Raw genomic sequence first — 72,089 nt, forward strand, 5'->3', positions numbered from 1 at the left:
CAACAGCTGGAAGGACACTGGCCTTCTCTGATCCTGTACTACATGTCCTCTCTTCCAACCTTTCAAAGCTTGCGCAATCAGGAAATTCTTGGTGACGTCAGGCCTCCCACCTGCACGAAACCCAAAAGCCAAGCCCGCCATGCAGCGCGTGATTTTTGCCACTGACCAACCAATCTCCTTACAATGGCCTATATATAGCAAGACAGCCAACTCGTCATCATCCTCCTTCAAACCTACTACCTCACGCCATTCTAGCCAGCTCCGCCATTCCTGATTGTATGCCGACCATGTATTCGGGGCCAAGGATTCCCTGATGAGCTGATCGACTACCCGTCCAGCAGAGCCCAGAGCCGACTCGGGAACCCGGTCCCCTCCCTGTCCGCCTCTGGTGCCAACTCCCGGAAACGTTCCCACTGTGAACGAGATAAAGAATCCGCAATGCCGTTAGAGACACCGGGGACGTGCCTAGCCACAACCCACAAATTCAAAGCCAGACATTCCAATACCAACTGCTGCAAAATGATGACCACTGGCGGTGAAGATGCCGACAATTGGTTAATAGCCATGACAACCCCCAGATTATCGCAGTGAAAACAAATCTTCCTGTCGCGGAATAGCTCACCCCAAACAACCACTGCAACCAAAATAGGAAATAATTCCAACAATGCTAAGTTTTTTACCAAGCCTCTCTGCACCCAAGACTCCGGCCAACTGCCCACACACCAATGTCCCTGGCAATAAGCCCCAAAACCGCCACTCCCAGCCGCGTCTGTGAAAAGGTCTAGCTCTGTAGCCACGCACGTGTCTGACATCCACAACGCCCTGCCGTTGAAAGTTTCCAGAAAAGTTGCCCACACCCGCAAGTCCCCTTTCAACTCACTACCTAATCTGACAAAATGATGAGGAAGAACCACCCCTGCTGTCGCTGCTGCCAGTCTCCTGCTGAAAATGCGGCCCATTGGCATAATGCGACACGCAAAATTCAACTTACCCAGCAAAGACTGTAATTCCCGCAATCTAATTTTTTTCAACTGCAACGCCCTCCCCACCTCGGCCTTCAAACCCAGCAATTTTTCCTCGGGCAAACGGCACTCCATATTCACAGTATCGATGACAATACCCAAAAAACTGATCACAGTCGCAGGGCCCTCCGTCTTACCTGGAGCAAGCGGGACTCCAAAATCTGCCGACACCCTTTCAACAGTCCTCAACAATAAGTCACATACACCGGTCCCCCCAGGACCAATACATAAGAAGTCATCTAGGTAATGAATAACTGAATTGCACCCAGAGACATCCTTAACCACCCACTCCAAAAAAGAACTAAAGGCCTCAAAATAAGCACACGACAAGGAGCAACCCATCGGTAAACATCGATCAACAAAAAACTCCCCATCCCAATAACAACCCAACAAACGCAAACTGGTTGGGTGAACTGGCAGCAATCGAAATGCCGATTCAATATCTGTCTTTGCCAACATGGCCCCATTCCCAAACCGCTTTACCCACTGAACAGCCGCGTCGAACGATGTATAAACCACCGAGCAGATGTCGGGGTCAATGCCATCATTGACCGACGCCCCTTTTGGAAAGGACAAATGGTGTATAAGCCAAAACTTGTTCGCCTCCTTTTTTGGCACCACCCCCAAAGGAGAGACTATCAAATCTGGCCATGGTGCCGCCCTAAAAGGTCCAGCCATACGACCCAGTTGCACCTCCTTAACCAGTTTTTCCTGCACCACTTCTGGATGCTCTCTAGCAGACTTCAAATTCCTCCTAAAACTCCCTGACACCTGCACGTCAGAAGGTATCTTAAAACCTTCCTTAAACCCCTCCTCCAACAAGGCGGCTGTCTGCTGATCAGGATACCTACGCAGATAGCCCAGCATCCTTTCCAGCCGAACTGGTGTCACCCCCTTTTGAACTACCGTCTCGTGACTTCCCTCTGAAGCATTTATTTGCACCGTGGTTCCCTCCACATGAGGAACATTCATGCTTGAATTTGCATTTTGCCCCAAACCGGCATGACCCGTCATTAAAGGCAAAGCAGAGTCCCTTCTGCATGGCTGTCCCACTTGTGGCCTCCCTCGGCCCCCCCCCCCGTCCCCACGAAAGGGCTGCCCACTTTTTATGGGGGCCGTCACCTTTAACCATAAAGCAATATCTTTATGGTCCCAACGAATGTTAGGGCGAACAGCCTTCCTCTGCCTAAACTGCTCGTCGTACCTGAGCCAAGCCAAGCCCCCATACACACGGTATGCCTCTCCTATTGCATCCATGTAACAAAATAAGCCTGAACAATTGTCAGGTGCCTTCTCCCCAATCACACTAGCTAAAATAGCAAATGCTTGCAACCAGTTCGTGAATGACCGCGGTATCAGCCGATACCGCCGCCGTTCCTCCTCCTCCTTCTTCTCCTCCTTACGGGGCCTATCCAGATTAAAACGCTCTAAAGGGAGCAATGAAAATATATCCACGTATTCCCCTTTCCAAATCTTCTCCCTCACCTCCTGCTTCAGGTGGGCCCCCAATGGCCCCTCAAAACATACGTACACCTCCCCTTTTGCGGTGTCACTAAGCCTCCCACTCTCCTCCTGCGTCCCAACACTGCCCCCTTCTGCCCCTGCACTACTGCTACCTTGCTCGCCGCCGGATACCGGCACCCCGCTGCTCACCGGCACCCCACTGCTAACCGGCACCCCACTGCTAACCGGCACACTATTACTGACTGGCACACTAATGGTAGCTGGTGTGCCCGAATTCTGCGGCGCCCATGCTGCCGCCGGGGACGGCCCCGCCCCCTGCTGCAAACCCACCAACCAATCTGCAAAACCACTCAATAATTCAGTAAAGCCCCTACTCATTTCCCCTTGGAGGGCTAACCCTCCCCCCCCTGACTCTGTGCTAAAGCATTAACAGACATAGAGACAGACTCACCAGGCTGCCTGGGGGCTGTGAACCCAGCAGCCGCAGGTCCAGTGTCCTGACGAGACCCAGCCAATGAAGAGGGACCAGGTATTTCTCCATCATCTGCAGACGCTGCCATCTCTCTTCTCCTGTCATCCCGACCCTCAGGTATAGCACCAGCCGGCGTGACCTCGTTGGAGGCGGAGCCAGCTGTGCGTCTCCCGCTCCGTGTACCAGGCCTGCGGTCCTCAGCCTGTACTTCTGCCCCCCTGCACGACTCACCCCGCGCTGGGCAGCAGCATGCCCCGCATGCCCCGCCGCTCCAGGTCCAGTACCACGCACCGCCGGATCTTCTTGCACGTGGGGGGGGTCCCCCCGCGCGGAGGGTTCCGCCTGCTGGTTGGATTCCTCCCAGACCTGGTCCTGCGGGCGGAAGGTGCCCGGCCCGCAGCCTGGCCTGGAGGGTCCCTGACGGGGCTCCTTGAACGGCGCTGAACCCTGGGGGACACAGATGGGCTGAAGCGCTCCGGAGGCCTGGACCTCCGAGGCCGTGCGCCCGCTGGAGCAGCCTCCTGCGTTGCCGCTCCCAGTCCCCCCAGCAGACCTGACATCTGCTGCTGCAGCCACTCAGCCCCTCTGGTGCCTGCTGCCTCCCTGAGGGCAGCCAGCGCCGCAGATACCTCAGCATCAGCGTTTGGGGAAGCCATGGGAGATGCAGTGCTGCTTAGCTGTTAAGAAAAATCTCCCAGTGACCCCTATTTCCTGTCTGCACCCTGCTTATATACCCTTACAACACCCCGTTAAGCCCCTCCCCCTTATGACCCTCTCCTTAGACACCCCTTCTATGACTGTCCAGCTAGTCAGCTCCCTACAAACCCTGTCAGGGGAGCCTCCCCCCAGGCTTTGCCTCCAGTCCAGCTCCTACAATCTCCTCGTCTAGGTTAGATATAACGTATAATCAGGTTTATTCTCCTCCGCTGTCACCTCATCTGACCTGACGTCATCTTCTATGATGACATCACTGGTGCCAATTGGCTGTCAGCCCTGGAGAGCACGCAGGAGGTTCATTCGTACTTGCATGCTAGATGGATTCTTAGGTCATGAGGTCTGTTTGACGTAATTTCTATCATCACAGGCACCTGCATGCTGCGGGCGGTCTGGACATTGGGCAGGGGTCATGTCTGGACCATTTTTGGGTCAGCTGTGTAAGATGGCTTAGAAAATGCCCCTAAATTGCTATGGGTGTAGGCCTCATAAGTATTGGCTGCCACTGGGCATGTTGCATCTGATCCATGCCACCAAGGCTGCGAGGAAGGCAAGTTTCTGGGCAACTGGAAACCCCCCCCCCCCCCCACCACACCATCTTGTGTTTGCCACTGATGTATCTAGTGGGCTTCCCATTCTTAATACTGAAGGATCGTATGGGGCTAGCTGCATACTTTTGTTCATTGTATGACCCCTCAATGTGCATCACTGCTTCATATTTTACCTTATAAATATAATATCTCACTCTCTCTCTATATATATATATATATATAAAAGGATAACTACTCCTCACCTCTATGACGTGAAGTATCGCCACTGACCACTTGAGGCCACTTAACAGACCAAGGGCCAGATTCTCTAAGCTTCAAAAGTGATAAAATGGAGAGTGATAAACAACCAACCAATCAGCTCCTGTCTGACATTTTTCAAACACAGCCTGTGACATGGCAGGTAGGAGCTGATTGGCTGGCTGTTTATCACTCTCCATTTTATCACTTTTGAAGCTTAGAGAATCTGGCCCTAAATTACTCCTTTCTGTGCTAAAATTTGTCATTACCGAAAGTGGAATACATTTTTGCAGGGACACTGATGGATATGGAGAGAGGGAGCTGCAAAGACAGAGATTGGAGTTAGGAGCAGATAGGGACTGGGGGTGGGGTGGCGAGTTTGGGGCTAAAAGCTGTCACAGCTCAAAGAGAAAGTAGATTGCAGAATCCTACATTTTGATGGGCCATTTGAACTAGTTAATAATATAATTTGCTACAAAAATAATAATACTATAGTTTCTCAATAGAATCAGGAAATAACAAGTACGATACAATATGTCCCAAAAGTAAACTTTAATACAATATACTACAGGTTTGTGTCTTATTAGTGGTGCACACTTGCTGCATTTACCCTACATTACAGCTTTATGGTCTGACAGATTCAGCGATGGAGGATTACATTGTTTCTTTTTGTTTTATATGATGTATATACATGTATAATATGAATATATTATATTTATATATTAATCCAAATCAATATTACTTTGTATGACTTAATATATACATTATGTACCAATTTGGCTTTTAATAATCTGAATCTTGCAGAGCGACAATGATCTAGAAGCACATTACGGGGTCGTTGTAGAGTCCATTCCGTGATCACTTGGGGAACGCGTGGGGTGAGAGGCAATGAGGAACCGCCTTGCTGAGGCCAAGCCTGATTTCCTGCATATGTACAAACATAACCAAATCATCAGCACCCGCCTTGTGGTGCAGCCGTCCAGATTTCCTGGTAGCCCAGATCACCATTGCACTACATTGATGTGATCATGAAATCCTCTCTTCTTGGCAGGTTTCTTGAGCTCAGGTGAGGGGGTGGGGGGTGGGGTAGTGGAAGTAGTCCTATTATTAACCTACACGTGTGCATGGACTTCTCATATGGGGACAGGGTGATCACAAATCTGCAATAATGAAATAAAATAGAAATTATTTTTCGTTCTCTTCATCGCCTTGTCCTCCAGACCTGTTCTCTTTTAAACATTGAGGAGTAAATGTACTTAAATGGGAGTTTTATTGAACATAGAGTCTATGGATTATCTTCTAGAAGGTGCTAAATAAATAAGAAGTAGAATCTGTTTGGTTGCTATGGTAAACATCCCATCTTCAATAGAACTCCAATCTTAGTAAATTTACTCCTGAGTGTTTCCACAAATATGTATGTTTTTAGAATGGAAACAGAACATCAGAATTGACAACAGAAGTCCTTAACGTTAGAATGATTTGCTTGCGGTGTCCTAGGTAACACAAGATCTGATCAAATATGGCATTAAGGGGTAGATGTAAGAAGCAGTGATAAGGGAGGAGAAGTAATAAAGTGCCTGGTACTTTATCACCGGCCAATCAGCTCCTGACTGTTAAGTTACAGGCTGGGTTTAAAAAGGGACAGTCAGGAGCTGATTGGCCGGTGATAAAGTACCAGGCACTTTATCACTTCTCCTCCCTTATCATTGCTTCATACATCTACCCCTTAATTCCATATTTCATCAGATATTGTGTTACCTAGGACACCACAAGCAAATCATTCTAATGTTAAGGACTTCTGTTGACGACTCTGATGTTCTGTTTCCATTCTAAATGTCTACAACTGTGGTTCCCAAACTCTAACATGCAGGCTTTAATGATATCTGTGGCTCAGTAAAATTGGTTAAACCAAATTGATTGAGGCACTAATTACGTCACCTGGGGCCAAGCATAGATATCCTGAAAACCTGGACCTGTAAGGGGCATTGTGGAATAAATGTTCTATTCATGTATACGTTATTCTGGGCAGATTATCCACCGATTAGTCAGAGATTTGGGATGTGGCGATAGAAGGATTCTGCAATATATACTCCCAGATCTTACCTTCAGCGCAGGACTATAATCTCCTGCTGGACAAACCTGAAAGAGACATTTATAGGAAACTGTTAGTATCTGTACACAACACATACTGTACATGCATACATACATACATACATACATATATGGGCTGGGCTGCAAGCTTAAATGCATTGATCCAGTGGCGTAGCTACGAAAATTGCGCCCCCCCCCCCCCGAGAATTTTTGGCGACCCCCCTCAAGAAAAGTTAACCCCCCCCCTGCCTTACCCGCTGCCGCTTGCCGTCGCATCGCTGCCTGTGTAACCGGGACACGCATAGCTACTCTGCGGTCCCATCGCTCCTCCTCGCTCGGCTTGGCTCCTGCTATTCTAAAAAATCTCCTACACAAAATGTCTGCCACCTTACAGCAGACCTCCTCTAGCATCCTAAAAAAACTGTCTGCGATGGCAAGCGGCAGCGGGTAAGGCAGGCGGGGGTTAACTTTTCTCTGGGTGGGGGCAGCAGTGGAACAGGCAGGCAGGGGCGGAACAATAGCCCCGCAGACCCCCAGTGCCCACACTTTACTCAGCGCCTCCCCGCCGCTGCGGGGGCTGCGGGGCTATTGTTACGCCACTGCATTGATCAATTCATGAACTAAAACCCCATTATTTATTGATTGATTATTTGAATGCTAAGGTGAGTTAGTTTGTTGTAGTGCGTGCTGGGCCCCCTGTGTTTGTATTTACTAGAGTGTGTGGTCACAGGCCACCGCACCCCATCCTGGGAAGTGGGTGCTGTTTGCACCCCATTCGTAGGAATGGCGAGTGCGGTGGTACTTCTGTATCTTCATACATATATGAGGATAAAGGGCCAGATTCAACAAAGGAAGTAACATTACATTGTTCCTATGCAGAGTAAATACTGACTGCTTTTGCATGTAGCCCATAAATGTTAGGCAGCTTTATTATTACACTGAGGAAGCTTATCCCATTGTGGTTGTGCCCTACTCCCAGCAGAAGCCACCATGGGGATTGATTGACAGGACATAAGGGGAACCAATTAAGTAACGAGTGAAGTTAATGACATCATCCCAAATAAAGAACACATTTGATAACTTTATATAGGCTTTGGTCTACTTGAGGTGCCCTGTGATCATTACCACGGGGTGTGTGCCAACTGCGATAGTTGGTATACCATTGGTATTAGCCATGAGGATAAGTACAGTTAGTTGTTTTGTTCTATGTTCCATGAGTTCTGTGTAGTCAGGACTGTGCAAGTACCATAGGAGTCTGATGGTATGTGTAGCGGGAATCTATATTCAGGGCTCTAACTAAGGGTGGACAAGTGGTTATATTAGGGTGACCACCTCATCCCTTTAATTCCGGACACATATTAATTACACAGATTGGTACTTGTTTCCTAGCACGGCGCCTAGATTTGCAACGTATGCAAACGTAGTCAAATCGCATCGCATAACGCATAGTACTAGAATACGTTGTGATGCGATTTTCACTAATGAATGGCGGTACGCGTCCTCCGATCTTTTCATACCCCCTCCATCCTCGTCGGCATGGAGTTGATTTTTGATAGAGTGGCGAGCGTATCGAGCCACCGAGCCCGAAGTGAGGGGATGCGGAATAGATGTAAAGTAATACTCGGCCCCTCGCGGGGCTCGCTGCGCTCGCCACGCTTCGGGCTCGGTGGTTCGCTGCGCTCGCCACACTATATAAGATCCACGCCGACGTGGATAGTGGGGGTATGAAAAGGTCGGAGGACGCGTACTGCCGCCCCTCGCTGGCTCGCTGCGCTCACCATGCTTCGGGTTGGCGTTGATAGTGGGGTGGCGTGGGGGTGCATTTAACATAGTAATCACCTATTAGGGTGCTTATACAATTAAAAATCGTATAGGAGGCCATTTAACATTGAAAAAACCCATTAGGTTAGTTATACAATTTAAAATCGTATGCAGGTATATGGCATGCGAGGCGATACAATGCATAAGATGCCGTACGACTGAATATCGTGGGCGCCGTGCTAGGAAACAAGTACCAATTTGTTAAGTAAATTAGTTATTTGTTAACACATGTCGTCATTACTGTGTCCGCTGTATGAATGTGCAGGTGTGAATGTGTTCCTAAAACACCAGCACTATCCACGCCACCCCGAAGTGTGGCGAACACAGCGGAACGCGTCCTCTGACCTTTTCATACCCCCACTATCCACGTGAGCGTGGAGTTGATTTTATATATTGTGGTGAGCCACTGAGCCCGAAGCGGGGACGAGGATTACTTTACATGTATTCCGCATCCCCTTGCAGGGCTCGCTACGCTCGCCACGCTATATATTCAACTCCACGCCGACGTGGATAATGGGGGTATGAAAAGGTTGGAGGACGCGTTTTGCCGCCCCTCGCCGCGCTTCGGGGTGGCGTGGATACAGGGAGTGACGCAAAACAATGCCAAAGGTGCTTACAATTGTAAGCACCCATCACATGTAATCACATCACATGTCATAGTAAGCACCCATCACATCTCATGGCATGGGTGCTTGTACAATGAAATATCGCATTGGATCACATCGCATTTGGTGCCATGCCATCCTATGCGATATTTAATTGTATAAGCACTCCTGTGCACTTAATATGGACATCGCATCGCACAGCCCTACACACGGTACACGATGCAATGCGAGTTTCCTACGCAGAATAGCCCACCAAGCTATTTGCTTAGTGGGCGCTGTGCTAGGAAACAATTTCACCTGACTCCATTTCACCTGGTTTTAAACTGCCACAGAACCTGTGTAATTAATATGTGTCCGGAATTAAAGGGATTAGGTGGTGACCCTAGGTGATATCACCCAGGGCACAGAGCCTATAGGGATGGCCCCTTCACAATGTCATAGCAACAGCCTTTGGCATACAGCAGGTGCCTGGGATGGCACCCTGCAGCCTGTACAGACATCCAGCACATCCTTCCTAGTGCTAGTAGCACTGACCCCTCACTGTGAACATGTCTAATGTACAGGGGGGGGGGGGGGGGGGGGGCAGATTGTTACCCTGCTGCGGAGTGTATATCGTGTACATCTAGATACAACGTAGCGCAGTCCTGCCGTAAGTGCATAATTCCTCTAATAAATATATATGTGCTCTCAGTAATGGAGGCATGAAGCCAAACACATACATAAGGACATATCTCTTATATATTTAGCCAGATCTGTCACTCAACCCCTGTGGAGAACGTTCCTGTGTAGGACAGTTTCACTTTCATGTGTCTGACATTCCACCCCCTTGACATCACCTCCCCCCGCCCAGCCAGGGCTACAGTACACGCCCACCATCCACCATTACTCCACAGCCACCATCCACCATTACTCCTGCACATCCCTACCCTCTGCCAGGACCCCCGCGACCCCCCTCCCGTGATTCGCGGGACCCCCCGCGACCCCCCCCTCCCGCGATTTGCGGGGCCCCCCCGCGACCCCCCCTCCCGCGATTCGCGGGACCCCAGCGCCCCCCCCTCCCGCGAATCGCGGGACACCAGCGCCCCCCCTCCTGCGAATCGCGGGACCCCCGCTTTCCACCCTCCCGCGAGTCGCGGGACCCCCGCGACCCCCCCCTCCCATGATTCGCGGGACCCCCGCGAACCCCCCCCTCCCGCGATTCGCGGGACCCCCGCGACCCCCCTCCCGCAATTCGCTGGACCCCCGCGACCACCCCGGTATCCGGACTATTGTTAGACAGCACTTACATCGACAGCCATTACATCGACACCATTAGTTCGACAGCTCAATAGGTCGACATGGTTATAGGTCGACATACCATTAGGACGACATGTCATTATGTCGACAGCTCATTAGGTCGACATGTTTTTAGGTCGACACTGCCATTAGGTCGACAGTGTCTATGTCGACAGTCAAAAGGTCGACATGGGTTTTTTCACTGTTTATCGAGCCGACATGTGCCGACAGGCGGTATTTCATGCCCTACTATCCACTAGGGCGTGGTGGGAGAATAAAATAGTGTGCCGAGCGCAGCGAGGCACCGTGCCCGAAGCATCGCGAGCGAAGCGAGCGATGCGAGGGTCCGATTCTCATTGCCAACTGTGTCCATGTCGACTGTGTCGACATTCGGATCAAAAAACAGTGAAAAACCCATGTCGACCTTATGACCAGTCGACCTTCCTCATGTCGACCTTTATGCAAATTCGACCTTAAGTCATGTCGACCTTGGCCCATGTCGACCTTCCTGCCAGTCGACCTAGTGGGGTCGACCTAATGACTGTAGACCTAAATGCAGTCTGACGAATGATCCCATTCCCTGTGAAGGTATATTACATGCCATGTTAATTTATAGGAAGTTACTAAATACAAACATTGTTAAATTACATTTACAGAATATTTCCTAACTGATTTCTGATATCGAGCGGCTGCGGTACACTTCAAACTGTGTCCATGTCGACTGTGTCGACATTTCAGCCAAAAAAAGTGAAAAAACCCATGTCGACCTTTTGACTGTCGACATAGACTTTGTCGACCTAATGGCAGTGTCGACCTAAAAACATGTCAACCTAATGAGCTGTCGACCTAAGGAGCTGTCGACATAATGACATGTCGACCTAATGGTATGTCGACCTAAAACCATGTCGACCTATTGAGCTGTCGAACTAATGGTGTCGATGTAATGGCTGTCGATGTAAGTGCTGTCTAATATCCGTCCCAGACCCGACCACCCCCTCCCGCGATTCGCTGGACCTCCGCGACCACCCCCTCCCGCGAAACGCGGGACCCCCGCGACCCTCCCGCAAATCGCCGGGGCCCCAGCGACCCCTCCCTCCCGCGAGCCCACCCCCCGCGATTCGCAGGACCACTGCATCCTCCCCTCCCGCGATTCGCGGGACCCCTGCGACCCCCCCTCCCGGCATTAAAAGGGCCCCCCGCAACCCCCCCTCCCGCGATTCACGCCCCCCCCCCTACTGTGACTTGCGACCCCCCTCCTGCAATTCGCGCCGCCCCCTCCCGCGATTCACGGAACCCCCCGTAGCGCCCCCCTCCCGCGATTTGCGGGCCCCCTCGGCACTTCTCGCGATTTGCGACCGCCCCCTAATTCACACATTCGGGGACCCCACCTCCCGCGATTCATGCCCCCCTCACGCAATTCACGGCACCCCCCACACCCCCCTTCCTGCGATTCGCAACCCCCCACGACCCCCCCTCCCGCGATTCACGAAACCCCCCGTAGCGCCCCCCCTCCCGCGATTTGCGGGCCCCCTCGGCACCTCTCGCGATTTGCGACCGCCCCGTAATTCACACATTCGGGGACCCCCCCTCCCGCGATTCATGCCCCCCTCACGCAATTCACGGCACCCCCCATACCCCCCTTCCTGCGATTCGGAACCCCCCACGACCCCCCCTCCCGCGATTCATGCCCCCTCCCGCGATTCACGGACCCCCGCACCACCCCCCTGCGCCCACCCTCCCTTGATTCACGCCCCCCTCATGCAATTCACGCCAACCCCCCAGACCCCCCTCCTGCGATTCGCAGCCCCCCCACGACCCCCCCCTCCTGCGATTCATGACCCCTCCCGTGATTCACGGACCCCCGCACCACCCCCCCTTGACTCACGGCACCCCACGCGCCCCTCCCGCAATTCACGGACCTCCGCAACCCCCCCTCCCGCAATTCACTAACCCCGACAACCCCCCTCCCGCAATTTGCGTACCCCCCTTCCCACGATTCAACCCCCCCGCACCCCCGCCCACGATTTGCAGACCCCCACCCCTCCCGCTAACTGCGGATCCCCACACACCACCCCCCCTCCCGCAATTTGCAGACCCCCCAGACCCCCTTCCGGCAATTCCACCCCCCAGCGGACCACCGCGGCCCCCGCTCCCGCATTTCACGTACCCCCATGACAATGGGGGATCCTGTACCACCACAAGCAGGTACCGCCCCTAGGTGGGAAATCCGGCCCCAGAAATGCCGCACTGCAGGTTTCCCCACTGCCCTCTGCACCAGCGCCACAACTTTTATCAATGTCTTGCCCACATACCACTATTATACAGCCTCCTGCTCTCATGCACGCTCACTCCCTCCCAGTGTGAGGAGACGCTCACCCACTGCCGGGAGCTGCATACTGTCCCCCACCCTCCTCCAGTTCTAGGGATGCCCATCGACCATCAATGATTTTCAAATAATCGATGGTTTATGGCCGATGTTGAATACTTTTGCCATCAATGTGGGAGGACACTGCCCTGCCTCCTGTTCTCCTGCCCCGTAACTTCCGCCAGTGGAGACCCGCTCACCCTGTGTTGCCCACATTCCCCTATCATGCTTTACCGCCCAGCCTCCTGCTCTCATGCACCCTAACTCCCACCCAGTCGGAGGAGACACTGACTCCTGTATTTCTGTGCTGCCACGCTGGACCCTCACCCACTGGCAGAAGCTGCACAGTGTCCACCACCCTCTTTAGTCCCCCGTATGCCCACACACCCCTATCACTACCCAGCTTCCTGCTCTCCTGAACCGTAACTTCCACCACTGGGTAATCGCTGACGCTGTGTTGCCCACATAACCCTATCATGCCTCATATCCCAGCCTCCTGCTCTCATGCACCCTAACTCCCACAAAGTAGGAGGAGACATTGACTCAGGGCCACCGTCCGGTACTCCTGTGCTGCCACGCTGGACCCTCACCCACTGCCAGAAGCTGCAATACAGGGCATCTTTCATACAATTCTAACCATATTTCTCACAATACAAATGTTCACAAATTAAGGGGGCGCAGCCCCTTACGCCAGTGTGAAGAGCGCCCGTAGGGCGCGATGAATCACCTAGTACTGTATATAGCCAGTGGGCGACATCCTGGTATTGGGTCATACTTACGTCTAATGGAAGCCCGGAGAGACCCCTCCTCTTCTATCGGCTCCCCAGTTCTGTGGATAGAAAGAGTATAACATGTAAGTACCAGAACAAGCTACCCAGAGGCCCTTATTCTGGTTGACTAGCTCAGGTGCTAATCCGCACCCTTGTGAGTTAACCAGAACACGCCCTGCGAATAGTGGTACGCCTGCCCCCCTTCACATGCCGGATTCGTTCAGGCATATGGAAGGGTGGTCCAGACCACTCGTACATATGCGTGTAGTATTCCAGGTAACTTGTGTAAAAAGGGTAAGGGGATTTGGGAATGCTTCTGCACTAGATGCATAAAGGTCCCTTGTTAAGGTCCCCAAATGTCTGTTTCTGAGTTAAATTACAGTGTAACTAGAGATGGGGGTGCTGCCAAAGACGATAAATCGATACAGAAAGAAGAAACAGAAAAGGATTGTCTTTTTTGCTGGCGCACTTAGAAAGAATGATAAATAAATAAAATATACCTTTTAATATTATGTTACTTAAAACCGTTTAAGTGAAAATATAAACCACATAAATACATTGAACAAACATTGAACAATAAAACGAGAGGCTCGTGTTGTGTGGATGATTCTGGATGTTGGTCAGTTGGTTCGGGAATTTGTTTGGGTGCTGCACGGTACCCCAGTGCTGTTACCAGAGTGTTAATGCTGTTCGTATTTGTGGATGCTATTGCTGGTAAATCCACTATTAATGTAGTGATACACTGGTATTGTGAGACTCTATGCGTGAAGATGGCGTGCTGCTCTATTTGCGGATAAACTGCTATGGCAGTCACATAGCTGCCATAGCAGTTTATCTGCAAATAGAGCAGCACGCCATCATCACGCCAGTAGTAAACATCATGGTCTGTGACCGATGTTTACTACTTTTACCATCGATGGGGTAGAACCACATGGTTTCCCGCTATCAATGATAAAGAATCAACAAATGTTTTTTATTTTCTATAAGGTACGTGACACAGAACTTAGCTCCGCCCACCCTATGCTCTTGTGAAGCCCTGCCCCCAGGCTATAATTGGCCAAAAGCCTTGTGTATAATAAAGCAGAGGTGACCATCGGTGGGTGTTGCACTACCACAAGTTGTTTAGGCAGAGTTTTTTGGGGGGTCGGTAACCATAAGTGTGGCCACACCCCCATCCGGCCGCTGACACCTCTAGTGTTGGGAAGCATGGATATAATTCGGATATAATTCCCCTGTAAGTACTGAGGACCACGTGTGTACAGCTGCTTCATAACATTTATACATTCTTACCTTTGATGTTGATTGAATTTACAACGACATTTTCTGCCTGCAAAATGAGCGTAAAGGTGATTTAAATGGTCAATGCAGAGTCCTCATTGGCGTGTCTATATTTCGGTACATGCCATAGGAGTGACAACTACCACTAACATTTTATATTGCTTATTTATTTAGCACCACCATATTATGCAGCGCTGTACAGAGAATATTTATTTGAGTCCCTGCGTCACTCATGGAGATTACTTTGGAATGTTGGAGGAAATTGGAACACTTGAAAAAAAAAAAACACTTGAGAAAACCACATGATATAGGGCAGTAATGCTGACCACTGTGCCACTGTGCTGCGTAACATGACAGTTTATACACAAGCGCCCGCAAGTAAATTAATCATATTACAGATATTGCTGACGCTTCTTTATCCGCCATCACCGGATGTATCTAACTAGACATCACTCACTCAGGATGATGAGGATTCCCAGAATGAAGAGGACTCCGGCGAAGACCAGACCACCGATCCGTAGTGATTTGTAATCTGTGGTAGGAAGTAAAGGAATCGGAATTGATATTACACGGACAGTCACGTTGTACAATGTAGTAATACAATACAACCATGTAGCCGGTCGATGGATTGACGGCATCTAGACAATCTCGTGGTCGAATGTGTCTAGTTAGATGCCTATAGTCAACAGGGTCTAGATTGACAGTAATGAAAGGTTTTTCTTGTTTTTTTTTCTTTAGACCGACTTGGATCATACGTTACCATCCAAGTGGGCATAGAGTTAAATTATAATACCCGAAGCATGGCGCGCATAGAGGCATGCGAGGGGGACATGGGAGACCTATTTGATGTCCATGTTGACCTATGTTGACCTTTACGCCAAAAAAACATGACAAATTTTGTCGACCTAGTAACTGTCTATCACATTCCTGTTGCTCCTAGCGCTTGCATCTTACTTTCGTTATTGTTGATCTGGACGCGTCCGACCACGAGTGGTGGACCACATGATTGTCGTTCCAGGCGCCATCGATCCGCGACGCCAGAACCATACAACCATCAGTGCATACAGGTAACGTAAGGGGGAGTATCTGCCGCAATAAAAAGAAAAGCGAGATAGAGAGGGAACAGAGGTAGAGAGTATATAGTGAGGGAGAAAGTAGCGGTAAAGAGGGTGTGTGAGAGAGTGCAGAGGAGAGAGGGAGAGAGAGATAGAGGGTGAGATTTAATAGGATGAGATATTCAGAAAGTGAGTAATATTTTGGAAGAAATCTCCAGGTTTTTTTAAAGCGGCAATCATTTAAACTGCAAAACCAGTTTGATTTTGCAGTGTAAATGATTGCACCTTTTAAAAAAACTGGAGATTTCTTCCAAAATCTCTCACTTTCTGAATATCTCATCCTATTAAATCTCACCCAGAGAGTGGGAGGAAGAGAGAAGAATATAGCGTAGCGAGGAAGAGAGAGATTTAGAGGGTAGATAGTGTGAGAGAGTGCAGAGATCCGTTGTACAAGCTAGCAAACCTCTGATGTGCAGCATGTGAATGAGTTCCCACTAGGATTATACTCAGTCTATCTTTATATCAGGAGATACTGCCTCGGTTGTGCTGCACGTGAATGATTTCCCACTAGGACTATACTCAGTCTATCTTTATATCAGGAGATGCTGCCTCTGATGTGCTGCATGTGAATGAGTTCCCAATAAGGACTGTGCTCAGTCTATCTTTATATCAGGTGATGCTGCCTCGGATGTGCTGCACTTGAATGAGTTCCCAATAAGTACTGTGCTCAGTCTATCTTTATATCAGGAGATGCTGCCTATGATGTGCTGCTGTGAATGAGTTCCCAATAAGGACTGTGCTCAGTCTATCTTTATATCAGGAGATGCTGCCTATGATGTGCTGCTGTGAATGAGTTCCCAATAAGGACTGTACTCAGTCTATCTTTACATCAGGTGATGCTGCCTCGGATGTGCTGCACGTGAATGAGTTCCCACTAAGGACCATACTCAGTCTATCTTTATATCAGGAGATGCTGCCTCTGATGTGCTGCATGGGAATGAGTTCCTACTAAGGACTGTGCTCAGTCTATCTTTATATCAGCAGATGCTGCCTCTGATGTGCTGCATGTGAATGAGTTCCCAATAAGGACTGTGCGCAGTCTATCTTTATATCAGCAGATGCTGCCTCGGATGTGCTGCATGTGAATGAGTTCCCAATAAGGACTGTGCTCAGTCTATCTTTACATCAGGTGATGCTGCCTCGGATGTGCTGCATGTGAATGACTTCCCACTAAGGACTATACTCAGTCTATCTTTACATCAGGATATGCTGCCTATGATGTGCTGCATGTGAATGAGTTCCCAATAAGGACTGTGCTCAGTCTATCTTTATATCAGCAGATGCTGCCTCGGATGTGCTGCATGTGAATGGGTTCCCAATAAGGACCGTACTCAGTCTATCTTTATATCAGGAGATGCTGCCTCGGATGTGCTGCATGTGAATGAGTTCCCACTAAGGACTTTACTCAGTCTATCTTTACATCAGGTGATGCTGCCTCGGATGTGCTGCATGTGAATGACTTCCCACTAAGGACTATACTCAGTCTATCTTTACATCAGGATATGCTGCCTATGATGTGCTGCATGTGAATGAGTTCCCAATAAGGACTGTGCTCAGTCTATCTTTATATCAGCAGATGCTGCCTCGGATGTGCTGCATGTGAATGGGTTCCCAATAAGGACCGTACTCAGTCTATCTTTATATCAGGAGATGCTGCCTCGGATGTGCTGCATGTGAATGAGTTCCCACTAAGGACTTTACTCAGTCTATCTTTACATCAGGTGATGCTGCCTCGGATGTGCTGCATGTGAATGAGTTCCCAATAAGGACTGTGCTCAGTCTATCTTTATATCAGCAGATGCTGCCTCTGGCTGACATTTCCCAGAATGATTTCACAGATGTGGGAAAACCTCTTCCAGGCTCCAGCATCAATAAGAGAATGATTCATGAGACGAACGATTACACACGAGAACTCGGCGCTGTTATTATACAGCTTCGCACATGCAAATAATGTTATATGTGGCATAAGTTTGTTAACATATGATGTTGTTTTTGGTGTTTGCACTATCTTTATGATGGGACAGTTCAAAAAGTGAAACTATATAACACAGAACATTCTGATCTGGGGTTCGGGTGTCTCCCAATTTACTTTACTTGGTATGTCCATTCCGTGGTGGGCATCCAGCATTCCATGTGTGTTCCCACTGAACTGGTGGACACGCCTATAGAAACCTTGGGAACGCAGGGGTTCCCCAGCCTGCTCAGGGTAGGCAGGTGATGTCACAGCACCCCCCCCCCCCCCCCCCAATTCGCAGAAGACTGTGCAGCTGTAAAGTATAGTAAGTCCTGGGCTTCCTTTCAGCTGCAGGCAGAGAAAAAATCCTTTGATTAGTGAGCAATTATCGAAGGACTTGCAGCGTAGCGAGGGGATTTTGGTGGCGAGGGGGTGCATGCATTCAGCGGGGCTGCGTTAACCGAATGTACGCAGCCAGCGAGCAGGTCTGAATGGGGGAAGTAGAGAAAATGTATAGAGAATAACAAATGGAAAAACAAAACATATAGGGGGAGATTCCTGTGGAGACAGTGACTGTGCTAATAACAACCAATCAGGCGTTACTTTATTACTTTGAGAAATGCACTAGAATAATGACAGTATCTGATTGGCTGCGATGATTTATAGCCCCTTGTCTACACAGTTCTCATAAATCTCCCCTAGGAAATCAATATTGCAATCCCGGAGCATCAATTTCTGTTCTTACCACACACTATAGCAATGTAACTGGATTGTTATAACCTGCTACAGTCCAGGTTTTCTTCCTAACTGTTTTTTAGCCAGTTTATAAAGCCAAGTTGCATTATTCTTACCATAGTAGAATGGGTCGTGCTGATCTGTTTCAGATCCTAGACAAAAAACAAAAAAAAAGGCCGTTACTGACGGAATCCTTAGATTGTAAGCTCTATGACCTCTCACAATATTCAGAACGCAATGTACGTCATATTTGTTTTATCCCCTGATTATATGGTGCTGCAGGAATACTGGATTGATAATCAGTAAAAAAACTGATAAATATATTTTTTTAATGTTTTTATTGAAGCAAATTATATTACAGTACAATAAAGAGCGAATCATGTGTCCGGCGTTCCGTTTTCTTTATAGAGAAATACCGTAACCGGAAATATCAAATATGAAAACCATAAAAGTTTCTACAGGATACGAGCGCAGCGAATCAGGCCAGGAGACGCAGTGCATTGTTTTGGTGTCCATGTCGACTGTGTCGACATTCAGGACAAAAAAAATGAAAAAACCCATTTCGCCCCTTTTGACTATAGACATTCCCCATGTCGACCCAATGCCTGTGTCGACCTAATGATGCTATCGACTTAACCCATTGTTGACCTTCAGTCATGTCGATCTTGGTGCATGTCGACCGTCAGTGGCCAACCTAATGACTGGGGGCATGGACCCCCACAAGGGATAATTGGAAGCCCTATTGCAGATGCGGTGTCTGTGACTGTGCATCTGTGAAATTAGCTCCCATTATGTACATTGATATAACTCGCTATTGTTCTCTGTTGTCAACCATTTTCTGGCTAAAAGAGATTGGTTGCAGCCATCCACTAGTTACAGACAGAAAGTCTGCCGTATACAGGAAAACAAATATCCCTCTCTGCCATCCCAGATGTATAGCCAACTTATTGGGATCATAGGACCATCACTTATTAGGCAGGCAGTGTCTCAGGTGACCCATAAAGGTTGACATGCACTGTGTCGACACATGAAAATGATTTTTTCCCCTGGCCAGCAATTTTCACAGGGGGTGGATGAGTTTCCATAGCAGGACGCTATGGAAAGCCGCTACCCAGTCGCTCATTTGCTGGTAACCCAGTCGCTCATCTGCTGGTAATACCGGCGGTGGGCGGCGATGATGCGGGAACACCTATCACCGCTCATCGTCTGGCCGTACACACTGGGCGGTTTTGAGCTGAGAGCAGTTCAAACCGCCAAATGTGAGCTCAAAATCGCCCACTGTGTATGGGCCTTTACACGGCAATATTGGTTTGAGCTAGGGTGCGGATCAATAGGTTGACTTAAAAAGTTTGACAGGCACAGGATCCAAATTGCATTGTTTATGGGGGGCCTTAACTGTGGTTCTGAAGCCTCAGTAATATATTATAAGAAAATGATGTTTATGTATGTTGTCATAAAATATTTTCTAACCTAAAAAAATAAAACAGTAACACGTTTTATGAAAATGGGAAATCTTTCTTTGGCTGTTTAATAAAAAAAGGACACCCCCCCCCCTCCCTTCCCTTCATCCCCAGAGCATCGGCAGAAGGAGAGATTGAGAGGAGGGGTCCAGCAGAGGGTTAACGACTGTAGAGGTGGCGATTCCGAGTCTCAGGATGTGACGCGATGCAGAAGATTTTTCTTCCAAAAAATATGATTCATGTCAGATACTAATTTGTTGCAGACTTGTCCGTTGTAGGAAAACACACAGAATAACGACAACGAGTTTGGCGTCCGCGTGACTTCTCAGCATTTAACTTAATGGGAGATTCCTTGATGATCTGTTCACTTAACTAATGGAGATTCTGGACATGATTGATACTTATAATGCAGCGCAATGAGCTACAGTCATTTGTAAGAAACAAACAAAAACCACAAACGTGGTCCTCAGAAGACCCCAGATCTGCTGCACCACCCGAGGTCTGGAAGTGATTACTTGGAACATAAGCAGCGCATTAGCATTGCAATGCCCATAGGACAGCTTAGGCCTACACCGAGGGATCTGGGACACAAAGTGACTTTATAGAAGCACATTAAGCAGCTGGGGTGATTCAGTCTGGTTACTATGCACGGAGACCCAAAGTTTCTGGAAACAGCTGGATCAATAAAGAACTACAGTTCTGCTAACGGTCCCCCTCTCCAGAGACACAAGATGAATGGTCCGTTTGACCAGACTGGATGAAGGCCAGTAGGCAGATGACCACATATATAGGCTGATAGTGGCCATCTTCATCTGTGTCACAAGAGCGTGGCCTGTAATACCTCCGTCTATGCTTGCCAGCCACGTAGAGACCTGGGAGGTGGAGATGTTCGCCCATTCCCGTGATATTAGTGGACCACCCGAGTGCAGTATGTGGCTAACAGCCTGATGTCGGCTGCCATATTGATTTACAAGTATGGCCATCAACCCCAACGATTACGTTTTCCCAGCAGGTCACGTTTTGAGGATTTCCGTCTGGTGTAGCAGGTGGGATAATGGCTTGACCAGGCGAATAGATTCACTCATATGGGGAGGGCCAAAATGTCTAGATTTAAAGCCAGTAGGTTAACACCACATGGTCGACAAAGGCAAAAGGTCAACACAAGAAAAAGGTCTATGGTGGACACCAGTGGCGTAGCTAAGTTTTGGGCACGCCACCGCCCCGCCAAGCACCCCTAATCCCCCGCCGCCAATGCAACCCCCCCCCCAATCCCCTGCAGCCTTACCTATCGCGCTGGTCCCGGCGGCTCCGTTCTTCTGCTGATGACCACCACAAAATGGCCGCCCCCATACAGCAGACAGTTTCAGAGAACTGTGTGCTATATGGGGGCGGCCATATTGTGGTGGTCCTCAGAAGAAGAACGGAGCCGCCGGGACCGGCGAGATAGGTAAGTCTGCGGGGGATTGGGGGGGTGTAACTATAGCACCGCAGCCCCCAGCACCCCCACATGCACAGCGCCCCCCCCCCCCACACCGGGGGCTGCGGTGCTATAGTTACGCCGCTGGTGGACACATGAAAAGGTTGACATGATGTTTTGGGGATATTTTTCTTTTTTTTTTTTCTTTTGAAGTGGACCATGCTTAGATGCATCTGGCTCAGAGTAGAGTGAGTAAAGCACAGCACAGGGGGGACGTGGTGCACTGATCTGGGGTCCATGGTAGCAATTCTACAAATTTACAATTCTAAAAAAATGAAGAACCCACATCAACCTTCCGCTTGTGTCTGCAGACCTTTCGGGGTTGACCTAGACCAGGGGTGGCCAAGCCTGTGCTCAAGATCTACTAACAGTTCATGTGTCTCAGGCAACCTGTGGATCTATAGTAGGAATGAATGCAGCAGGTTTTAAAATGTGACAGTTAGTAATGACTGCAGCTGTGCACCAGCTAGGTGATCTGGGGAATGTGACAGTTAGTAATGACTGCACCTGTGCACCAGCTAGGTGGCCTGGAGAATGTGACCGTTAGTAATGACTACAGCTGTGCACCAGCTAGGTGATCTGGGGAATGTGACCGTTAGTAATGACTACAGCTGTGCACCAGCTAGGTGATCTGGGGAATATGACAGTTAGTAATGACTACACCTGTGTACCAGTGAGGTGATCTGGGGAATGTGACAGTTAGTAATGACTGCACCTGTGCACCAGCTAGGTGGCCTGGAGAATGTGACAGTTAGTAATGACTACAGCTGTGCACCAGCTAGGTGGTCTGGGAAATGTGACAGTTAGTAATGACTGCACATGTGCACCAGCTAGGTGGTCTGGGGAATGTGACAGTTAGTAATGACTACAGCTGTGCACCAGCTAGGTGATCTGGGGAATGTGACCGTTAGTAATGACTACAGCTGTGCACCAGCTAGGTGATCTGGGGAATATGACAGTTAGTAATGACTACACCTGTGTACCAGTGAGGTGATCTGGGGAATGTGACAGTTAGTAATGACTGCACCTGTGCACCAGCTAGGTGGCCTGGAGAATGTGACAGTTAGTAATGACTACAGCTGTGCACCAGCTAGGTGGTCTGGGAAATGTGACAGTTAGTAATGACTGCACATGTGCACCAGCTAGGTGGTCTGGGGAATGTGACAGTTAGTAATGACTACAGCTGTGCACCAGCTAGGTGGTCTGGGAAATGTGACAGTTAGTAATGACTGCACATGTGCACCAGCTAGGTAATGTGGAACACGTGGACCGTGGTAGATCTCGAGGACCGGTTAGGCCAGCACATACTAGACACTTGTGTCCTTATAACTGTCGACCTAGTACTACTTGGGGACTGAAGTTAAAAAACCCTAATTTCGTCAGGGTGAGAAAGGGATTTTGTGTAATCAAGTCTGTAAACTGTAGGTCATTTTAGTTCACACCGGCAGCAATTTTAGGCTACTGAAAACCAGACTGAGAAAATGTGGTTATGGAGATAACAGCCACAGCAGCTATCACATGTAATCATACAGAACCACATCCACACGCTTGCAGTCATAGGAAGGCAACAGAAAGCCCATCTAACAATCGCACAGAGCGAAATAAACGGTGTCACATTATCAAAACGTAATAAAATATAACCTGACATTTATGAAGGTTCCACTGTTGCCCTGACTGTCATGGAACAGACTATAGGGTATGACACAGAAAGGGAATAGGCCGCAGCGTCTCTGGGAACTAGTCTGTGATTCCATACAGAGTCGTCCTAACAGCATTGTAGGCCTCCGGCCAAGCTATGCACCAGTGCCCTGGCCCGGTGCACAAATACCCATGTTGGGAACTCTCTCATTGCATTATATTTTGCGGCCAAATGTCTCCTGACTGAAGAACATGCATTTTACTGGCTGGCAACACTAGCCAAGGAGAACATTACATATCGATCAACAGATCCTAACCATCAACCATTATAAATCTTATATAAGAATTGTTCCAGCTGCCAGCATCTTCTGGGAAGGGAGGGTGAATGAGAGAGGGAGAGCATCGCCTCCTACTGACCATGCAGGGAATTGCTATAAACTATATATATTCCAGTATTTCACCTTCTTATATACTACATACAAGGGGGTGACTACAATAGGTGCAAGGGGTGCAGCTGTTATGGGGCCCAGAGCTGAAGGGGGCCCATCTATACTGTGTAAGTTATATTTGCTATATACATGTATCACCATTAGTTGGTACATAGGGGCCCTTGCAAACTTTTGCTATGAGGCTTATGAATATCTAGTTGCATTCCTGACTACATACATACATATATATATATATATATATATATATATATACACATACATACACACACACACACACACACACACACACATACACCGTTCAGAGCTCCCTGAAAGCTGGCACTAGGCCCCTGGCACCATGCAGAACCGGGGCTAGTGTGCAGCGAGTGCTGTGCCCAGTGTGGGGTTAATGACAGCAGCTGCTGAGCGCATCTGAGGTCACACACAATCAGCAAACAATTGGGCACTATTCAGGGCTCTGTGTGCTGCAATGTGTCAGATACACTATGGAGCATGGGGATGGTATAACGTCCTGGCGGATCCTGGAGAACAATGGGAGAGATTTACCAAAGCCCGGAGAGAGATAAAGTGGAGAGAGATACAAAAAATTGCAGCACCCAACCACCTCCTGACTGTCATTTTTTCAATACATCTGCAGCATGGCAGTTAGGCGCTGATTGGCTGGTACTTTATCTCTCTAAGCTTTGATAAAATAGCCCCAATGCAAAGGTATAACTGCAATCGGTGCAGATGCCCCTGCCCCAGTGTATCATGTCATCGGTGTCCACAGAACACAGGACTATCTCATGTCGACCTTGTCACATGTTGTCCTTTTCATGTGCCAATATTTTGCTTGTGTTGACCGTTTTCTCATGTTGACATTAAGCATGTTGACCTTTTGCGGTCACCCCAGTCACTTCTGATCTAATTACTGTTAATGCTAAGATCCGCATGCCTGGTCTCACACTATCGATGGTAGCCATTGGCCGATGGTTTGCTGGCTGTCAGCCAGTAGTAGCACTGCTGTGAAGGCTCTGAGTTCGCTGCATCCGTCTGATCTGTTTGTGCAGGTAGGACAGCCTCAGCTGTCAGTCAGCCCTGCAGCCTCGCCCACTCTGGTTCATAGGTGGGCAAGACAGCTACTCACATCATGCCCCGCCTCTGCGTGAGTTTTGGGCATATGCAGAGTGTACGCACAAAACATCGATGGCAGAACCCATCAAGGGTATGACATTGCTTAGTTTCATACCATCGATGGTTCTTCTAATGTTTATAACCATCGCTGGAATATACACAGGTGGTTATCCCTAGAAGGTACAGGAGTTTCTTCTTCTCAGAGATCTTAGGCAGACTGGTGGTAGGCAAAGCCAATGGCGGCAAGGGGTTTTGCAATCGATGGTGTAGGACACTGATGCTGCCTCATTGATGACAGGCCCGATGTTGAAGATCGGAAGGGCTGGTCCACTGCCGGAGGTCGGCACATGCTCAACACCCAACAAAGCTACACCATCGATGGTTTTCTGCTGCTGCCCAAAAGACTGATCATCGATTGTAAACTCTTGGATGGTCATTTCTAACTAGGGTGAAGATACAATTAGCCTCGAGGTCCCATTGGAGGAATCTGCACTTATAGTACCGTCCTTTATACTAAGTGCTATTCGGCCACTGTCAACCTAATGCATGTCCACCTTTTGCCAATGTCGACCTATTGCATGCAACCTTTTGGTGTCGACGTACTGACTGTTGACAAAGACAATGCAGATCTATCACCGGAACCAGTGCAATATTACAATGAATATTTTGCAAACTATACATTATTGCTGGTAATCTGTCCAAACACACGGAACACGGAACACGTACCGAGAGCAGCTGCCATGACGACGGAGCAACATAAGACAAAGAGCGGAGCCTCCATCATTGGCCTGTGGGGAGAGAGCGGAGAGGTCAGCGACTGAAACACGCCATCTGTCATACAGCACATTACTGACCCTTACCATGTTATCTGACCGGCAACACAAGAACACGCCATCTGTCATACAGCACATTACTGACCCTTACCGTGTTATCTGACCGGCAACATAAGAACACACCATCTGTCATACAGCACATTACTGACCCTTACCATGTTATCTGACCGGCAACACAAGAACACGCCATCTGTCATACAGCACATTACTGACCCTTACCGTGTTATCTGACCGGCAACACAAGAACACGCCATCTGTCATACTGCACATTACTGACCCTTACCGTGTTATCTGACTGGCAACACAAGAACACGCCATCTGTCATACAGCACATTACTGACTCATACCATGTTATCTGACCGGCAACATAAGAACACACCATCTGTCATACAGCACATTACTGACCCTTACCATGTTATCTCACCGGCAACACAAGAACACGCCATCTGTCATACAGCACATTACTGACCCATACCATGTTATCTGACCGGCAACACAAGAACACGCCATCTGTCATACAGCACATTACTGACCCATACCATGTTATCTGACCGGCAACACAATAACACGCCATCTGTCATACAGCACATTACTGACCCTTACCATGTTATATGACCGGCAACACAAGAACACGCCATCTGTCATACAGCACATTACTGACCCTTACCATGTTATCTGACCAGCAACACAAGAACATGCCGTCTGTCATACAGCACATTACTGACCCTTACCATGTTATCTGACCGGTAACACAAGAACACGCCATCTGTCATACAGCACATTACTGACCCTTACTGTTATCTGACCGGCAACAGAAGAACACGCCATCTGTCATACAGCACATTACTGACCCTCACCGTGTTATCTGACCGGCAACATAAGAACACGGCATCTGTCATACAGCACATTACTGACCCTTACCATGTTATCTGACCGGCAACACAAGAACACGCCGTCTGTCAAACAGCACATTACTGACCCTTACCATGTTATCTGACCGGTAACATAAGAACACGCCATCTGTCATACAGAACATTACTGTCCCTTACCATGTTATCTCACCGGCAACACAAGAACACGCCATCTGTCATACAGCACATTACTGACCCTTACCATGTTATCTGATCGGCAACAGAAGAACACGCCGTCTGTCATACAGCACATTACTGTCCCTTACCATGTTATCTGACGGGCAACACAAGAACACGCATGTCTGTCATACAGATCATTACTGACCCTTACCATGTTATCTGACCGGTAACACAAGAACACGCCATCTGCAATACAGCACATTACTGACCCTTACCGTGTTATTTGACCGGCAACAGAAGAACACGCCGTCTGTCATACAACACATTACTGACCCTTACCATGTTATCTGACCGGTAACACAAGAACACGCCATCTGCAATACAGCACATTACTGACCCTTACCGTGTTATCTGACAGGCAACAGAAGAACACGCCATCTGTCATACAGCACATTACTGACCATTACCATGTTATCTGACCGGCAACACAAGAACACGCCATATGTCATACAGCACATTACTGACCCTTACCATGTTATCTGACCAGCAACACAAGAACATGCCGTCTGTCATACAGCACATTACTGACCCTTACCATGTTATCTGACCGGTAACACAAGAACACGCCATCTGTCATACAGCACATTACTGACCCTTACTGTTATCTGACCGGCAACAGAAGAACACGCCATCTGTCATACAGCACATTACTGACCCTTACCATGTTATCTGACCGGCAACACAAGAACACGCCATCTGTCATACAGCACATTACTGACCCTTACCGTGTTATCTGACCGGCAACACAAGAACACGCCATCTGTCATACTGCACATTACTGACCCTTACCGTGTTATCTGACTGGCAACACAAGAACACGCCATCTGTCATACAGCACATTACTGACTCATACCATGTTATCTGACCGGCAACATAAGAACACACCATCTGTCATACAGCACATTACTGACCCTTACCATGTTATCTCACCGGCAACACAAGAACACGCCATCTGTCATACAGCACATTACTGACCCATACCATGTTATCTGACCGGCAACACAAGAACACGCCATCTGTCATACAGCACATTACTGACCCATACCATGTTATCTGACCGGCAACACAATAACACGCCATCTGTCATACAGCACATTACTGACCCTTACCATGTTATATGACCGGCAACACAAGAACACGCCATCTGTCATACAGCACATTACTGACCCTTACCATGTTATCTGACCAGCAACACAAGAACATGCCGTCTGTCATACAGCACATTACTGACCCTTACCATGTTATCTGACCGGTAACACAAGAACACGCCATCTGTCATACAGCACATTACTGACCCTTACTGTTATCTGACCGGCAACAGAAGAACACGCCATCTGTCATACAGCACATTACTGACCCTCACCGTGTTATCTGACCGGCAACATAAGAACACGGCATCTGTCATACAGCACATTACTGACCCTTACCATGTTATCTGACCGGCAACACAAGAACACGCCGTCTGTCAAACAGCACATTACTGACCCTTACCATGTTATCTGACCGGTAACATAAGAACACGCCATCTGTCATACAGAACATTACTGTCCCTTACCATGTTATCTCACCGGCAACACAAGAACACGCCATCTGTCATACAGCACATTACTGACCCTTACCATGTTATCTGATCGGCAACAGAAGAACACGCCGTCTGTCATACAGCACATTACTGTCCCTTACCATGTTATCTGACGGGCAACACAAGAACACGCATGTCTGTCATACAGATCATTACTGACCCTTACCATGTTATCTGACCGGTAACACAAGAACACGCCATCTGCAATACAGCACATTACTGACCCTTACCGTGTTATTTGACCGGCAACAGAAGAACACGCCGTCTGTCATACAACACATTACTGACCCTTACCATGTTATCTGACCGGTAACACAAGAACACGCCATCTGCAATACAGCACATTACTGACCCTTACCGTGTTATCTGACAGGCAACAGAAGAACACGCCATCTGTCATACAGCACATTACTGACCATTACCATGTTATCTGACCGGCAACACAAGAACACGCCATATGTCATACAGCACATTACTGACCCTTACCATGTTATCTGACCAGCAACACAAGAACATGCCGTCTGTCATACAGCACATTACTGACCCTTACCATGTTATCTGACCGGTAACACAAGAACACGCCATCTGTCATACAGCACATTACTGACCCTTACTGTTATCTGACCGGCAACAGAAGAACACGCCATCTGTCATACAGCACATTACTGACCCTTACCATGTTATCTGACCGGCAACACAAGAACACGCCGTCTGTCAAACAGCACATTACTGACCCTTACCATGTTATCTGACCGGTAACATAAGAACACGCCATCTGTCATACAGCACATTACTGACCCTTACCAAGTTATCTGACCGGCAACAGAAGAACACGCCGTCTGTCATACAGCACATTACTGACCCTTACCATGTTATCTGACGGGCAACACAAGAACACGCATGTCTGTCATACAGATCATTACTGACCCTTACCATGTTATCTGACCGGTAACACAAGAACACGCCATCTGCAATACAGCACATTACTGACCCTTACTGTGTTATCTGACCGGCAACAGAAGAACACGCCGTCTGTCATACAACACATTACTGACCCTTACCATGTTATCTGACCGGTAACACAAGAACACGCCATCTGCAATACAGCACATTACTGACCCTTACCGTGTTATCTGACAGGCAACAGAAGAACACGCCATCTGTCATACAGCACATTACTGACCCTTACCATGTTATCTGACCGGCAACAGAAGAACACGCCGTCTGTCATACAGCACATTACTGACCCATACCATGTTATCTGACCGGCAACACAAGAACACGCCATCTGTCATACAGCACATTACTGACCCATACCATGTTATCTGACCGGCAACACAATAACACGCCATCTGTCATACAGCACATTACTGACCCTTACCATGTTATCTGACCGGCAACACAAGAACACGCCGTCTGTCATACAGCACATTACTGACCCTTACCATGTTATCTGACCAGCAACACAAGAACATGCCGTCTGTCATACAGCACATTACTGACCCTTACCATGTTATCTGACCGGTAACACAAGAACACGCCATCTGTCATACAGCACATTACTGACCCTTACTGTTATCTGACCGGCAACAGAAGAACACGCCATCTGTCATACAGCACATTACTGACCCTTACCGTGTTATCTGACCGGCAACATAAGAACACGGCATCTGTCATACAGAACATTACTGTCCCTTACCATGTTATCTGATCGGCAACAGAAGAACACGCCGTCTGTCATACAGCACATTACTGTCCCTTACCATGTTATCTGACGGGCAACACAAGAACACGCATGTCTGTCATACAGATCATTACTGACCCTTACCATGTTATCTGACCGGTAACACAAGAACACGCCATCTGCAATACAGCACATTACTGACCCTTACCGTGTTATCTGACCGGCAACAGAAGAACACGCCATCTGTCATACAACACATTACTGACCCTTACCATGTTATCTGACCGGTAACACAAGAACACGCCATCTGCAATACAGCACATTACTGACCCTTACCGTGTTATCTGACAGGCAACAGAAGAACACGCCATCTGTCATACAGCACATTACTGACCATTACCATGTTATCTGACCGGCAACACAAGAACACGCCATATGTCATACAGCACATTACTGACCCTTACCATGTTATCTGACCAGCAACACAAGAACATGCCGTCTGTCATACAGCACATTACTGACCCTTACCATGTTATCTGACCGGTAACACAAGAACACGCCATCTGTCATACAGCACATTACTGACCCTTACTGTTATCTGACCGGCAACAGAAGAACACGCCATCTGTCATACAGCACATTACTGACCCTTACCGTGTTATCTGACCGGCAACATAAGAACACGGCATCTGTCATACAGCACATTACTGACCCTTACCATGTTATCTGACCGGCAACACAAGAACACGCCGTCTGTCAAACAGCACATTACTGACCCTTACCATGTTATCTGACCGGTAACATAAGAACACGCCATCTGTCATACAGCACATTACTGACCCTTACCAAGTTATCTGACCGGCAACAGAAGAACACGCCGTCTGTCATACAGCACTTTACTGACCCTTACCATGTTATCTGACGGGCAACACAAGAACACGCATGTCTGTCATACAGATCATTACTGACCCTTACCATGTTATCTGACCGGTAACACAAGAACACGCCATCTGCAATACAGCACATTACTGACCCTTACCGTGTTATCTGACCGGCAACAGAAGAACACGCCGTCTGTCATACAACACATTACTGACCCTTACCATGTTATCTGACCGGTAACACAAGAACACGCCATCTGCAATACAGCACATTACTGACCCTTACCGTGTTATCTGACAGGCAACAGAAGAACACGCCATCTGTCATACAGCACATTACTGACCCTTACCATGTTATCTGACCGGCAACAGAAGAACACGCCGTCTGTCATACAGCACATTACTGACCCTTACCATGTTATCTGACCAGCAACACAAGAACACGCCGTCTGTCATACATCACATTACTGACCCTTACCATGTTATCTGACCGGCAACACAAGAACACGCCGTCTGTCATACAGCATATTACTGACCCTTACCATGTTATCTGACCAGCAACACAAGAACACGCCTTCTGTCATACATCGCATTACTGACCCTTACCATGTTATTTGACCAGCAACATAAGAACACGGCATCTGTCATACAGCACATTACTGACCCTTACCATGTTATCTGACCGGCAACACAAGACCACGCCATCTGTCATACAGCACATTACTGACCCTTACCATGTTATCTGACCAGCAACACAAGAACATGCCGTCTGTCATACATCACATTACTGACCCTTACCATGTTATCTGACCGGCAACACAAGAACACGCCGTCTGTCATACAGCACATTACTGACCCTTACCATGTTATCTGACCGGCAACACAAGAACACGCCGTCTGTCATACAGCACATTACTGACCCTTACCATGTTATCTGACCGGCAACACAAGAACACGCTGTCTGTCATACAGCACATTACTGACCCTTACCATGTTATCTGACCAGCAACGTAAGAACACGGCATCTGTCATACAGCACATTACTGACCCTTACCATGTTATATGACCGGCAACAGAAGAACACGCCGTCTGTCATACAGACAGGGGCGTAACTATAGCACCGCAGCCCCCGCCACCGCGGGGGGGGGGCGCTGTGCATGTGGGGGCGCCGGGGGCTGCGGTGCTATAGTTACCCCCCCCCCCAATCCCCCGCAGACTTACGTATCTTGCTGGTCCCGGCGGCTCCGTTCTTCTGATGAGGACCACAACAAAATGGCTGCCCCCATATAGCAAACAGTTCTCTGAAACTGTCTGCTGTATGGGGGTGGCCATTTTGTGGTGGTCCTCAGCAGATGAACGGACGGAGCCGTCGGGACCAGCGCGATAAGTAAGACTGCGGGGGAGGGGGAGGGGGTTAGCATAGGCGACAGGGCGGCCGGGGGGGGGTGCTCGATGGGGCGGCGGCAGGGGGGGTATGTGCGCCCCCCCCCCTAACGGCGGGGGGGCGCCCAAAACGTAGCTACGCCACTGCATACAGCACATTACTGACCCTTACCATGTTATCTGACCGGTAACACAAGAACACGCCATCTGCAATACAGCACATTACTGGCCCTTACCGTGTTATCTGACCGGCAACAGAAGAACACGCCATCTGTCATACAGCACATTACTGACCCTTACCATGTTATCTGACCGGCAACAGAAGAACACGCCGTCTGTCATACCGCACATTACTGACCCTTACCATGTTATCTGACCAGCAACACAAGAACACACCATCTGTCATACAGGACATTACTGACCCTTACCATGTTATCTGACCAGCAACACAAGAACACACCATCTGTCATACAGCACATTACTGACCTTTACCATGTTATCTGACCGGCAACAGAAGAACACGCCGTCTGTCATACAGCACATTACTGACCCTTACCATGTTATCTGACCAGCAACACAAGAACACGCCGTCTGTCATACAGCACATTACTGACTCTTACCATGTTATCTGACCGGCAACACAAGAACACGCCGTCTGTCATACAGCACATTACTGACCCTTACCATGTTATCTGACCGGCAACACAAGAACACGCCGTCTGTCATACATCACATTACTGACCCTTACCATGTTATCTGACCAGCAACACAAGAACACGCCGTCTGTCATACAGCATATTACTGACCCTTACCATGTTATTTGACCAGCAACACAAGAACACGCCATCTGTCATACAGCACATTACTGATCATTACCGTGTTATCTGAGTGACAACATAAGAACACGCCGTCTGTCATACAGCACATTACTGACCCTTACCATGTTATCTGACCGGCAACACAAGAACATGCCGTCTGTCATACAGCACATTACTGACTCTTACCATGTTATCTGACCGGAAACACAAGAACACGCCGTCTGTCATACATCACATTACTGACCCTTACCATGTTATCTGACCAGCAACACAAGAGCACGCCGTCTGTCATACAGCACATTACTGACCCTTACCATGTTATTTGACCCGCAACACAAGAACACGCCATCTGTCATACAGCACATTACTGATCCTTACAGTGTTATCTGACCAGCAACACAAGAACATGCCATCTGTCATACAGCACATTACTGATCCTTACCGTGTTATCTGAGCGACAACATAAGAACACGGCATCTGTCATACAGCACATTACTGACCCTTACCATGTTATCTGACCGGCAACACAAGAACACGCCGTCTGTCATACAGCACATTACTGACCCTTACCATGTTATCTGACCGGCAACACAAGAACACGCCGTCTGTCATACAGCACATTACTGACCCTTACCATGTTATCTGACCAGCAACACAAGAACACGCCGTCTGTCATACAGCACATTACTGACCCTTACCATGTTATCTGACCGGCAACACAAGAACACGCTGTCTGTCATACAGCACATTACTGACTCTTACCATGTTATCTGACCGGCAACACAAGAACAAGCCGTCTGTCATACAGCACATTACTGACCCTTACCATGTTATCTAACCAGCAACACAAGAACACACCATCTGTCATACAGCACATTACTGACCCTTACCATGTTATCTGACCGGCAACAGAAGAACACGCCGTCTGTCATACAGCACATTACTGACCCTTACCATGTTATCTGACCAGCAACACAAGAACACGCCGTCTGTCATACAGCACATTACTGATCATTACTGTGTTATCTGAGTGACAACATAAGAACACGTCGTCTGTCATACAGCACATTACTGACCCTTACCATGTTATCTGACCGGCAACACAAGAACACGCCGTCTGTCATACAGCACATTACTGACCCTTACCATGTTATCTGACCAGCAACACAAGAACACACCATCTGTCATACAGCACATTACTGACCCTTACCATGTTATCTGACCGGCAACAGAAGAACACGCCGTCTGTCATACAGCACATTACTGACCCTTACCATGTTATCTGACCAGCAACACAAGAACACGCCGTCTGTCATACAGCACATTACTGACTCTTACCATGTTATCTGACCGGCAACACAAGAACACGCCGTCTGTCATACAGCACATTACTGACCCTTACCATGTTATCTGACCGGCAACACAAGAACACGCCGTCTGTCATACATCACATTACTGACCCTTACCATGTTATCTGACCAGCAACACAAGAACACGCCGTCTGTCATACAGCATATTACTGACCCTTACCATGTTATTTGACCAGCAACACAAGAACACGCCATCTGTCATACAGCACATTACTGATCATTACCGTGTTATCTGAGTGACAACATAAGAACACGCCGTCTTTCATACAGCACATTACTGACCCTTACCATGTTATCTGACCGGCAACACAAGAACACGCCGTCTGTCATACAGCACATTACTGACTCTTACCATGTTATCTGACCGGCAACACAAGAACACGCCGTCTGTCATACATCACATTACTGACCCTTACCATGTTATCTGACCAGCAACACAAGAGCACGCCGTCTGTCATACAGCACATTACTGACCCTTACCATGTTATTTGACCCGCAACACAAGAACACGCCATCTGTCATACAGCACATTACTGATCCTTACAGTGTTATCTGACCAGCAACACAAGAACATGCCGTCTGTCATACAGCACATTACTGATCCTTACCGTGTTATCTGAGCGACAACATAAGAACACAGCATCTGTCATACAGCACATTACTGACCCTTACCATGTTATCTGACCGGCAACACAAGAACACGCCGTCTGTCATACAGCACATTACTGACCCTTACCATGTTATCTGACCGGCAACACAAGAACACGCCGTCTGTCATACAGCACATTACTGACCCTTACCATGTTATCTGACCAGCAACACAAGAACACGCCGTCTGTCATACAGCACATTACTGACCCTTACCATGTTATCTGACCGGCAACACAAGAACACGCTGTCTGTCATACAGCACATTACTGACTCTTACCATGTTATCTGACCGGCAACACAAGAACACGCCATCTGTCATACAGCACATTACTGACCCTTACCATGTTATCTGACCAGCAACACAAGAACACGCCGTCTGTCATACAGCACATTACTGACCCTTACCATGTTATCTGACCAAAAACACAAGAACACGCCATCTGTCATACAGCACATTACTGACTCTTACCATGTTATCTGACCGGCAACACAAGAAAACGCAGCACATTACTGACCCTTACCATGTTATTTGACCAGCAACACAAGAACACGCCATCTGTCATACAGCACATTACTGATCCTTACCGTTTTATCTGAGAGACAACATAAGGACACGGCATCTGTCATACAGCATATTACTGATCCTTACCGTGTTATCTGAACGACAACATAAGAACACGGCATCTGTCATACAGCACATTACTGACCCTTACCATGTTATCTGACCGGCAACACAAGAACACGCCGTCTGTCATACAGCACATTACTGACCCTTACCATGTTATCTGACCGGCAACACAAGAACATGTCGTCTATCATACAGCACATTACTGACCCTTACCATGTTTTCTAACCGGCAACACAAGAACACGCCATCTGTCATACAGCACATTACTGACCCTTACCATGTTATCTCACCGGCAACACAAGAACACGCCATCTGTCATACAGCACATTACTGACCCGTACCATGTTATCTGACCGGTAACATAAGAACACGCCATCTGTCATACAGCACATTACTGACCCTTACCATGTTATCTGACCGGCAACACAAGAACACGCCGTCTGTCATACTGCACATTACTGACCCTTACCGTGTTATCTGACCGGCAACACAAGAACACGCCATCTGTCATACAGCACATTACTGACTCTTACCATGTTATCTGACCAGCAACATAAGAACACGCCATCTGTCATACATCACATTACTGACCCATACCATGTTATCTGACCGGCAACACAAGAACACGGCATCTGTCATACAGCACATTACTGACCCTTACCATGTTATCTGACCGGCAACATAAGAACACGGCATCTGTCATACAGCACATTACTGACCCTTACCGTGTTATCTGACCAGCAACACAAGAACACGCCATCTGTCATACAGCACATTACTCACCCTTACCGTGTTATCTGACCGGCAACACAAGAACACGCCGTCTGTCATACAGCACATTAATGACCCTTTCCGTGTTATCTGACCGGCGACACAAGAACACGCCATCTGTCATACAGCACATTACTGACCCTTACCATGTTATCTAACACGGCATTAGTCATCATGTTTCCTATATACATTATCGGTATAACATATTATTTACCATGTATGATATTTATACTAGAATAAAGTGGGAGTCTTTGTCTGAGCCTTGACCTTTACCATATTGATAGTTACATATAGGCCCTTATTCAGATTGCTCTGCTCGGACTGCTCGGACGTGGGCAGCGTACCGAGAAGTCCGGATGCCGTGTGCTCGCTCCTGGGCTTCCGGGGAGGGGATGACGAGGGGCGTTTCGGCCTGATCAGGGCCATTACCATATGCGCACGTCCTGCGTTTCATGAGCGTTCCCATGTAAACGCAGGGAGTGCCTATGGATATGCGGCCGTGACGCGCGTGCGGGTGGCGGACAGCTGACTTAACCGGATGTCAGCTGCCCGCCCATACCCCCACTTATGTTCGCTCATATATACGAGTGGTCTAGACCACTCATGCATGGGCGAGCGCATTCCACATCATCCGATGGTTGCGACCATCAAATGATGGAGAGGTTCCCACAGGCATGCGAATGGGCGGCGTGTGCTATCCATTCGCTAGACGGAGTTTGGTACATTCGCTTCGGCCCGTGCACGCGTCTGAGCGAAGCGATCTGAATAAGGGCCATAGAGCTTTTGCTTGTGTTGACCTTTTACGCATGTCGACTCAAACCATTACAACCATTTTCATGTGTCAACCCTTTGTCTGTCGACCAATAGTGGTCAACCTATTAACTGTAGACAAAAACGATCCACGCCCGCTCAAAATGGGTTCCAATGTATAGACAGACAGAGGGATATTTACTAAGATGGGAGTTCTGTTGACGATGTGGTGTTGCCCATAGCAACCAATCAGAATCAACTTGTTTATTTAGCACCTTCTAGTAGATAATAGATAGAATCAAATTAGTTGCTATGGGCAACATCCCATCTTCAATAGAACTCACATCTTAGTAAATTTACCTCACAGTGTCTACATAGTCAGTCAATATATGAAGCACATATGGTCAACATGACACTAGTCGACACATATTGTCAGCACACTTTTTTGCTTGATTTACTATCCACATGGACTGTGATGATTGTGGTACAGCTCACAGACAATGTGCAGGTTGATAGTTATTATGTCGACAGCGAAAGGTTGAAATGCACATGGTTGACATTGACAAAAGGTGAACATGGAAATGATTGAAAGGGTCACCATGAGTTCTTCACTTTTATTTTTCATGGTCAATTGAGCAATCGGACGCCCAATTACTGTAGCGCGTCCATGTTGATCTTTTTGCTTGTGTCGACTTTTTATCAATATCAACCTTGTGATGTCAACCATGGCACCGAACCATTGGCTGTCATAGCCGTGTTCCCCGGGGGTGCCCCTCATACACATACACACTCTCCTAATGTTCTCAGGGGGGTGTAAAAAGAGAAAAATGGAGAAGTTGCCCTAGGCGACCAATCAAATTCATTCTGCCATGTTCAAAAAAGCAGGGTTGGCTGGGAGGGTCCCAGAATCGGGTCCCCCTCCTGGCCCCCAGGAAAGGTGGGCAAGCCTCCTGGAATGTAGCAGCTTTACCCCCCGCTGTACAATGCCTGAAATACCGGCATTGCATGGTGGGGGCGTGGTCACGAGGACGCGTTCGTGCTGACCATGCCCCCATTCTGGATGATCCGCCCCTGTCTCGCCTCTTTCCCACCCCATCAGCAGCCTGCCCCCCATCTCCCAGTGGGTGCACCCAGAAAGAAGGAAGCCTGTGAAGAAGGTGCTAGATCAGGGATAGGGAACCTTTGGCTCTCCAGCTGTTGTTGAACTACACATCCCAGCATGCCCTGCTATATGTTTACAATTTGGCTACACTAAAATTGTTGCAAGGCATGCTGGGATGTCTAGTTCAACAACAGCTGGAGAGCCAAAGGTTCCCCCGTGCCTGATAAAGGATAGCAGGGGGTTACCAAAACTATGCCCTGCAAACAAATGCACCTCAGGCTCCAGCTGTGGCCCTTGACATACTTCCGAGTGAGACCATGGGGCCCTTGTTCTACAAAGCCTGCCCTATAGTACAGCCTGACCACTTCAGCTCTGCCAGGGTCCCATCATTTCCCCTGCAGGCAGCTTAGCACTGGTAATATATATAGACACTGGCAGAGGCTCAGAACATTATATTTATACCAAGTTGTCTCTAGCCAAGAATGTGCGCCCATCCCATCCCCTCCTAAATAGGATCTCTCTCCCTTCCCTACCACAGGCTCCCAGCTCTGCATCTGCTGGGCAGGACCGAGCCCATAACCCACTGTTATAAGGCGCAACGTGCTGCAGCCAATCACGTGCAGGACCCACAGGGGATCTTGTAAAAATCGGCTATGTTGTAATCTGTACCCTGACAAGTCCGACGTTATCATTTATATTTCCTTTTGCTGATATTTTTCATACCGACAAGTAAAGATTATTTTTTTTTAGTTGACTGTAAGTAAGATTTACTGACACCATGTTAATGGGCTGCCTCTGTAACATATGTCCTGCTCACTAGGACTTGTGTGCAGATAACCAGACCACTTTAGCAGACTATAAGGGGATGGTATCTAGGCACCGTTATCAGGGCAGGCCGACGTTTATTAACTGTTTCAGCAGGCTACACAGGGGGAAGGCTCATATGTTTTTCTATATAGAGATGTATTATTATTTATTTATATATTTGAGTCAATCCCATCAGTTACTGCAACATTGGAGCTTACAAACTATGGGGCAGATGGATGCATTGCTGAATAAGATGCATAGCTGCACTTAACGCTAGTTACCTGGGTCTAGGGGACAGCCCGCCGAGGAACGCTGTCCCCTGCAATCCCCCCAGTAATTAGCGGCCGGGGCGATGTATTGACAACCGTCTAGGCGTTAAATCGCCAGCTCGGGGCTAGTGTTGTCCTACCCCCACTGCAGGGACAGTGCTAGCCCTGCTTCTGGCTCCGGGCTGCGCTGGAAATCTCGCGATAATATGAGATCTCACGCATGCCCAGAGAGCCGGCCGGGGGTAGAGAAGGTTTATTTTTTTTAAATGCACATGCGCATCGCTGTGGGGGGCGCTGATAAGGAGAGCCGTTAACCCTGAGCATAACGGCTCTCCATATCGGCAGGAGGGGGGGGGGGTGTTTAATACATCGGGCAGTAACGGTTGCCCGCTTCTCCACCTTATGCAGCCGAAGCGGAACCCGTTATTTTACACAGATCGCTGAGTGGACATCAGTCATCTCAGTAACCCTCCGGTTACTCAGGATGGGCGCTGTTTTCACACTACCAGGGGCAATGGCTTTGGTACACACAAAAAATGGGGCCGTCATGCCCCTACATTCAGAACGCTGGATGTTCCTGCCCCGCCGCCAAGCGTCCAGAGTATGTGAATCTCGCTAAGGGGCTACGGCGAGCGATCTTGCAGAACAGGATCTGCACATGGGATGTGCGTAACCTGTTGGTATTACATACATTTCTGAATCAGGCCCTTAGTGGCAGATGTAGCAATGAGTGATATTCTTATTATCACTCGTTATGAATGATACATGGGGCTGCGGCCAATCGGCCCCCAACTGTTATTTTTCACATCCAGCCAGTAACATGGCAGTGAGGAGCTAATAGACATTTTGTAATGCCCGGATTTTGACATTGTTGTATTTTAGATATAAGGTTATTATGCACCCCCTAATTATTAATCTGTAGCTTCATGTCTTCAATCCACTTTATGGCCCTGCAACCAGTGATCAGAGAATGCATGCTGGTTGCCAGTTGCCAGGGTCAACGTCGCTAGCTATGGGGATCTCTGGTTGTTACTAGGGCCAACCACAGGTTCAAGGGTGATCTTTTTTGTCAGGGTTATCACTGGTTGCTAGAACCCCCACTAAGTTCATCGCTGGTAGCCAGGGACATCTGCAGTTGTAGGGCCCATCTCTTGTTGCCAAGGCTAACACTGGTTGTCAGGGTGAGTGGTAGTCTGGCCATCTGTAGCTTCTAGAGTTATCTCTGATTGCCAAGGCCAACACTGGCTGCTAGGGCCAGCTGGTTGCCATGGTCATTGCCAATTGCTAGAGTCATCTCTGTTTGCCAGGACTACTGCTGGTTGCCAGAGTAATTGCCCCCATTGCCAGGGTTATCGTGAAGATGTGGGGAACTTCCCCATGTACAGAACAGAAGGCATTGTATGGTAACTGTGAAGCTTTTGTTTAAATGCCTGTAAATGACTCAACCCCTGCTGTGCACATATGGAAAACATGACTCTTCCTGCAACAGGCACCGTGCAGGGTGTCGCTGGAAAATATTCGCCAACAGCCTTGTATACAGCCCCTCTAAACTGCTAATACGCTCTGCCTCTGGCTTAGTACATCTCATATATATCTATATATACACACACACATACACACATGCAGTCAGTATTTATATTACATTCATCTGCCCATCAGAAATGAATAATTGCAGAATCATATTGTACATTACAAAAATAAGAAAAAAAAGCAGAGAATTATAGAACAATAATATTTACAATGATAGAAGTAACAGTTTCTACTTTGCATTCAGAGACCCCTGCTCTGCGTCACTAAATATTAACTCCATGTCATTATATATATATTGTTAAGTAAAAAGTAAAATACAAAAATTTACTGGTAGGTTAAATGGCTCCAAACAAAAATTAACCCTACAATGTCTGTGTGTGTGTATATGTGGCAGGGAATATAGATTGTAAGCTCCACTGGGGCAGGGACTGATGTTCATATATTCTCTGTACAGCGCTGCGGAATATGTGTGTGCTATATAAATAACTGGTAATAAATAAATTAATGACACCAGTCCACCATCCCAGTTTTGTACAATGGATCCCCTCCCAATGAAGGCTTTTTCACAACATTACAGAAATATCAGATGAGGACAGCTCAGCTGCAGCAAGGGTTAATGGTCTCTGGTCAGTATAACAGGAATAACCACAAGAACTGGGCTTCTGCACCGTTGAGTCATATTGGGTTTGAGTCTAGTAGTTACTAAGTTTAGTAAGAACTGCGTAGCGGACCTGTGACAGCAGTCGGTGACACTCAGACACAACAGACAGGAACAGTAAATACAAGAAACCATCTCACCGAGGCTTTGCAGAATCAGTGTCCTGTCAGCTCCCTCCAGGACCTGGGTGGGGGATAAGGTGACTGTCCTGTATTCAGCTGTCAATCAGCCTGCCCCTGGGCATTTGCAAACCACATAAAAAAAAAAAAGATTCTGTTTACACTTTTCCAAACTTTTCTGGCTCCTCCTCCTGCCCCCCTATGTAACTTTCTCTACACCCCTCTCCTTACGTGTGTCTCAGACTGCCTAGTACTTCTGCTCCTCTCTTATCCGTCTGTCTCTCACTTTCTAGTCCTCTCGCCCTATTTGGCATTATCTGTTCCTCCCAGCCAAACCCCTCTCCCCTCTGTCACTCTGTTTATCTCTCCCTCTCCCTCTCTTTCTCTCTCACACTCACTCACTCTTTACATATCTATATTCCTAAACGTCCCAGTCCTGAATTCCTTTCATCTGCGGATTTTATGCTATGCCCCCCCTTGTCCTGCCCCAATAACGGAGTAGGAACATGCAGTGATCACATGCTGCTTGGCAGACTCTGGTCTGGGGCTTGGAACAATAACAGATTATTACAGACTAACTGTAAGAGAACAGAAAATTGGTAAAAGTCAGGCTGCGGCGATGCGTTATATGTCTCCTTCCTATATAGATACATAGAAAGATAAGAACCATTTGGCCCATCTAGTCTGCCCCTTTTTTTATAACGTCATAGGATCAAAAAAATAGAACATATCATAATTGTTACTTTTTACAGCAGTGTATAAATATGGCCCAATGGGAGGCTTTTTAAATTGAGTTATATTACTGCGGTCTGGTGATGTTGAGACCCATGCGAGAACAGAGTTCCCTGTGGACCAGCAATGGTTTAAGAAGCATTGAGGGGCCTATTTATAGTAAGCAAACATTTTTTTGGTTTTGGGAATACTTGGTGCACCCACAAATTAGGAACCCCTCTGGAAGTGACTGCATGAACCAACGATTCATTTTGAAGCATTTTCACTTCTTGATACAGTACATAGTATTCAGAATGCTGTGACATGAAGATTATCCGGACTTATACATTTGCCCCTGAAGAATAAGTGTTCTAGCATCAATGTACAGGCATGCGGGCCTTCATACTAAGCAACTGTATTGGGTGCCCCTATGGGGTGAAACATCCAGACGTAGGGGGTTAATTTACTATAGCTTCTATAAATGAAAATAGGTGATATTGCCTATAACAGACAATGAAATATTTACCAGACTTCTTTAGTGCATTCCGCCCACAGACTTTTTGGCCCTCCAATCTTCTTTACTTTAAGAGCCAGAGGTACTAAGCCTTAAAAACATACTTGTGTGCCCACCCGGAAATACCGGAGGCTTGTGAAAATTGTGTGGCACTCCTGGCCCTCCAAGAAGGTAGCCAAGTCTCCCACATGCCCAGGGGTGCAGAGAGGGGCAGGTACAGTTTACCGGGGCCTGGGCCTGTCAGGGGGGCCCTGGTCTGGACGAGTGCGCCGGAGTCAGCTGTTCAGCAGCGGCAGTGGGAGTGCGGATGTGGGCCGGCGTGGGGGCAGCAGCATCACAGAGGTCCTTCTGAGTGTCGATCCACTCTCCGACTGCAGGGTGTAACTTTGGAGTTTACAGGAGGACACTTTGGGTAGGTTGTTCCTGGGTGCCGTGAGGAACTGGGTTAGAGAGAGGCCACCTCCCGCGGGAGTACCACCCACTCTGCAGAATCCAGCCCGCCCCACTCCCCACATTCCCACCCCAACCGCCACCAGCAGCAGCAGATGTCAGTGCCATGTCTCCAGCCCAGCAGTCCCAGACCTGGTTCCCCACCCATTTCCAGGTCACTGTGTTCCAAGGTGGAAGGTGGGTGGCTGGGCGCTCTGTGTCTGCTGCCTCCCTGCATGCTGCTGTGAGCATTATGGTATGTGGTATAATATGTAATGGGTGCAGTGGTGTAACAAAGGGTCCGCAGAGTGTGCGGGGAGCTACGTCCATGGGGGCCCCAGGAAGTTGTTGTACCGGGGCCCAGGATTTCGCCCCTTAGCCGTGGACGCAAATGCAGAAATTTGTGGCTCTTCATTGAGGGTGTGGACTTAAAATTATGCATTTTGTGTCATTTAGCCCCACCCCTCCCCCTGTAGACACACAAATCGCACCATTTGTATGGCATGGGGGCAGGGCCTGGTGACATCACCTCGCCCCCGCACCCTTGACATGCTTCCTGGTCCCGGAGAGGAGATAGCAAATGTAGGCAAGTATGCTTGAAAAGTGCTAAAGTGGAGATACAGTAGATAAAGTACCAACCAACCACCTCCTAACTGCCATTTTTCAGCCTGTAACATGCCAATGAGGAGCCAGCTGTCAGGTCCTTGATCTCTCTCTGCTTTTTCACTGTGCCAGGCTTAGTATATCTGGCCCTTAATATAGGATAGATTGGGGGGAGGGGAGGCTGACAAGAGCCTGTGCCGCTTGTTACTGGAGTAACCCTAAAGGTGCCCGTACACTAGTACGATTTGGGCTGATTTCACCCGAACTTGACGGATCCCAAGCCCAAATCAGATGCGTCTGACATCCCATCCGTCCCCATGCCTGGTCCCGACTTGTCCTTAGGACAAGTCGGACTGGTGTATTGCATACCTCCCAACTTCTGGTCTGGTGAAATTGGGACACTTGACGGCGAAGCCGCGCGAGCGCCCGAAAAGGAGGCGGGGCGTATGCAAATGATGGCGCGGCTTATGCTAATTAGCCGCGACCTCATTTTCATACGAGAATAGACGCTGTGCGCATGCGCACAGCGTCTATTCTATTAGATTGGGGGGTCTCCCAACTGCCACCCCCCGCAGCGGGACAATGCCTGCCGCGGGTGGGACAGCGGGCAGGACCCGAAAATCGGGACTGTCCCGCTGTAATCGTGACAGTTGGGAGGTATGGTATTGGGGGCCTAAAGTCACGTAAGTACAGAATTACAATTTTATTAAAATCTTTGAAACTTGGGAAAAGCAGAAAAAGAAAATGTATCTTTTAGAACGTTCTTGTCTTGACGTTTGCCTGGACTATAAACCAGCCCCCAAAACTGCATTATACTGTGTATACAATGACCAGGTCCCCTTCATTGTGCAAGAAGTGTTAATACTCCCCCCGCGGGCGCCGAGCGCGTCCCCTCCCATCTAAATGACTCTCAGCTGCAAAATGTAGATGAATAAAAACAAGGGATTGTGCCAATGTTCTGCGGCCTTAATGTGTTTTGTAGCCACTACCCGGCGATACCTAAATGACCCGTTTGTTCTTTTGAGCTTTGGAGAATTCCAGCTCTCTCTCCCTTTCTCTCCCTCTCCCTGTGTATTCCTGAGAATTCCTGCCCTCGGACGCCTTCCCCCCCTGCAGTGGGATGAGCTGGAAACTTTCTTCTTCCCTTGTTACTAAATTCATTTTCAAGCTGGGATGTATGAATAGAGAAAGTGTCTCTTTGTATCAGCCCCACAGTCGCTGAGGGGGGAAAGTGGGTTAACGAAATAACCAATTATGGTTACAGATGTCCACAAATAGTAGACGCTATTCAATAACCCATCTATGGAAGTCCAAAGGCTCTCTCTATAGGGTACTGGCCATAAGTTACAGGGAATTTAGGTCGACCATCTAGGCCAAGAATCACTAGGTAAACACATGAAATTGGTTGACATGGTCATTAGGTTGACACAAGCATTAGGTCGATATGGAAATTGTCAACATGAGTTTTACCAGTGGCCCTGACTCCTACCTAACAGGAGAGGGGGAATTAGTTGGCAGAGGGAAATTATTTCCACCACCTCCTCAGGACCCCTTTAAGCCCTGGCGTTAGGCCTTTAATGACATCACACAGGGCTGACGCAAAGTTTTTCAGTGCCCTAGTAAAGCTTTAACTGTCTGCTCCCACCCACACACTAGGGATGCCAATCCCGGGAAAAAAATGCCTAATCCCGAGATTCCCGGGATACCAGGGATTGGTGTTGTCAATATAATGACAAACTTTAATCCCACTCTGTCCCCCCCAAACCCTGTGAAATTTACCAGGCCATCGGGGCGGGAGCTGGGCGGGGGTGGTCAGTAGCCCGGCGGCTGTGATTGGAGCCGGGGTGGCGGTGGTCAGGAGGTGGGCAGCGGTGCAGGAGCCCGCAGTGATGGCGATCCCGACCGCGGCGATGAGGTCAGTTGCCAGGCGGTGGTCTGGTGGGTGAGCACAGTGAAGCAGACCCCTGACATCAGATCACGCTGCGCGCAGCTACAAACAAAGCAGCGCACCGGAGTTTGGGCGCAGCCGGGCAGTGTCTGAGTTGGTAACTCAGTGCTACCCAGCATTGATTTACGCATGCGCAGGCCAATCTTGGATTCAAATCTGGACATTTTTAGGGCCAGATCACGCTGATCCCAATCCCGGGATTGACCTTCCTACCACGCACCTATTCCGACTTCCCAGAAACTCAGGGGAAAGTGTGTCTTGTGTCTTAGAAGTGCTGTTTGCATTAAGTTCAACAAGGAGTCATTATTAATTTGTGATACTCAGAATCAGGAAGCCCCCAAGATTCTGGAGCCTCTAGGCAGCTGCCCAATGGTAGAGCCAGCCGTGACATCACATGTGTAATATAATTCACTTTGTTCAGTGGTTTCAAACTTCCCATAGCGGCAGTTGGTAATCGGCCCTTGTAGATACTTTATTGGTCCACAATAGGGTCCTCTGTGTGGAATTATTGATCACCTTCATTTTGTCATGATGGTGAAGATAGCGCGATGAAATTAATCTATTATCAAATCCGTTTCCCCAAAGGAGCAGTAGATAACAAACCTTTATAGATGCTTTGATGGGTCATTAATTATGTCCACACATGAGTACACGTCTAGATGGAGTTAATAGCCATCTAAAGGGTGTTCTTTATAAAGGGATATGACCACTAGGGGTGCTGTGCTAATATCTCAAATTGAAAGCATCAGTATCTTAGCACTGTCTGTATTGGAAAGATTCGATTTTCCCAGAGCCAGATTAAGGGTCACATGGACTAGGACCTATTGTGAGATGCAGGTGGAGGTGTGACCAGTGCTGTGTGGGTGTGGCCAATGCTGCCTGTGTGGTCAGTTCTGCATGGGTGTGGCAAGTGCTGTGTGGGCGTGGTCAGTACTATGAGGTCTGGTCAGTAGCATGGGCCAGTGCCAAGTGGGCATAAACAAACACACATCACCCGTCACAGTGTCTCTTAAATATGGGGCACACAGGAAAGCTATGTGCGCAGAGAAGTGCCGAGGTGATACTTGCGGAGCGCTGTGAGGATGCTTAGAGCCACATTGCCCTTAACTGAACACCTCCAAATTGCCGCAGGCTACCTTCATTTCCTAATATGCATGCAGCACAAGCTAACGGCAACGGCTCGCACTGACTTGTATATGCCCCTATTATTCAATAAGAAAAAGACCTTAAGCTGTTTAGAATTTATTCTTAATTTCGGTACTGGAATTTGAGGAAGAACCTGATGTTACACCTGTACCATGTATTACAGTTCTACCTATAAGCCTATGTAGCAATGCCCCAACGTGTCCTCACTCAGCCACGGTGTCACTGCGAGTATACAGAATGCAGTACCACACAGACAACTGCTGAACTCCAATCTGCTGCGCTCCAGGACTGGGGCTTTGTGACACCTCAATGTTCTATCAAGCACAGCCAATATTTGCTTTAGGCGACCTTGGACTACCCTTCAGACCCACCAGTTCAGCTCAGCTGCTGAACACAGGCACAGAGCCATCTCCACTTGTTTTACAGCTACCAGAGATTGGGGGAGAGAGCAAATACACAGATTAACCTGTTCTGGCCTGCGCTGCTCTGTCCTGTTCAGGCCTGTGCTGCTCTGTCCTGTGCTGGCCTGTCCTGTGCTGGCCTGCGCTGCTCTCTCCTGTGCTGTCCTGTGTGGCTCTCTCCTGTGCTGGCCTGTGCTGCCCAGTCCGGCGCTGCTTTCTCCTGTGCTGGCCTGCGCTGCTTTCTCCTGTGCTGGCCTGTGCTGCTTTCTCCTGTGCTGGCCTGCGCGGCTTTCTTCTGTGCTGGCCTGCGCGGCGTTCTCCTGTGCTGGCCTGCGCTGCTTTCTCCTGTGCTGGCCTGTGCTGCTCTCTCCTGTGCTGGCCTGCGCTGCTTTCTCCTGTGCTGTCCTGTGTGGCTCTCTCCTGTGCTGGCCTGTGCTGCTTTCTTGTGTGCTGGCCTGTGCTGCTCTCTCCTGTGCTGGCATGTGTTGCTCTCTTGTGTGCTGGCCTGTGCTGCTCTCTCCTGTGCTGGCATATGCTGCTCTCTTGTGTGCTGGCCTGTGCTGCTCTCTCCTGTGCTGCTCTCTCTTGTGCTGGCCTGCGCTGCTCTCTCCTGTGCTGCTCTCTCCTGTGCTGCTCTCTCCTGTGCTGGCCTGCGCTGCTCTCTCCTGTGCTATCCTGTGTGGCTCTCTCCTGTGCTGGCCTGTGCTGCTTTCTTGTGTGCTGGCATGTGCTGCTCTCTCCTGTGCTGGCATGTGCTGCTCTCTTGTGTGCTGGCCTGTGCTGCTCTCTCCTGTGCTGGCCTGTGCTGCTCTCTCCTGTGCTGCTCTCTCTTGTGCTGGCCTGCGCTGCTCTCTCCTGTGCTGCTCTCTCCGGTACTTGTTTAGCTTCACGGTGGCAGCGCGAGGACGCTGAAGCTATGAATATTGGCAGCTTGCCAGACTGCCTTCAGCTGCGCTATCAGCATAGCGACTGTTTGAATTCTGGCAGCTTGCCAGCTGCTAAGTTGTTTAGTTTCAGGGCGACAGCGCTGCCACTTACTTCTGTCATGTACGTTATCAGCGTGCTAAGCCGACTCCCCCAAGGCAGCCCAGCGCTGCTACTCCTAACCTCCTGTGAAGTGAGAGCCTCTCACACAGCGCTTGTGCCCGCATGATATCCCCTCACCCCAGGAGAAAGGATATCATGCGGGCACAAGCGCTGTGTGAGAGGGCGCCGGCGGAGAAGCGCTGCATCTTTGTGATACGTAGGATTTGTGATGCGTGGGAGGTCATGCCCCCGTTTTGCCGGCGCTGCCCCTCTGTCTGCGGGGAATAGAGGCTGACAAGCGGGTGGCAGAGGGGACTCCCAACTTGCCCCCTTAACCCCCCCCACCGGTGAAATCTGGGATGTTCCCACGGTAAATGGGACAGTTGAGCGGTATGTGATATTGCAGAGTTACAGTACATAGGCACATAGCAAGGGCTCTGACTATTGGCCTAATTCAAACCTGATCGCAGGACAAATTTGTTCTCAGAATGGACAATACCATGCTGTACTGCAGGTGGGGTAGATGTAACATGTGCCAAAAGAGTAAGATTTGGGTGAGCTATATTGTTTCTGTGCATGGTAAATACTGGCTGCTTTATTCTTACACTGCAATTTAGATTTCCGTTTGAACACCCCCCACCCAATTCTAACTCACATGTTACATCTGCCCCACCTGCCGTGCACATGGTTTTGCCCATTTTGAGAACAAATTTGTCCTGCGTTCAGGTCTGAATTAGACCCTATGTTCATCCCAGTGGTGCGGTCTATTGATAGATAACAGATACAGCTGTACTCACTGTTCCGTGCACATTGATGATGGAGGAGAGCTTGAGCTGAGTGGGGTTTAAAGAAACTCAGCACCCGGCGAGGGTTTGTGGGAAATGGTGCAGGGATGGTGGAACAGCTTGGGTATGGGTTATTAGGTTGACATGGTCTAGGCCCACAGTCAAAGGGTGACCACTATTGGATGACAGTCAAAAGGTCAACACATCGCCATGCATCAAAAGATCGACATGAGCAAACGGTGGACATTGAAAAGTTTGATATGTGAATGGGGATAAGATTAGCTTTTCACTTTTTTGGTGTCTATGTAGACAAAGCTCAACATTGACAACATGTAAGTGTACTGCATCCTCTTACACAGTGACACGCTGCGGTCGGCACACTAAATTAAAGACTTCTGTATCCCACCATGTAACTCTACAGAGTTACAAGATGGCCCAGAAGAGATCTTGATGGCCATCTTGGGATAGGGCATGAAGCTTCCTTGGAGAACAGGAAGACTGGAGTCTGCACAGTAGCACACTTCTCTTTCAATGGTAATGGCCAATGACCTTCGGGGCTCACTATCAGTGGTCACACAGCAATGGTAAATAGTTTCACTGCTGGTGAACCTAGGCCTTGGATGTGTGGTGTTGGATGATGATGGTGGTCTGTGTTTGTGCGCACTTGTGCAATTGGTTGCTCTACATTGTTTAGCAGTCAATGGTTTCCTCCCAATAGTTAACCCATCAATGCCATCCCTAGTGATAAATAGGACCAGGATCTTCACAAGAGGAACATGATGTGGCAACAATCTGTCCACTTGCGTCATGCAACATCTGTGGCATTGGCCTGAAATTTCCAGGGTGCTCCAGCATACAGTTTGTCAGTTTGTTTCCCCAGTACCGTAGTCTGAAATGTCTACTATTGGCCATGCAAGACGCATAGTAGGGGAAGACGGGCTAGTTGTTACTGTAATCTAAAACCACACCAATGTTGCGCCATGGCTCATGTGACTGGCAACAATTTTGAACTTGTATCCTTGAGTGCTGAGCGAAATGACGCTAATGACGACATATTTAGGTAACAGGTATCTAACCAAACTTGTTTAGGTACTCTTTACCTAGAACGGCGCCCATCGCGGGCATCGCATGTACATCGCATGCCATTATAATGGAATGCGATGCGACCGATGTGATGCCCGCGATTTTACATAGAAATGCATGTTAAAATCTAAATCGCGTCGGTCGCATTGCATGCGACCAAAAAATCGCATGCGATGAGACCGACGCGATTACCGCGATTTTACATAGGAAACAATGTTAAATGGCCCAATTGACCCGGTTTTACATAGGGAACAATGTTAAATGGCCCACAGACCCCAAATAGCCAGCCTGAAGTGTGAAATGGCCCCCCCAATTGTTAACGCCACCCCACGATCAACGTCAACCCGAAGCATGGTGATCGCAGCAAGCACGCGAGGGGCGGTGGTACGCGTCCTCCGACCTTTTCATACCCCCACTATCCACGTTGGCGTGGAGTTGAGAATAGAAAGTGTGGCGAGCGAAGTGAGCCACCGAGCCCGAAGCGTGGCGAGCGCAGCGAGCCCCGCGAGGGGCCGCGGATACCTTCACAGGTATCCGCGGCCCCTCGCGGGCTTCACAGGTATGCATGTCCCCTCGCGAAGCTCGCTGCGTTTGCCACGCTTCGGGCTCGGTGGCTCGCTGTGCTGGCCACATTTTTTATTCTCAACTCCACGCCGACGTGGATAGTGGGGGTATGAAAAGGTTGGAGGACGCGTACCGCAGCCGCTCGCCACGCTTCAGGTTGACGTTGATCGTGGGGTGGCGTTAACAATTGGGGGGGCCATTTCACACTTCAGGGTGGCTATTTGTGGTCTGTGGGCCATTTAACATTGTTCCCTATGTAAAATCGGGTCAATTGGGCCATTTAACATTGTTTCCTATGTAAAATCGCGGTAATCGCGTCGGTCGCATCGCATGCGATTTTTTGGCCGCATGCGATGCGACCGACGCAATTTTTTACCTTGCGATGCCTAAGATCAAAATTGTGGGCGCCGTTCTAGGTAAACAGTACCATTGTTTATCTTGTTCCGAACTTTGAAGTCATATTTTTCAGTGAAGTGGTATCTTGGCTGGACTGTAAAGGTAAGGGGTTATCACTCATTTTGTTAGAATAACAGGCCATTTGTGGATTTATTATCATTTTATAGAATTGTAAATAAAGGCCTTTATTCAGATCTGATCGCAGTATAAATTTGTTTGGAAAATGGGCAAAGCCATGTGCACTGCAGGTGGGGCAGATGTAACATGTATAGAGAGAGAGTTAGATTTGGGTGAGTTATTTTGTTTCTATGCAGTGTAAATACTAGCTGCTTTATCTTTACACTTCAATTTAGATTTCAGTTTCAACACACCCCCACCCAAATCTAACTCTATCTGCAAGTCACATCTGCCTCAACTGCAGTGCACATGGTTTTGCCCATTTTCCAAAGCGCGGAAATCGAATTGTGGCCATCTTAGTTACCTTACTTGTAGCCCTGGGCCTGATTCTCACCTGATCCATGCCAGTTTGCCGGTATCCTCTGCTTGGCAGGGGCAGTTTAAGCCTTCGGGGGGCCTGGGTCACTTTAGACAGGGGCCCCCTCCCACTTGTCATTACCACAAACTGCATGGGATAATATTACACTGTCAAAACATAGAGTAAAGGCAGAGTAAACTTGGTCAATGGGTAACTGCAGGGGGTGGGATTAATATAAACACACATATATATATCTCTTATATATTTGGCTACATCTGTCACTCAAAGTGTGTCTGAAGCTGTAACGCTGGGTGGAGCCTCTGACTCACATGACTGACTCACACGACAGAGAACCAGCCCAGTGAGCCCACAGACAGTGCCAGACACCCTCTGCCTCTCCATGTTACACAGCAAAGACACAGCTACTCACCAGACACACCAGGTGAGTGCCCCACACCTCCATACCCTCTCTAGGAGGGACAGAATGCTCTGTTTGTGGACTTCCATCTTAATTTATGATTGTCATCACCTGTTTTAAACAGGGTAATTGATAAGAAAGGTGTTTAAGCACAGGTGATGGTAATCCATAAATTAAGAAGAAAGTCCAGAAACAGAGCAATGTGTCCCTCCCCCCCCATTCACGGCAACCCCACGATTAAATGGCACATGCAAAACACTGACATGGCTATGGTCGACAATGAAAAAGGTTGACATGAGTTTTTGAAGATTTATTTTTTACTTTTTCAATGTTTTCATATTCATTCTTATGTGTTGACGTGGACACCAATGAAGTGCCACACTTATGTCAACATTTACATGTGTTGACCTTTCTGTGTTGATTTTTTCTTGTGGCGATTCGCGGCACCCCCCGGCGACCCCCCTCCCGCGATTCACAGCACCCCCCCCCCCAATTTGCGGCGACTCCCGCGATTTGCGGCCCCACCCCGTGACACACCCCCTCCTGCGATTCGTGGAACCCCGCGACCCCCCCCTCCCACGATTTGTGCCAACCCCCCAGGCCCCCCCTTCCTCGCGGTACCCCCCACCCCCCGCGACCCCCCCTACCGTGATTCCCCCCCCCTGTCATTGCGGCAACCCCCCGCCCCTGCGACCCACCCTCCCACGATTCATTGCAACCCCCCGCGTCCCCCCTCCCACAATTCGCGGCACTCACCCCCACCCCCCCGCGACCCCCCCTCCCGCAATTCACGGCATCCAGCCACGACCCCTCCTCCCGTGATTCGCGGACACACCTCACCTCATCCCCCACCCCCGCTCGCGATTCACGGCAACCCCAGGATTAAATGGCACATGCAAAACACTGAAACGGCTATGGTCGACAATGAAAAAGGTTGACATGAGTTTTTGAAGATTTATTTTTCTTTTTTGAATGTTTTCATATTCATTCTCATGTGTCGACATGGACACCAATGAAGTGCTACACTTATGTCAACATTTACATGTGTTGACCTTTCTGTGTTGATTTTTTCTTGTAGCAATTTTTTTACAGTGAAAACTATGTGCACGTCAACCTACACATCATAAACCAATTCTTTGTATAATATATAACACCTGTTCTGTTTTACTGTAGGTGTTTTAAGTCAGATCTTTTACTGCTACTATTACTGTTTATGTAAATGCATTCTGAATGACAGCAACATCCTACCATCCTTCTACAAGAATATATAACCAACTAGGTGATTTATCGCGCCCTGTGCCCCCCCCCTCCCGCAATTCACGGACCCCCCGCGCACCCCCCCACGATTCACGCCCCCTCCCACGATTCACGTCACCCCCCGCGCACCCCCCCACGATTCACGCCCCCTCCCACGATTCACGTCACCCCCGCACACACCCCCCTCCCGCAATTCGCAACCATCCCCCCTCCCGCAATTCACGCCCCCTCCCACGCTTTGCGGACCCCCGCCCTCTCCCGCGATTTGCGGACACCTGCGCCCCCTCCCTCCCTTGATTCACGGCACCCCCCACACCCCTCCCACAATTCACGGCACCCCTAAGCCCCTCTTTAGTCCCCCGTATACTCACAAACCCCTATCACTACCCAGCTTCCTGCTCTCCTGAACCGTAACTTCCACCACTGGGGAGTCGCTGACGCTGTTTTGCCCACATGCCCCTATCATGCATCATAGCCCAGCCTCCTGCTCTCATGTACCCTAACTCCCACCCAGTAGTAGGAGACACTGACTTAGGGCCACCATCCTGTACTCCTGTACTGCCACACTGGACCCTCACCCACTGGCAGAAGCTGCACAGTATCTCCCACCCTCCTCTTTAGTCCCCCTTGTGTCCACACACCCCTATCACTACGCAGCCTCCTGTTTTCCTGTGTCGTGACCTCCGCCAGTTGGGAGCCGCTAACTCAAAAACACCCTACTATACTATTGCACACACACACACACATAAACAACATGCACACACAGCCCCCCCCCCACACACACACACCCACAAATGTCACTGTACCATCCACACTATCAATGTACATCTTACTCTGTAACCGCTTTTTAATTAAACAAAACAATACACACCCCCTTCCACATCATATGCTCTCTATTTAACACATTTCACCTATAACTCAAGTTGCAATACAGGCATCTTTCATACAATTTTAACCATCTTTCTCATATACAAATGTTCACAAATTAAGGGGGCGCAGCTCCTTACGACGTTGTGAAGCGCCCTACGAGCGCTCTTCACACCGTCGTAAGGGGCTGCGCCCCCTTAATTTGTGAACATTTGTATATGAGAAAGATGGTTAGAATTGTATGAAAGATGCCTGTATTGCAACTTGAGTTATAGGTGAAATGTGTTAAATAGAGAGCATATGATGTGGAAGGGGGTGTGTATTGTTTTGTTTAATTAAAAAGCGTTTACAGTGTAAGATGTACATTGGTAGTGTGGATGGTACAGTGACATTTGTGGGTGTGTGGGGGGGGGGGGGGGGCTGTGTGTGCATGTTGTTTATGTGTGTGTGCAATAGTATAGTAGGGTGTTTTTGAGTTAGCGGCTCCCCACTGGCGGAGGTCACGACACAGGTAAACAGGAGGCTGGGTAGTGATAGGGGTGTGTGGACATAAGGGGGACTAAAGAGGAGGGTGGGAGATACTGTGCAGCTTCTGCCAGTGGGTGAGGGTCCAGTGTGGCAGTACAGGAGTACAGGATGGTGGCCCTAAGTCAGTGTCTCCTCCTACTGGGTGGGAGTTAGGGTACATGAGAGCAGGAGGCTGGGCTATGAGGCATGATAGGGGCATGTGGGCAAAACAGCGTCAGCAACTCGCCAGTGGTGGAAGTTACGGTTCAGGAGAGCAGGAAGCTGGGTAGTGATAGGGTTTGTGAGTATACGGGGGACTAAAGAGGGGCTTAGGGGTGCCGTGAATTGTGGGAGGGGTGTGGGGGGTGCCTGAATAAAGGGAGGGAGGGGGCGCAGGTGTCCGCGAATCGCGGGAGAGGGCGGGGGTCCGCAAAGCGTGGGAGGGGGTGTGAATTGCGGGAGGGGGGATGGTTGCGAATTGCGGGAGGGGGGTGTGTGCGGGGGTGACGTGAATCGTGGGAGGGGGCGTGAATCGTGGGGGGGTGCGCGGGGGGTCCGTGAATTGCGGGAGGGGGGGCACGGGCTCGATAAATCACCTAGTTGTTTATATATTCTTGTAGAAGGATGGTAGGATGTTGCTGTCATTCAGAATGCATTTACATAAACAGTTATAGTAGCAGTAAAAGATCTGACTTAAAACACCTACAGTAAAACAGAACAGGTGTTATATATTATACAAAGAATTGGTTGATGATGTGTAGGTTGACGTGCACATAGTTTTCACTGTAAAAAAATTGCTACAAGAAAAAATCAACACAGAAAGGTCAACACATGTAAATGTTGACATAAGTGTGGCACTTCATTGGTGTCCATGTCGACACATGAGAATGAATATGAAAACATTAAAAAAAGAAAAATAAATCTTCAAAAACTCATGTCAACCTTTTTCATTGTCGACCATAGCCGTGTCAGTGTTTTGCATGTGCCATTTAATCCTGGGGTTGCCGTGAATCGCGAGCGGGGGGTGGGGGGGGGGGAGGAGGTGAGGTGTGTCCGCGAATCACGGGAGGAGGGGTCGTGGGTGGATGCCGTGAATTGCGGGAGGAGGGTCGCGGGGGGGGGACGCGAATCGTGGGAGGGGGGGACGCGGGGGGTTGCAGTGAATCGTGGGAGGGTGGGTCGCAGGGGCGGGGGGTTGCCGCAATGACAGGGGGGGGAATATCACGGTAGGGGGGGTCGCGGGGGGTGGGGGGTACCGCGAGGAAGAGGGGGCCTGGGGGGTTGGCACAAATCGTGGGAGGGGGGGGTCGCGGGGTTCCACAAATCGCAGGAGGGGGTGTGTCATGGGGTGGGGCCGCAAATCGCGGGAGTCGCCGCGAATTGGGGGGGGTGTGCTGTGAATCGCGGGAGGGGGGTCGCCGGGGGGTGCCGCGAATCGCCACAAGAAAAAATCAACACAGAAAGGTCAACACATGTAAATGTTGACATAAGTGTGGCACTTCATTGGTGTCCGCGTCGACACATGAGAATGAATATGAAAACATTGAAAAAGTGAAAAATAAATCTTCAAAAACTCATGTCAACCTTTTTCATTGGCGGCCATAGCCATGTCAGTGTTTTGCATGTGCCATTTAATCGTGGGGTTGCTGTGAATGGGGGGGGGAAGGGACACATTGCTCTGTTTCTGGACTTTCTTCTTAATTTATGGATTACCATCACCTGTGCTTAAACACCTTTCTTATCAATTACCCTGTTTAAAACAGGTGATGACAATCATAAATTAAGATGGAAGTCCACACACAGAGCATTCTGTCCCTCCTGGAGAGGGTCATGTTGGGAGGTATGGAGGTGTGGGGCGCTCACCTGGTGTGTCTGGTGAGTAGCTGTGTCTTTGCTGTGTAACATGGAGAGGCAGAGGGTGTCTGGCACTGTCTGTGGGCTCACTGGGCTGGTTCTCTGTAGTGTGAGTCAGTCATGTGAGTCAGGTTCCACCCAGCGTTACAGCTTCAGACACACTTTGAGTGACAGATGTAGCCAAATATATATGAGATATCACCACAAGACAGCTTTCAAACAATTTCGCGCTGCACTCTCAGCCTGGATCCCGGACCAGCCGCGTCACTGCGTTGCCGCGTCACGACCTCCGTCCTCCAGCTCCGCCCAAACGCGTTTCGTCCTACGGGACTTCGTCAGTGGGTGTGTCTATCTCACGGACACCAAGGGTATATATAGCAAGTCAAACAGATTAATTAATTGCCGCTTTGCATTCTGGGATTGCCTGACTTCCAGTCATTGAGGTCAGGCTGCATACTCTATTCTTCTAATGGTGTATCATTCTACAGCCGTATTACGGCAGCCATTTTTTTTGAAGATTCTGACCCCAATTACTGAAGCAGCCATATTACTATTACTTTTATATGTCTCGGCATTTCCAGAAAGCAGCGCGTTTACAAAACTAAAAGGAATAAAAAATATATACATAGGATACCTAAATCCATATAAATTTAGTATACATCCAATATTTAATATAAAAGAAAAATTTCTATATTTCTTAAATCGCGTTCATCATCAAAAAGAAACGATTATGCAGTACAATATTGATATTCAGATAAAGAGAAAAAAGTGCATACACATATATAGCAGCATATTAATAAAAATTATTTGGATGAGCGTCCAAGAATTTTTATACATTTTTATACATGTTTTATACATGTTCTCATATATTTTTTTGGTACTCTTTACTTAGAAGGGCGCCCATCTCGGGCATTGAATGCACTAAAAAATCAGGTGCGATGTGACAGACGAGATGCCCGAGATTTTCCATAGGGAACAATGTTAAATGTCTCAATTGACCCGATTTTCCTGTTCAATGCCTCAATTGACCCAATTTTTCCATAGGAAACAATGTTAAATGGGCCACAGAGGCCAAATAGGCACCCTGAAGTGAATAATGGCCACCCGAATTGTTAACGCCACCCCACGATCAACGTCAACCCGAAGCGTGGCGAGCGCAGCGAGCCCGCGAGGGGCGGCGGTACGCGTCCTACGACCTTTTCATACCCCCACTATCCACGTCGGCGTGGAGTCGAGAATAGAAAGTGTGGCGAGCGCAGCGAGCCACCGAGCCCGAAGTGTGGCGAGAGCAGCGAGCCCCGCGAGGGGACACGGATACCTTCACAGGTATCCGCGTCCCCTCGCGGGCTTCACAGCTGTCCGCGTACCCTCGCGGGGCGCGCTGCGCTCGCCACGCTTCGGGCTCGGTGGCTCGCTGCGCTCGCCACACTTTCTATTCTCAACTCCACGCCGACGTGGATAGTGGGGGTATGAAAAGGTCGTAGGACGCGTACCGCCGCCCCTCGCAGGCTCGCTGCGCTCGCCACGCATCGGGTTGACGTTGATCGTGGGGTGGCGTTAACAATTCGGGTGGCCATTATACACTTCAGGGTGCCTATTTGGCCTCTGTGGCCCATTTAACATTGTTTCCTATGGAAAAATCGGGTCAATTGAGGCATTGAACAGGAAAATTGGGTCAATTGAGACATTTAACATTGTTCCCTATGGGAAATCTCGGGCATCTCGTCGGTTGATCGCACCTGATTTTTTAGTGCATTCAATGCCCGAGATGCCCGAGATTTTTTACTAACGATGCCCACGATCAAAATCGTGGGCGCCCTTCTAAGTAAAGAGTACCATTTTTTTATATACTTGACATATATTGTTTAAGTATTTTTTATCCTTTATTTTTATTAATATGCTGCTATATATGTGTATGCACTTTTTTCTCTTTATCTGAATATCAATATTGTACGTTTCTTTTCGATGATGAACGCGATTTAAGAAATATAGAAATTTTTCTTTTGTATTAAATATTGGATGTATACTAAATTTATATGGATTTAGGTATCCTATGTATATATTTTTATTCCTTTTAGTTTTGTAAACGCGCTGCTTTCTGGAAATGCCGGGACAAATAAAAGTAATAGTAATATGGCTGCTTCAGTAATTGGGGTCAGAATCTTCAAAAAAATGGCCGCCGTAATACGGCTGTAGAATGATACACCTTTAGAAGAATAGAGTATGCAGCCTGTCCTCAATTGAATGACTGGAAGTCAGGCAATCCCAGAATGCAAAGCGGCAATTAATTAATCTGTTTGACTTGCTATATATACCCTTGGTGTCCGTGAGATAGACACACCCACTGACGAAGTCCCGTAGGATGAAACGCGTTTGGGCGGAGCTGGAGGACGGAGGTCGTGACGAGGCAACGCAGTGACGCGGCTGGTCCGGGATCCAGGCTGAGAGTGCAGCGCGAAATTGTTTGAAAGCTGTCTTGTGGTGATATACCTGTAATATGCGCTTATGTGTTATATATCCTATAACACCTGTACTTGTGTGAGTTTTTAATCGCTTCAGTAAAGTTTCTACTTTTAAACTTTAAATACTACACTATGGTGCGCCTCCTTTTTTCTTTCTATGCATTTTACAGATTGGGCTGAGTTGGAAGGGCCCTAATAGGAGTGCAGCACGGCCTGATTTTATATATATCCTGGACATTCTCCTGCAGACATCAGCGCTTAAAGGATAAACTGGTTTTTGGATATATATATATATATATATATATAAATATATATATATATATATATATATATATATATATATATATATATATATATATATATATATATACCACATGAATAGCCTGTACCCACTGTACCTTACTCTGTAGGAGCCCTGACATGCTCAGCGCTGCCGCTGATTAAAAACCCTCACATGACGAGGCCACTGCTGCTGTCTTCCATGGGCCTGAAAAGCATATGATCGGCTCCACCAAGCAGATATCAGCACAACCCTCTCAGCTTCTGACCTCTTGTGCAGTCTCATGGGACACACTTGTGCAGTCAGTGTGCCTTGGCCACCGATGCTCAGCACCATTAATCATTGTTACATTGGCAAATACGCGAAGCTGCAGCACTACCCCACTCCCATGTACTCATGTACCCCACTCCCATGTACAAAACCTTTAGCTATAAAAAAAAATACATGCCTACCACAGTGCGCTCCTTCGCATAGTAGCACGGAGGGGAGGGGGCAGTACAGGCATGGTGAGTGGTGACTGTGCGGAGAACAGTGCTTCTAGGGGAATTCAGGCGGAGGAGATGTGTACGGGCAGGTGTGCAGAGCAGTGGTCGGGCTACCCAGATTGTCGCCACGAGCGACGGGTTGGTGACCACTGGTCTACAGTGTATGGGCCTTTATAGATATATCTACAGACAGATCTGTCGGGACTGACATCAACTGATTCAGAACTAAACAAAGGGCCATGAATTTGCACAGTCGCCGATTATCGATAGATTACGCATGTGTATGGGCTGCAATGTGTATGCACAATGCAGTGCTGCAATGTAGGCTTGCTACTTTCTTTCATGGCTAGCTGTTCACAAGGTAATTGGTGGGAAGCAGGGGGTGGTAACTGGCAGCGTAATGGGAGTTCAAGTCAGTAGTTACAAGTTAGTTTGAACCATAGTTACCTCCCCTCCTGCATTCTGCAGGAGACTCCCTGACATAGCAGCAATCTCCCTCTCTCCCTCATTAGTCTAGCAATCTCCCTCATGTCACCTAGCCCACATTACACTGTTACATCATAGTTACCTCCCCTCCTGCATTCTGCAGGAGACTCCCTGACATAGCAGCAATCTCCCTCTCTCCCTCATTAGTCTAGCAATCTCCCTCATGTCACCTAGCCCACATTACACGGTTACATCATAGTTACCTCCCCTCCTGCATTCTGCAGGAGACTCCCTGACATAGCAGCAATCTCCCTCTCTCCCTCATTAGTCTAGCAATCTCCCTCATGTCACCTAGCCCACATTACACTGTTACATCATAGTTACCTCCCCTCCTGCATTCTGCAGGAGACTCCCTGACATAGCAGCAATCTCCCTCTCTCCCTCATTAGTCTAGCAATCTCCCTCATGTCACCTAGCCCACATTACACGGTTACATCATAGTTACCTCCCCTCCTGCATTCTGCAGGAGACTCCCTGACATAGCAGCAATCTCCCTCTCTCCCTCATTAGTCTAGCAATCTCCCTCATGTCACCTAGCCCACATTACACTGTTACATCATAGTTACCTCCCCTCCTGCATTCTGCAGGAGACTCCCTGACATAGCAGCAATCTCCCTCTCTCCCTCATTAGTCTAGCAATCTCCCTCATGTCACCTAGCCCACATTACACTGTTACATCATAGTTACCTCCCCTCCTGCATTCTGCAGGAGACTCCCTGACATAGCAGCAATCTCCCTCTCTCCCTCATTAGTCTAGCAATCTCCCTCATGTCACCTAGCCCACATTACACTGTTACATCATAGTTACCTCCCCTCCTGCATTCTGCAGGAGACTCCCTGACATAGCAGCAATCTCCCTCTCTCCCTCATTAGTCTAGCAATCTCCCTCATGTCACCTAGCCCACATTACACTGTTACATCATAGTTACCTCCCCTCCTGCATTCTGCCGGAGACTCCCTGACATAGCAGCAATCTCCCTCTCTCCCTCATTAGTCTAGCAATCTCCCTCATGTCACCTAGCCCACATTACACTGTTACGTCATAGTTACTTCACCTCCTGCATTCTGCAGGAGACTCCCTGACATAGCAGCAATCTCCCTCATTAGTCTAGCAATCTCCCTCATGTCACCTAGCCCACATTACACTGTTACATCATAGTTACCTCCCCTCCTGCATTCTGCAGGAGACTCCCTGACATAGCAGCAATCTCCCTCTCTCCCTCATTAGTCTAGCAATCTCCCTCATGTCACCTAGCCCACATAACACTGTTACATCACAGTTACCTCCCCTCCTGCATTCTGCAGGAGACTCCCTGACATAGCAGCAATCTCCCTCTCTCCCTCATTAGTCTAGCAATCTCCCTCATGTCACCTAGCCCACATAACACTGTTACATCACAGTTACCTCCCCTCCTGCATTCTGCAGGAGACTCCCTGACATAGCAGCAATCTCCCTCTCTCCCTCATTAGTCTAGCAATCTCCCTCATGTCACCTAGCCCACATTACACTGTTACATCATAGTTACCTCCCCCCCTGCATTCTGCAGGAGACTCCCTGACATAGCAGCAATCTCCCTCTCTCCCTCATTGGTCTAGCAATCTCCCTCATGTCACCTAGCCCACATTACACTGTTACACCATAGTTACCTTCCCTTCTGCATTCTGCAGGAGACTCCCTGACATAGCAGCAATCTCCCTCTCTCCCTCATTAGTCTAGCAATCTCCCTCATGTCACCTAGCCCACATTACACTGTTACATCATAGTTACCTCCCCTCCTGCATTCTGCCGGAGACTCCCTGACATAGCAGCAATCTCCCTCTCTCCCTCATTAGTCTAGCAATCTCCCTCATGTCACCTAGCCCACATTACACTGTTACGTCATAGTTACTTCACCTCCTACATTCTGCAGGAGACTCCCTGACATAGCAGCAATCTCCCTCTCTCCCTCATTAGTCTAGCAATCTCCCTCATGTCACCTAGCCCACATTACACTGTTACATCATAGTTACCTCCCCTCCTGCATTCTGCAGGAGACTCCCTGACATAGCAGCAATCTCCCTCTCTCCCTCATTAGTCTAGCAATCTCCCTCATGTCACCTAGCCCACATAACACTGTTACATCACAGTTACCTCCCCTCCTGCATTCTGCAGGAGACTCCCTGACATAGCAGCAATCTCCCTCTCTCCCTCATTAGTCTAGCAATCTCCCTCATGTCACCTAGCCCACATAACACTGTTACATCACAGTTACCTCCCCTCCTGCATTCTGCAGGAGACTCCCTGACATAGCAGCAATCTCCCTCTCTCCCTCATTAGTCTAGCAATCTCCCTCATGTCACCTAGCCCACATTACACTGTTACATCATAGTTACCTCCCCTCCTGCATTCTGCAGGAGACTCCCTGACATAGCAGCAATCTCCCTCTCTCCCTCATTGGTCTAGCAATCTCCCTCATGTCACCTAGCCCACATTACACTGTTACATCATAGTTTCCTCCTCTCCTGCATTCTGCAGGAGACTCCCTGACATAGCAGCAATCTCCCTCTCTCCCTCATTAGTCTAGCAATCTCCCTCATGTCACCTAGCCCACATTACACTGTTACATCATAGTTACCTCCCCTCCTGCATTCTGCAGGAGACTCCCTGACATAGCAGCAATCTCCCTCTCTCCCTCATTGGTCTAGCAATCTCCCTCATGTCACCTAGCCCACATTACACTGTTACATCACAGTTACCTCCCCTCCTGCATTCTGCAGGAGACTCCCTGACATAGCAGCAATCTCCCTCTCTCCCTCATTAGTCCAGCAATCTCCTCATGTCACCTAGCCCACATTACACTGTTACACCATAGTTACCTTCCCTTCTGCATTCTGCAGGAGACTCCCTGACATAGCAGCAATCTCCCTCTCTCCCTCATTAGTCTAGCAATCTCCCTCATGTCACCTAGCCCACATTACACTGTTACATGATAGTTACCTCCCCTCCTGCATTCTGCAGGAGTCTCCCTGACATAGCAGCAATCTCCCTCTCTCCCTCATTAGTCTAGCAATCTCCCTCATGTCACCTAGCCGACATTACACTGTTACATTATTGGGGAAAACAGCAATGAGAGACAGATACATTTACATTGAATCATCATCGCCATTTCCCAGCACGTTACCAAGTCCTAGACCTTGGCCCTGGGCTTTTCTCATAATACCCCACTTGAATAACTCTTTGTTACTGAAGCCCTTTGTCACACATTCAGTAAGTAGCGGGAGTCAATAGGTCGTATTGCCGAGCGCTCCACCCAGTTCTCTGATGCACGCCTCACGCTCACATTTTTTAAAAGCTTAAATAGTAATCCTATTATAGTGATCGGATGAGGGTCAAAAAGTAATAAATTCCTTCTTGTGTCCAAGTAAATCCCCAGCTGAGCGGAGACCTCCTGTTACTGGTCCAAGTTCAGGCAGCTGTTGTCTGTACCACACATGAACTTCTGAGTATCGAGGAGAAACCACAATGGACTATAGTGACTGATGTGAGTTCTCCAATTATTATTATTATTATTTATTATTATAATTTTATTTATAAGGCGCCACAAGTGTTTTGCAGCGCCGTACAAAGGAACAATACAGGGAAACAAAACTTGGCATAACATTGAATAAATAACAAAAATACAGTACAAATACAGAGCGCCACAGTTCAATACACATTACAGATTGATTATAAGTAGTGAGGACTCAATCAACATACAACTAGAGGCTTGAGGCCAATGATGGAGATGAGTATGCAGACGAAGATGGTCACTGAGTGTTGGAGTATAGGAGAGCTGTGAGTGACATGTGAAGAGAAGTGGGCTTTGACAACAGGAGGGAAGAGGGCCCTACTCTGAGGAGTTTACAATCTAGTAGGAAGGGGAGACAGACAGATTACAAGAGGTTCAAGCGAGTGGGTGGTGGTTAGAAAGCAGGATGTAAACAGGCAAGGGGTCGGAGAACCAGCTGGTTTATGCAGTGGAAGGGTATGCTTTGATGAATAGGTGAGTTTTCAGTGCCCGTTTGAAGCTTTGCAAGGTCGGGGAGAGTCTAATGGAGCGAGGGAGAGCGTTCCACTGAAGGGGTGCAGCACGGGTAAAGTCCTGTACTCTAGCATGGGAAGCAGTGATCAGGGTGGAGGAGAGACGACAGTCGTCAGCCGACCGTAGAGGGCGGGAGGGTGTATGAATGGAGATGAGGTTAGAGATATATGGAGCAATGGAAATAGAGATGGCCCTGTATGTGAGTGTGAGGTGTTTGAAGAGGATTCTGTAGGGGAATGGAAGCCAGTGCAGATTTTGTTGAAGGGGAGTGGCAGAATTAGAGCGGCGGGAGAGGAACATAAGCCTGGCTGCAGCATTGAGGACAGATTGGAGAGGAGCTAGTTGGGATCGAGCGAGGCCGGTGAGGAGAACATTGCAGTAGTCGAGCCGTGAGATGACTAATGAGTGGATGATCAGCTTAGTTGCACTCTTAGAGAAAGGGCCTGATGCGAGAAATGTTGCGTAACTGGAACCGGCAAGAATGGGCCAGGGCTTGGATGTGGGGTGCAAAGGAGAGGGAGGAGTCAAGAGTGACACCCAGGCAGCGGAGTTGGGGAACGGGGGAGATGATGGTGTTGTTAACAGTGATAGAGATATTAGTAGGGGCATAGCTCTGGGTGGGGGAAAGATAATGAGTTCGGTTTTGTCCATATTCAGCTTCAGCAATCGCTCAGACATCCAGGTGGAGATGGCAGAGAGGCAGTTGGAAACTTGAGAGAAAACAGTGGGGGACAGATCAGGAGAGGAGAGGTAGATTTGGGTGTCATCTGCATAGAGGTGATATTGGAGGCCAAAGGAGTTAATGAGTGCACCCAGATATCAACGGAGTTAATGAGTGCACCCAGATAATGAGTACACCCCTTTTACACCAGGAGCCTCGACCCGGGTTATTGCCGCTCCAGTCCGGCCTGGGGCTTGGTGTAAATGGACTGAAAAAAAATAACGCAGGAACTGTTCCCCGACAATCTGACCCGGGGTCAGACACGGGGCTTATCCGGGATTAGGAGCTGTGTAAATGGTACTTATCCGGGTTATTTGACCACTATTGGTTGAAGTCAGAAGGTTGACAGATGAAAAGGGTCAACATGCATTAGATCGATATGGTCAAAAGGTCAACATGAAAATGACGACATGGAAAAAGGTCGACAGGCGTTTTTCAAGATTTTATTTTGTAAACTGTCTTGTCCATACGTTACCATCCACGCGGGCACAGAGGGAGAATATAACGGTGTGCCTGAAGCATGGGAGTATGTGGAGGATGACAGAACTATTGGGGTGATTCACATTGGCCCGCTAAGCAGCGCTGCGCCATAGTTTATAGAGTATACAAGCCCGTCGTCAGCAGAGCCCTTGTACCTGCCTCTGTGTCTCTTTATAGCAAGGATAATGTAGGAACTATGCAGGTCCACATGTTGGCTGTCGACCTATTGCCCATGTCAACATTCTGACTGATGATCAGTCATAACACACCCTATATCATATGGGGATGCGGTCATCTATTAGAATGAACTTAGGTCTACAGTCATTAGGTCGACCCCACTAGGTCGACTGGCAGGAAGGTCGACCTGACTTAAGGTCGACATGGGCCAAGGTCGACATGACTTAAGGTCGAATTTGCATAAAGGTCGACATGAGGAAGGTCGACTGGTCATAAGGTCGACATGGGTTTTTCACTGTTTTTTGAGCCGACATGTGCCGACAGGCGGTATTTCATGCCCTACTATCCACTAGGGCGTGGAGGAGGTTATTAAAGCTGTGGCGAGCGAAGCGAGCAATGCGAGGGTCCGATTCTCATTGTCAACTGTGTCCATGTCGACTGTGTCGACATTCGGGTAAAAAAAAAACATTGAAAAACCCATGTCGACCTTATGACCAGTCGACCTTCCTCATGTCGACCTTTATGCAAATTCGAGCTTAAGTCATGTCGACCTTGGCCCATGTCGACCTTAAGCCATGTCGACCTTCCTGCCAGTCGACCTAGTGGGGTCGACCTAATGACTGTAGACCTAAGTGTGGTCTGACAGATGTACCGATTCCATCATATGTACCCAGCCTCCTGTCTCTGTTCCGCTCCCCAGATCATCATTACTCTGGTCTTTATATAAAGGTAACTGCAATACAATATTACAAGATGCGTGGACTTGTCTCCTTCGGCTGTGATCATTCTAATGACCTGATTGGCTACACAGAGATGAGCAGGAGATCGATAATAAGGTTCTCCAGGTGAATCGCTATCAGACCATCAGATAAGGGTCCCCAGGAGTTCAGCTTCCCATAATAAACTCCATCCTGCTCCATGTTCCAGCTGACCAAGTCGTGGGGAGATGCCAGCCTTTGCCAGGGGTCCTGTGTCACCTCCTCCCTCTGCCCTCTTGGCGTCGTTAACCCCTTCGCTGCGGGAGCACGCAGCACACAAAGACCAGTGTATGTCTTCTTTCTGCTGACGAGATGTTTCGGACACAAAGAAGGCCCGTTACATGGAGAGGGACAAGGCTCCGGGCCAGGATTGACCCTATCAGAGCAAAAAGGAGGGGGACACAAAGGGCACATTATGCAAGAACAGAATAGGAAGCGGCGGGATTAACCCAGTAGATACGTTCCCCTCTCAGAGTATTAAGGTTTTATATCCTCTCTGTCTCTGGTATTAATTCAAATTACCTGTTTACAGTACAGTTAGGGGCCCGTGTGTCAATGCTAAGTGATGAAACGCATTATGTATGATAAATGGTGCTCTAGCCAATCCGCTCCCAACTGTAATTTTCAAACATTTGGCAGTGGGGAGCTGATTGGGTGGAGCACCATTTATCATACATGAGTTATCATTCACAACGAGATTTATCACTCATTAATAAATGAGCCCCTTCATTACTTGCTCAGGGCATTGGACACAGAAGTCCAAAGATCGCAAACGGACGGAAGGATGCGATTGGACTACGACTGACAGCGGCAGACGGCGGTCATGTGGCATTTTGTGGAAGTGGTCAGGACAACACAGTCGCGCCCGGACTGTTTTTAGTGCAGTTGCACGATGTCGCACGCGGCCGATGAGAATGGAAAGATCACGGTGGAATGCCTGCCTTAGCAGCCAGGCATTGCCAACCTTCATGGTATCGCGAGGCAGCAGGCTGGGGGGGGGGGGTGCTCTTACATCCGCACTTCCTTACCGCCGCCCATCGCCGGCTACTGGAAACATAATTATCGCATATAATCTAACATATGTGATAATTATGACAAAAGACAGCTCTTGCGTTAGCTGTCTTTTGCGTTGAGCCGGCTATGAGCAGCGGCTCCCGGTGGCTCCCCCCTCCCTCTCTTACCTGGCCTGGAGCTTCTGCTGCAGGGGGGGGGGGGGAGAAGGGCTGGCTCTCCTCCTCCCTGCACCCGGAAGAGGATGTAAAGTGCATGGAGGAGGTCACAGGTCCAGGCAGCGCAGCTATGTGCTGCCAGGACACAGGTGAGGGGGGTCGGTGAGGGGGGGTCGGTGCAGGGCGGCGGTGGGTCGGTGCGGGGCGGCGAGGGGACGCGTTAGAAGCCCATCCCAAAATGCGGTAAAAACCCAGTTATTGGCATTTAGTTTAGAGAATCTCCCCCTGGGCCTTCTAATGCTGGGTGGTCTTGCCCAGGCAATGGCATCAGTTGCAGTTTTGCAATTTTAGTGGCTGATGAATAAGGCCCAAAGAGATTTCTCATGACGGCACCTTGGGTGGGACGCATTAAGCACCGCATCCGCATTGCGATACACCCTGACACTTTTCAGGAACATACCGGCATTACTAGCAATGACGCAGCAGCAGTGAAAGCAGCATTTACCTTTGAATCAGGCCCCTCTGTCTTCTGGTTAAGTCCCTGATTTAATTAATGAACTTTAATCAAGTTGATGAGGTCGTGTTATAATGTTTGGGTTATTTCCTTTCCAAGTGACCTCTCCCCGTGGGATCTAATCGTAGTTCCTCCACCGGATCATCGTCTACTGTGGTCTCCTCTGTTGCCGGCTGCAGGGAACAGCCAGATGGTTCCTGAATGGAGTGGACGTTCCACCCACGGATTCTTTACCAGTCCTTTCATGTTTTCTCTGCAATGGCCTTTCACCTCACCCAGCCCCACTACTGTTCAGTAACTCAATGGCAGAGCCCACACTCCTGTACGCCTGTCAGCGAATGATCCACACCATAAGATTCCACACTCCAGTAAGACAGAGGATATAATTATGTATTAACAGAACTGTAAGCCCTGGGCAAAGCAATGATGCACTGGGGCCTCTACACACCCAATCACCGAACCTATAGAACATATTATAGCACTGTGGTCCTGCGCCATCTCTCCACATGCTCTCCACAGTGATGGCTGACCCCATTCTGAATGGTTTATAGATGTGGCCATTAATCCAGCCATGTATGTTTGCATAGAGATTAGGGATGGCCATTGACCATCGATGATTTGGAAACATTGATGGTCTATGACAGATAATATCTACTTTTACCATCGATGTGGGAGAACCAGCCTTTTTGTAGATGACATAACAAGAGGGTAGACACACCAGGAGGGGTCAAAAAATGTATTGATGATCTAGGTCAGTGGCAGCCAACTCCAGTCCTCGAGAGCTACCAACAGTTCACATTTTCTAGATCACCTAGCTGGGACACAGGTGCAGGGCCGCCAAGAGGTATGTGGGGCCCCGGTAAAATTTTGGGGGTGTGGCCTAGTCACGGGAGGCATGGCCACCTAACGCGATTAGGTCACGCCCCCAACATATTAAGGGAGGGTGAAAAAACTGTCTGAAGTCAGTGAGACGCCCATGCTGAGCCTCCTGTCAGCATGGGCGTGTCAGCACAGCACATGCTGTAGGTGTGTGCTGCTGCTGCTGCTCGGGAGGGACGGAAGGGGAAGGGGGGGGGGGGGCAGACCAGGGCCCTCACCGGGCCCCTTCAGCAAGCCTGGGCCTGGTAATTAGTATCGCCCCCCCCCCCCCCCCGCCCTCTTGGCGGCCCTGCACAGGTGCACTCATTGCTGACTGACACATTATACATGATCCACAGGTGGAGCTAATTACTACACTTATGATTCAGTGAGGACACCTGGAAAATGTTAACTGTTGGTAGAGTAGCTCTCTAGGACTGGAGTTGGCTACCCCTGATCTAGATAGACCAGAGGAATGGCCACGAGCATGTCAACTACAGTTTAATGCCAAAAAATGCAAAATCATGCACTTGGGTCTCAAAAATCCAAAGACTAAATTAAGTGTAAATGACACTATAATGGAAACTACTGAGGAAGAGAGGGATCTAGGTGTCACTATTTCAGGGGACTTAAAGGCAGATAGGCAATGTAACAAAGCAATGAAGAAGGCAAGTCAGATGCTTGGTTGCATAGGGAGAGGTATCAGCAGTAGAAAGAAAGAAGTAATAATGCCACTGTATAGGTCATTGGTACGACCTCACCTAGAGTATTGTGTTCAGTTCTGGAGGCCATATCTCCAGAAGGATATAAATACATTAGAGACTGTACAAAGAAGGGCAACTAAAATGGTGCATGGCCTACATCACAAAACGTACCAGGAAAGACTAAAAGATCTTAATATGTATAGTTTAGAGCAGAGAAGGGAAAGGGGGGACATGATAGAAACTTTCAAATATATCAAGGGCTTTAACAAGGTACAGGTGGGAGACATTCTTCACAGGAAGAGGAGCAACAGAACACGAGGACATGCACTGACACTAGAGGGAGGAAGATTCAGGGGAAATGTGAGGAAGAATTACTTCACAGAAAGAGTAGTAGATAAGTGGAATATCCTACCATCAGAGGTGGTAGACGCAAATACAGTAGTACAATTTAAACATGCTTGGGATAGACATATTGACAGTGGCGTAACTATAGCACCGTAGCCCCCGCAGTCGCTGGGGGGCGCTGTGCATATGGGGGCGCCGGGGGGGCTGCGGTGCTATAGTAATCCCCCCGCCCCCCATCCCCCGCATGCTTACCTGTCCGCGCATCCCGGCTCCCCTCCTGGCTTCAATCAATGCTATGGAGACGGACCACGATAAAATGGCCGCCCCATAAAGCAGACTGTTCTCTGAAACTGTCTGCGGTATGGGGGCGGCCATTTTATCGTGGTCCATCTGCATAGAATTTATTGAAGCCAGGAGGGGAGCCGGGACGCGCGGACAGGTAAGCATGCGGCAATGGGGGGAGGAGGCACGGGGGGCCGGACGGACGGGCGGGGAGGGGGGGCACCCCCCCATTAATGGCGGGGGGGCACCCCAAACAAAGCTATGCCACTGCATATTGATATCCTTACAAAAAAATAAGGATCAAATATGGTTTGAGGTAACATGTTTAAAAAATCGGCAGACTAGATGGGCCAAGTGGTTCTTATCTGCCGTCAAATTCTATGTTTCTGTGTTTCTATGTTTCCCGGCATGGATAATACAGAGCTATTAAATATTTTCGTTCATTTTTTTTAACACGGAGCATAGCACCGCCCCCTGACACCTGTGAAACCACTCCCTTGGACCCTGATTAGCCTGCAATTATTGAACATTAAAGTAGGTGTGGCCGTCGATGGGTGAAACCATCAATGGTTCCCTTAGCAATGTTTTTTCGCAATCAAGGTTATCTGTCAATGGTAACCATCGATGGGTAGTCAACCGATGGTCATCCCTAATAGAGATAGGGTAGAGATGACTTGGCGACATCACAGTTGCAGTATCGGATACTAGCCGTGTGCACACACATAGCTCTAGTGGAACTTGGATAGCTTTTGTACCCTCAGGCGACATTAATGCATTGGGTTACTTAAACCCTTCTGCAACTTTTCCAAAAATGCAAAACTTCCCCCATCCATCCGTGCGTCTCTAACCGAAAGCTGATTTATCACCCAAGCGCCAGTCCAGATGTACTTGATGTATCAATGCGGACAAGCACGCAGCGCACAAGTGCCCAAAGTATTGCAAGAGCCCCAACGAAGACTTATTAAAAAAATAAAAAGACAATAAGCGCAAGCGTTGCCAAATGGAGAAAGTAATTGGCACACGCATGTTCCAAGCTGAAACACACATCATCCATCCGGCCCTTCCCTCCGAGCCACCCAAGGAATCAGTCAAACAACACATTGTGTCAGAGCCTGCGAACCACCAACACACTATAGCGAGAGGCAGCCAGGAGCACAAAAATAGTACAGATAAGGAGGGACAAGCCAGGGGGCGCGAGGGGCATTTAGGGAGAAGAGAAGAAGACGGGGACAGGGGAGGCTGCTGCAGAGAGATATTGGGATCTAGGAACAAAAAGAAACTTTGTGGGGAGAGACGCAGGACCAGGGAGCGTACGACAAGACAGGATTCCATTCTTGTGGTAAGTACTGTTCTCATCATGACAATATTGCTGCAATGTTTTATTTATGTATCCACACAACCTTACGTCACGCCCGCTCCTGACACGTGTGGATTACCAGAAGCTACACTACGCTTAAAGGGAGATTATATCGCTGGGAGACATTGTTAGAGACCCAAGTGGCAGTGTGTGTGTGTGTGGGGGGGGGGGGGGGTGTCGCTGACTATGTCACGTGGAAATACTGATTGCTTTTTTTTTATTATTATTGTTACAATGTGAACTTTAAGCAGAAAACTCGAATACACACGTTAGTTGGGGAAAGGAATATTTTTGGCCTTTTTGAAAATCATTTTTTGGACAATAAATAGTTTACTAAATGATTCCACCTTCATAGATATAGGTAATCACAGGGGGGGCGCAGGGGGGGGGGGGGGGGGGGATTGCCTTGAAACTACCCCCCATGCCCACCCTC

At 48.6% G+C, this 72,089-nt stretch overlaps 2 protein-coding genes across 4 annotated transcripts in view; one reads left to right on the forward strand and one right to left on the reverse strand.

Annotated features, from left to right (window-relative positions):
• Positions 1 to 4,997: 4,997 nt before the first annotated feature.
• FXYD1 (FXYD domain containing ion transport regulator 1) lies at positions 4,998 to 41,922 on the reverse strand. 2 transcript variants are annotated; one of them, XM_083162032.1, is made up of 9 exons: positions 41,765 to 41,921; positions 41,555 to 41,650; positions 25,333 to 25,394; positions 18,586 to 18,621; positions 15,123 to 15,197; positions 14,678 to 14,714; positions 13,397 to 13,446; positions 6,564 to 6,599; positions 4,998 to 5,620 (listed from the first exon to the last, which is right to left on the reverse strand). In XM_083162032.1, exons 3-8 carry the CDS (start codon positions 25,388 to 25,390, stop codon positions 6,577 to 6,579), a joined length of 279 nt encoding a protein of 92 aa, XP_083018158.1. In that variant the 5' UTR covers positions 25,391 to 25,394; positions 41,555 to 41,650; positions 41,765 to 41,921; the 3' UTR covers positions 4,998 to 5,620; positions 6,564 to 6,576. The 2 variants fall into 2 exon arrangements, with proteins under 2 accessions (XP_083018158.1, XP_083018157.1); XM_083162031.1 differs by having other exon boundaries at positions 41,555 to 41,922.
• A 25,792-nt stretch (positions 41,923 to 67,714) lies between these two features.
• LOC146042110 (leucine-rich glioma-inactivated protein 1-like) overlaps positions 67,715 to 72,089 on the forward strand; it is a 33,389-nt gene continuing 29,014 nt past the window's right edge. Inside the window, exon 1 of one of the 2 annotated variants that reach the window (XM_083162034.1) lies at positions 67,715 to 67,745. The gene's annotated coding sequence lies outside the window, so the exon portion shown is untranslated. Of the gene's footprint in view, positions 67,746 to 70,598; positions 71,639 to 72,089 lie in introns of those variants that run through there. The other variant, XM_083162033.1, reaches the window with a different exon arrangement.

The sequence above is a fragment of the Crinia signifera genome, chromosome 19, assembly GCF_055691185.1.
Source record: "Crinia signifera chromosome 19, ASM5569118v1, whole genome shotgun sequence".
In the NCBI taxonomy this organism is placed as follows: domain Eukaryota; kingdom Metazoa; phylum Chordata; class Amphibia; order Anura; family Myobatrachidae; genus Crinia; species Crinia signifera.

Bases quoted from the DNA above. Each gene is read 5' to 3' on its own strand.
- FXYD1 (XM_083162031.1), bottom strand. From the start codon at position 25,390: ATGATGGAGGCTCCGCTCTTTGTCTTATGTTGCTCCGTCGTCATGGCA. The intron at 18,622-25,332 runs GTACGTGTTCCG...TTTTTTGTCTAG, and splicing joins CGTCATGGCAGCTGCTCTCG to GATCTGAAACAGATCAGCAC. The intron at 6,600-13,396 runs GTAAGTATGACC...TGTCTCTTTCAG, and splicing joins TCTCCGGGCTTCCATTAGAC to GTTTGTCCAGCAGGAGATTA.